The sequence below is a fragment of the Aegilops tauschii genome, chromosome 5 (genome assembly GCF_002575655.3).
Source record: "Aegilops tauschii subsp. strangulata cultivar AL8/78 chromosome 5, Aet v6.0, whole genome shotgun sequence".
NCBI lineage: Eukaryota > Viridiplantae > Streptophyta > Magnoliopsida > Poales > Poaceae > Aegilops > Aegilops tauschii.
In genome coordinates, this window is record NC_053039.3 from 209,992,119 (window position 1) to 210,064,207 (window position 72,089).

Here is a 72,089-nt window from a genome sequence, read left to right on the forward strand (position 1 = left end):
ATCATAAACCCACAATTCATCGGTCTCAACAAACACACCGCAAAAGAAGATTACATCGAATAGATCTCCACGAGAGAGGGGGAGAACATTGTATTGAGATCCAAAAAGAGAAAAGAAGGCATCTAGCTAATAACTATGGACCCGAAGGTCTGAGGTAAACTACTCACACATCATCGGAGAGGCTATGGTGTTGATGTAGAAGCCCTCCGTGATCGATGCCCCCTCCGACGGAGCTCCAGAACAGGCCCCAAGATGGGATCTCACGGGTACAGAAGGTTGCGGCAGTGGAATTAGGTTTTTGGCTCCGTATCTGGTAGTTTGGGGGTACGTAGGTATATATAGGAGGAAGGAGTACGTCGGTGGAGCAACAGGGGGCCCACGAGGGTGGAGGGCGCGCCCAGGGGGGTAGGCGCGCCCCCCTACCTCGTGCCCTCCTGGTTGATGTATTTACGTAGGGTCCAAGTCCTCTGCATCATGTTCGTTCCGAAAATCACGTTCCCGAAGGTTTCATTCCGTTTCGACTCCGTTTGATATTCTTTTTCTGCGAAACTCTGAAATAGGCAAAAAAACAGTAATTCTCGGCTGGGCCTCCGGTTAATAGGTTAGTCCCAAAAATAATATAAAAGTGTATAATAAAGCCCAATAATGTCCAAAACAGAATATAATATAGCATGGAACAATAAAAAATTATAGATACGTTGGAGACGTATCAGCGGGCGGTGGCGACCCGCGCCGCCCGCGACCAATGACACTAGGCGGCGTGCGGGCCACGAGGAGCGCGGAGTGGAGATCCTCTTGGCCGGACGGCACTGCTCGGGCAAGCCGAGCAGTCCAGTGCTCAACGTGAGCCCTCGGAGCGTCAGCCATGAGAACTGCGGGGAGGTGGCGGATCGACCGGCGGAAGAGAGCCTCCGACACACCCTTAGCTGGCGCGCCAAATGTCAGATTTCGGGCTCCATAGACCCTTGATAGATTCGAACTCTGGGGTGCGTGCAAAGAACTCAACCTCCCCAGTCTGCCTACTCGCCAATCTCACGGCCTAGCTCGATGAACTGGAAGGAAATGGGACACAGCAGTTTACCCGGGTTCGGGCCACCTTGCGGTGTAAAACCCTACTCGTGCTTTGTGGTGGATTGGCCTCGAGGGGCTGAGGATGAACTAGTACAGTGGGAGAACAACCTCTGGAGGAGGTGTGTTCTTGTGCTCGAGTGAGATGGTGGGTGTGAGGATGAAATGGATCCGATCAGGGGTCCCTCTCTACTGTGGTGGTGCTGCTCTACTTATAGTGGCCTTGGTCCTCTTCCCAAATGAAGGCGGGAAGGATCCCACAACGGCCAAATTCGAAGGGAGACAACTAGTACATCTTATCTTGACAAAAGTAGTCTTCGACTCCAAAGCCTCTGGCCGTAACGCCATGGTGGGCTCGATGATGACCTCTGTCCTGCCGTCCTGGCGGTCTTGGTCTTGTAGCATTGAACTGGAAACCTTTGGCTGATTCCTCGGGACTCTGCGCCAGCGCTTGCCCCTTTAGCACGCTGGCGCCCGCATGGCCTTTGTCGTTATGTCTCACATCATCCGAACCTGATGAGGTGTGGGCATGCATAGAGATCTCCGCTCGTTAGGAGCCAGCCTGAGGAGGCTGCTCCTTCCGGAGGTCTTGATGATGCCCGCCTCGCGAAGCATGGCTCTCGCGAGGGTCTTGAGTTGTTGGTGCGGAAGATAGGCCATACCAGGCCGTTGATGGAGCCACGCCATGGGCCGCAAGCAGGCATGTCTGGGTACCCCCGTTCCCAGAACGTCGACACAAGTAAACATCCCCTTTTCAACTTAATTTCGGAAGCAACACTAGATGGTTTATTATGAGGCTTCATTTGGTGCTCAAATTCTATTGCCACAATCTGATTTTCACTCTGATTTTGCTCCTGTTTTTCTTTACTAGCTCGATTAATATCATCTTCCAAAATGGAATCAGGAGATATAGGAAGCAAAGTAATATGTTTATCCTTATGAACAAGAGTATACTGATTGTTTCTACCATTGTGTACAACATTTTTTATCAAATTGCCATGGTCTACCAAGGAATAAGGAACATGCTTGCATGGGTACCACTTCACAATCAACATAATCAGCATATGTAGCTATACTAAAATGCACACGAATAGTGCGTGTTACCTTAACCTTGCCGCTGTTGTTGAACCATTGGATGTACTAAGGATGCAGATGTGGTCTTGTGGTGCGAGACAGCCTCTCCACCATCTCCATGCTAGCCAAGTTGTTGCACCTCCCTCCATCTATGATGACGCAAACAGAACGTTCCTTCACAACTCCCTTTGTATGGAACAAATTGTGCCTCTGATTTTGCACAGCTTGTGTGACCTTCACACTCAAAACACATTGAGCAACTAAACTTTCATAGCTGTCAGCGTCTTCACCAGACATGTATTGCGTCTCTTGTTTAGAATCATCTCCACCTTGCTCTTCACTCGCAATAAGAGCCAGATTCTCCTCATCATAATCACTAGCGGACTCATACCCACCATCCTAAGTAACAATCATCACATGCTGAGCTGGCCATTTTCTCGCATAGTGACCATGGTTAGTGCAACGACGACACATAACATCATGTGTTTGCCCTATTGTTGCGATGGATGAAGAAGAGCTCTATGCAGGACCGGAAGGTGTACTCTTGGTGGATGGTGGTGGTGCCTATTTGCCGTTATCACGGTTAGAGGTGACGGCTGAAGTAGGCGGTGGTGCAGCCAGACGTGTGGAAGTAGATGATGTATGCGGCGTCCATGATGAAGGTCGACCTGCAGAAAAATTAGTTTGCGCCAATGCATGTCGATCCTGCACTTCATGTTCAGCTTTCCAAGCAAGATGGAATAAACGAGTGATATTGTTAATTCCTTATACTCGAAGATGGACTGAACCTCTCTATTTAACTCACCCATGAAACGTGCAAGCACAACTTCATTATCCTCAATAATACCACATCTAATCATGCCGGTTTGTAACTTCTGATAATATTCTTCTACATAATTTTTTCCTTGTCTTAAATGCTACAATTTTTGAAGTAGTTCACATTGATAATATGGTGGAACCCAACGAGTACGCATAGCATTTTTCAAAGCAGCCCAAGTAGTTGGGATATTATCCTGATATAATCTACAATGTTCAGACCACCAAACACATGCAAAACTAGTGAATGCGCAAACATCAGCAGCAACACGGCTACCCTCAGGATATTGTAAGCATGTAAAACGATGTTCAGTTTCTAACTCCCAAGTAAGATAAACATTAGGAATGTATCTACCTTAATGGCGAAATATTCAATTTTAGTTCTGGAAGATGGTCATGATCTCGTACCTGAGGGGCTGGTGCAACCCTACAGTTGCGATTATTTGCATGTGGACGACATGGTGGTGGTGCTGGTGATTGCACGCAGTTATGATTTTGCTCAACCTCATCCTCGTAATCACCCACGTATTCGTCCTCCTCCTGACCAGCAGCATGAGTAGGAGCCACACAAGCATCAATAGTAGGTGCAGCGGCAACAGAAGTTTGGTCGGGCTCAAGAGGAATGTGCATGGCTCGTCCCACTTGATTTGGTTGTCGTTGTTGTTGTTGTTGTTGTTGTTGTTGTTGTTGTTGTTGTTGTTGTTGTTGTTGTTGTTGTTGTTGTTGTTGTTGTTGTTGTTGTTGTTGTCGTCGTCGTCGTTGTCTTCGTCGTCGTCGTCGTTGTTGTTGTTGTTGTTGTTGTTGTTGTTGTTGTTGTTGTTGTTGCTGCTGTTGTTGTTGTTTAAATCTGTTTAGCGCATCTTGCACCTGTCCACTCATCATTGCTGAAATATATCATGTAGCGCCTTGATCGTCATGTTCTCCTAGTCAGTCTCGTCGAGTGATCCTCTCTTGGTTAGCAGCAATAGAAACACACAAGAATATGATCCTACCGGCTACTTGGAAGTGGTGGTGTTGGTGTGTCACAAATCCGTCAAGCAAATCTCAAATTCTTACTAGTTCTTACCCAGAAGCAGTCGGTGATCAACAACCGTTGTAATCACAACTCTCAAAGCTTGGAGAGAGCGATTGCCAGGTGGTGTCAAACGCACGAAGTAGTAGTATGAGGAGCTGGGATGGCTTAGAATATGGTAGCAAAAATAGCAGCAATAACCAGTTCAGAGATGCAATATTGAGTAAACGCTCAATGACGGCACTGTGCTGGTCCTAGGCTAGACCGTGCTAGAGACGCAAGCCTAGAACACTAACAAAATCACGATGCTGCACGGAAACAAGGGAAAAGCAAACTCTGAATTATTATTTTCACGCTCCTTTTTTTGTGCTCTTTTTTTGCCAAAAAACACTATAATGGCGAGTGTCTCAAAACACTTCCCAAGACAAAAACAGGATATGCACGAAATTTTTTGGACTATTTTTTGGGAAAAGGGCAGCAACAACGAAGAAGTGCAACAAAAAATCACTATGATGGCACATGTCTCAAAAGATTCAGAAAACCCTAAAAATAGGACAGGGAAAATATTTTCACTTGCTGAAATTTTGGCATGTCCGAGGGTCTCCAGACTTTTTTCTGGAATCACCTCTCTTCTATGGACAGAGAATGATTGATGAAACCCGAAACCGACTCAGGCAAAGCAACATGAATATGACTACAAATGGATAGCAAACCGAATATGTGATGATGTATATGGACTCGGATTGGCAACAGATATGTGGTAATGGTGCGGCGACAGCGTGAAAACCTGTTACCAGAACTCGAAACTCTAAGGGAACTAGATGCTAAGATCAGCAACTTGACACGATGATGCAACCACAAAATCGACAAAGCAAAACACTGAAAATATTATGCAAAGGCTTAGACTGGTTCAGATATGATGAACTAACCCTAATTTTTTGTGGCTTTTTCGCGTGCTGTAGCTATGAAGAACAAATGCGATCTAAACTACGAAAAACTAGAAAATCTCACCGAGCAACCTAGAAATCTGTTACCACTTGATAGACGCAAAGGTGTCTCATCTTTCTATGAGATGGTGGCTATCATTTTTGGTGGAGTAGACTTTGACGATCCAACTACGATCGTCCGAGGACGTCGCGCCTTAGCAATCACTAAACCAACTCCGAGAGGTTATTGACCAAACCGGATCACGATCAACCTGACCACGAGGGTCTTTTTCCTGCACGCAAATGAAGAACAAGCATGAAACTGAAATTGCAATCTGGATATTACGAATATAAGAGGAACACTTTATTAATGAAGGTGGGTTCTGTGACATCTTTGTCTGGTTGTTGAACACAAATGAAGTACCGAAGTTGCAGATATAGCAAACTTTAATCTAACCAAAACCCAAAGTCTAAACGTCACCCTAAGGGTTGTATCTATGGAGGAATAGGGGTAATTTCATGATCCCATGGAGGAGGGGTCCAAAACCAACCCTAACTCTGTTTCCCCCACACATACGGACTATAAAAACAGCCTATACTGAAGTATTTCGAAATTACATGGGCCCGGCCCAATAATAAGGTGATGCAGCACCTATAATAGCCTCTGCACGAAATTTATGAAGTAGCATCTTGTATATTTCGCCCAAGCCTTCATGTACTCACTATGGTGGCTCAAAGCCCTGAAATCATCACTCGAAACTCTGTTCTTCTTCCCCTTGCGCATGCCATCATCTCCATGCTTGATCTTGCTCCAGTGTTCATCTGTCTTGTCCAAGCTAGGCCCTTCATTTGTAAGCAAAATAAATGTATCCAATTTAGGCAACAACATATTTTCATGAACAAATCGTTACAGAGAAACAAAAGTACCTGGTAATTTAATTGGCGTGCGCGAGCTCTAGTAATTGGTCCAGTATATGTAGTTGCAGGGATCGTGGGTGTAACTAGAGTGTTGATGTCCTCATCACTCACTCACTCCCACTAGGATGCACTCACTCATATGGTTGGTGGAGTAACTCAAATGGCTTTCAACCTCACATAGGATGTGTGGCATGCTCTCGGGTGTGGGTCTAGTGGTCGTCACACTCATCCTCTCATATGAATTGTACTCAATGTCACATATGGTGGAGTCACACATCTCACTCATGTGGTGGTGGCTCTCCTCACATGGGAATTGGGGCATCTTGTCATATATGGGTGTCAGAGAGATGTAGGTGCAAATGTCTCCATGCTCAACTTCATTCACCGTCGTGGTTGTGGGAGTAAATCCATGCTCAACCTCTTCATTCATAACGCCTCCAATGATGAATGCCATAGTATGTGCAAATAATCATGCTCCTCCGAGACCAAAGAGAGGGTCTTATGTGCGGTCTCGTAGCTTGACTCGGAGTAGGGGTCCCATTGGGATGCCATCTTCGTGTTGTCGAAAAGGTTCGAGATTATCGTCGTGGTCTAAGGGGGTGGCCCATGCTCGATCGTCTTATCACCATCTTCTTGTTTGAGGTCCACATTACGTTGCACCTCGTAGCTCGTCTCAATGATCGAAGGTAATCTCCCATGTTCGACCATCTTCCTTGAGGGTCTTCCGAAGATGGAAGTGTCTCCCTCGCTTGTAGGTGGTCGCCCTGGACTTGATGATGTCGACGTAGGCATACTTGTGGGAAGTAGGCGAAGATGTCGTACGTCCAAAGGCGAAGATGCCAAGATAATACTTGGCGAAGGTGCCTAAGTGGTGGTGGTAGCCGTAGCTTCCTCTTGGTGGTGCTCGTCTCGCGGTCTTATCTTGTGCTCGTGAAGGTTGGCCGTAGATTGTTGGGACTTGTAGGTGTGCGCATGTCGAGCATCTTCATCTTCATGGTGTCGTTGTCATGCAACTTATAGTCAATGGCGTTCGTCGTCGTCGCGCACATGTTGCTTCGAGGTGACTTGCCCTTCAAGACAATGTGGATCATGAACATGATGTGGTCGCCACGAAGATGAGGATGTGGAGGAATTGCGCTTGCATCGCATGGTCTCTCCGAAGATGATCGACTTGCTCGCTGCCGCCTTGAAGATAACGAAGAGGAAGAAGACTTGTAGTTGGCCAACGTATCTCGTACTTGATCCTTTAGCTCGTGTACTCTCTGTTTCCTTGCTTTGGCGTGTTCTATGTCAGTAGCGAGGTTCTTGATGCCTTTCATTGCTCGTAGTTATTCACGCAACCGTCGTCGTCAAAGACCGGAGATGATGCGCTTTGCCTGTCCATCACAAGACTCAAGCAAATGTGAGTGGAACAAAGGGAACAACTAGACCAAATGTACTTTTTCCAATGTTGAAGATGGATCAATGATCACCCAATATGGTATTATGGAAGTAGCACAATTGGTACCAGATCTTGTCAATTCTCACACCTACACAAGTAAGGCTTATGGAGTAGCTTGGTGAGGATAGTAGCACAAAAATTTGATGTAATTGTTAGCAAGAGTCAATAATGTTGAAAGAGATTCAAAAATTCGCGAGTGAAACAAGTAGACCAATAGCAATGACTGGCACACGGAAACACGCACACGAATATATAAATGGGGTCATGCAACCAAGGAATGAGCTCAAAATGTGGAATCCGCGGAAAATGCTCTTGTTGCACAACTCTAGAGAGACGCTAGCACGATTGCAAAATAGGTGAGATACGAAACTTGTGCAAACCTATGAGGGACAAAACGTAACGACTTACTATCCCAAGTATGTTATGTATGTATGGTTCCCAGTGTGTCGCACATGATGATCCAAGATGATCAATGATGTTATATGGTATGCAATGTGGCAATGCTATGGATATTGCTTACAAGCTCTTTGTTTTTCTCTTTGCTTAAAAGCTTTTTTTATATGGCCACTTATGTGAAATGCTCAAACCAAGATAGCAATTATAAATATGCGGGAACAATCTTGTGAAACAAGAGATGATATGATGATACCAAGATGAGGTATGTATGCAACGAAAGGTTCAGATCGACTGTCATGAAAGTGCACAAGTAATGTTGCCCAGCAATACTCAATGGCTAGTCTCAATAAGAAAGTGACGCAAAATGGACTAGGGGTTAACAATGCAATTGCAAGGGAGAATATAAAATGGTATCGTCGAGGTTACCGCACTTGCTTACGGTTGGTGTCAAAATGGTGAAGTGGTCGTTGTCGATGTGGAGTCTGTGGCGATGATGAGTGGCGGTGTTCTTGATGTTGAACTTTTCCTAATTAGCTGAAGCACCTTAGGAAATGAAAAAACCACGAACTCAAAATCTCAAATGTCAAATGGTGGTAGTGGAAAGCGGTGGTGGTTTCAGAGTTGGCAATGCAGAAGTCAAGGTGGTGTGTTATACTTGTCGGAGTTGAAGTCACCATCATTAAGTAGTCAAAACACCTTAGGAGACACAAACCACAACTCAAACAACCATAAATACAATGGGTATTAAAATGGTTTTGGTTGCGGAAGTCTGTGATGGTATTGCGAGTGATATGGTGGAGGCCCTAGGGAAAGCTGCCAAAGTTCCAAAATTTTGATGGAGTCAAATGATGTTGGAAGTATTTTTGTGGGATGGGGAATGTCAATAGCTACAAAAGAGCAAAAGAACGTCGAAAACGGACTCCGGATGAATTAGTTATGGCAGAAACAAATATTCACTCGTGTCAGTTTCACGGTAGCCCGGACATCCGGGAGTATGCCCAGATGATCCGGGTTCATCAACTCGGCTACTGTTGTTGGATCCATGGCTTAGTTGGACGTCGGCAGAGGGTCCAGCTGATCTGGGTTGATATCCGGACGATCCGGGACCTGGTCCGGATGATCCGGGAAGGTCAAACTGCTCGATATTTCCTCTTGGGGACGCGATTTTGGGCAGAAATTTCGATTCCGTGGGTCAAAATTGGTGGAGAAAATAAAATTTTGGAGGGATTTATTGGTGGAGGAAGGTGGGGGGGTGCTAGATCCACTTGTAACACAACAAATCCATGGATCAAAATCAACAAAATCTCATCAAACCAACAAATCACAAAAACAAATTAGGCTATTTTGTGGGGATTTTCGAAATTGGACAAAAACACACAAAATTAGGCTAGAAAACGGTGGGGGAGACTGCAAATTCGTGATCAACGTGGCTCATAATACCAAGATGATGTAGGGTAGAACCCTAGGGGCCGATCTTTCATGAATTGAAGGGGATTTCCTGAAGAACACGATGAACACGAGAAGAACACAAGAGAGGAAACACTCAAATAGACAAGATCCAATCACACATATGCTAAATCCACATACACATAGAGGAGTACAACGGTCCAAATCCAACACAAGAGGATACAAAAGGTAACTACTTAATCCCAATCCTTCGAGGAATTGAGGTCTTGAATCCATGGAGGATCTTCACTAAGAAGGGGTCTTGAATCCACTTGGGGGATCTTCTCACATGGAGGCCTTGATCTCCATGGGAGTAGGGGTGCAAGTGGATTAGCAAAGCTCTATCTCTAATATGAGCTAATCCTTTGCTAACCCTAAATTGGCATGAAGAAGTATATATAGTCTAGGGGGGCGAAGAGGTGCATGGGATTTGGCCCTAGTCATGCGCGCAGGCATGGTCCGGATGATCCGGATAGTGGTTTGGATGATCCGGGCGTCGGGGGTCCGGATGATCGGGCGACCGTCCGGATGATCCGGCTTCATCGATGTAGCCACCCGACCCGGTAGGATCGGTGCCTCTGTGCTTTCTGTGCCATCACTGGATCAGTATGCTCGCACACATAGTACTTTGATGAAATACCATAACATCACATATTAAAAAGATACGTAAATACAGATTTATACCTCATATAACACGGCGGAAAACAATCATAAGGGTGTGGAGTCCCATCAATGCCAACGGCAAGTTGAGTGTAGATCGTAACCCTACAACGTAACTCTTACTCGTCGTAGAAATTCCTGCAACGTAAGACGTTGCAGCCGTGTAGGTCATGTAACATCCTGTTTTCCTAAATTAGGATGTTAATAGATCATTCATATGCATATCATATTTTTCCATGCATTATTTGTTTTCTGAAATATTCTTTTCATTATGCAACTCGAGGCAATTTATTGGAGTGGAGATAATCTGACTTCTCCCCTGTTTTAAAAATGTTCATAATGTCCAGAATATTATTTCCTGTTCATCTGATATGTTTTGGTATTTTCCATAATCTCCAAAAAAAATTACTTGAGTGTTTTATTGCTGTTTGAGTGGCCTATTGCATAAAAATGAATTTCCAAAACTGCATTATAGGTGGAACTAGTGTTCCTGTAGTTTATACTAGTAGTATAATTTTACTGTGTGATTATATATTTTTATTTAGACTAGCAAAAGGGCCCATGCATTGAAACATGCAAAAATTGCACATGGTACAGTCGGTCTTTTAGATTTGGCAAACTACGATTTTCAGCTAAAACATTATTGACTTGGGCATCTTGAGTAGCATTGTGTATCAATGGGAGAGGAAACATCAACATTGTTCATTCCTTCTCTATGAGGTCTCTCTTGTATGCCACTTTATAAAGCCACACAGTCCTCTTTTATTGTCAGTTTGTCACGTTATAGCAACATACCTCAACCCACGAAATGTTCATTCTTTTATACCGGGTCACTCTCTTATTGCCACGTTATAGCCACACACATCTCAACCGTGTACACAACTTGCATTCCTTCTTTACTGGGTCTGTGATTATCAAATTATAGCCACACCTCACTCTGTGTTTTGTTTATTTCCGCAGAGGCTTATTGATTGTATATTTGGGAATATATATATAAATTGATGATATCTTTGTGAGAATTAGCGAGATGGTACTATTAGTTAATAAGAAAACATTTTTGATAGAACCGAAAGCTGGCCTACCACAATTTGCCTGCCTTGGCTCAACACCGGCCTACCTGACCACCCTTTTTAGCCGGCGCATGCCCGACGAACCCTAGCGTAGCTCGATCCCCTCCTCCTCCCCTCGTGCCTAAGTGTGAGCATAAAAATCGAGAACCGAAGACCAGAGCTGAAAAAACAAGAACCAAAGTGGAAAAAACCGAGGACTGAAACTTTGATTGTTCAATCGGTTAGCGAATGATAAAAACCGGAATTATGAGTTGAGTTCGGTCATTGGAATCTGCTGACCGAATTCCCAAATTAACTGACATACAGTAATTAATGGTAGGCCAATAACCTATGACCCATCCACGTTAAAAAAAACTACATGGAGCTTTTCCCCACCCTTTTTCTCACACAACATAGAACAAAAGAACGCAACTCTCGCATGATTTCTACCTTCCCAATAGAGGGAAATCCCTTCTTTTCTTTAAAAAACGGCCGGCCCAATTATTTTGTTTACGGGACCATTTCCAGCACACACCAACCAGCCCAAGGTCCAGCCGGGCCTCCACTTATCCCCACCAGTAGAGAACCCTGGACCGATTCTCACCCATTTTCTCGATCCCCTCGATCTCACCTTGCGCCGCTAGGAGGAGAGGAGCAGCGCACGCCCGATCCCCTGCACCGGCCGGCCGTTGCCGCCGGCGAGGTCCTCCATCGCCGCCACCTGCGTCTCTCGCGTGTTGTCCTCCTCCCTCTGTGCCCCATCACCCCACTCTCACCCTCTTTCTCTTCCCTATTGGCGCTGAAGGAAGCCATGTCCGCCTCCTTTCAGTTCGTGCGCTGCTGTCATTTGCCCTCGCCGACGCGTTGATCACTGTACTTAAGAATACAGTCAATACGGCCACTATATACGAGTTAAGATGATTATACGGTCACTGCAGATCGTATAGCTCCGTATGAATCCATTTTGATCGGTCAAATAATCCACATGGCTAGCTCATTTTCTCTCTCTCATGTGGGTCCTACCTGTCAGTGAGTGAAAGAAGAAATACATTTTGATCGGTCAAATAATCCACATGGCTAGCTCATTTTCTCTCTCTCATGTGGGTCCTACCTGTCAGTGAGTGGAAGAAGAAATAGAGCCAAAATAAAATCACGGGCGAGTGGGGATTCGAACCAAAATCCTGGGGCATATGGAATAGCGAACAAACCAGCTGCACCAGTGAAGCTATTTGATTACTACGAGGAAACAGTACATTTTAGAGTCTCTGCTGCAATCACGTGGCAGCCATTGAGTGCATTTTTTTTTTGCGGGCGAGCCATTGGGATTTACCGCAAAATCATAACCGTTTCAACTTTTTTTTTGAGAACCCATAATCGTTTCATGTAGTTTCAGTGGTTGGTCCTTTTTGGGATTTAAAGTAGTGTTGGCAGTACTCTGTATTCGTACTCATACATAAGGTTCACTGTCAAGATTGCATTAGCACTTAAATTTCTTTTGTTCAGTGTAGACGTACCTACTATTCTTTGAACATTCAGACTGCATACGTTGGAAACAAACCACAAGGCAAGGAAAAAAAATCCCAATGGCTGAATGTTTACAATCTGAATGTTACAATCATAATCATAATCCCGAAAGGCCCAACCACTGAAGCCACATGAAACAATTATGATTTAAATTCTAATACTCCCCCGCAAAAAAGAAAAACAATCAACGGTTGTCACGTGAATTCAGTAACGATATACAAGTACATATTCCTCTAAGAAATCACAATGTGATGCTAGTGCAGCTGGTAAGCCTGGTCGCAGATAAACGGGAGGTCTATGGTTTGAATCCCCACCATGTGCAAATTTTTTATTTTTCCCTCCACTTCTTTCTTCCACCCATTGACATGTAGGGCCCGCATGACATAGAAAGAAAACGAGCTAATGAGGCGCCAAGTGGTTTGGTTGACCGGTCAAAGTGGATGCATACGGAGCTATACGATCTGCCAGTGACCATATAATCACCTCAACACGTATATAGTGACCGTATTGACCGTATTCTTAAATACAGTGACCAATGTGAGTGTAATCGACAAGTTTAATGACCACCGGTGCATTTTACTCTATTATTATTATAGGATGGGTCTATTATGATAACACCCTTAAGACCCTTATTCTGCTAACACCCCACGTACCGCTGTAGCTACAAACTAACCACCAAACTGCGTCTGCCAAAAAAAACCACTCACCTTATCCTGTTCGAACTCGCCTCCCTCCCCGTGCTCCTGCACTCCCCCGACCACCACCTCCTACCCCGCCGCCGCACAACCTCCACCTCCCACCCTGCCTCCTCCTACCCCCGGCCAGTGCCGCCCCCCTCCTCCTCCTCCCGCCCGGCGCCGCCCCGCCTCCTCCTCCTCCCGTCCGAAGCCGCGCCACCTCCTACACCTCCCGTCCGGCGCCGCCCCGCATCCTCCTCCCGTCCGGAGCCACCCCGCCTCCTACTCCTCCCGTCTGGCGCCTCCCCGGCGCCACCTTACTCTCCCCTACCCTGCGGCCTCCTCCCCAGCGCCGCCATCTTCTCCCCCGTCCCCGACCACCGCGGCGCCCTTCCCCACCACCCCCTCTCACTCCCGTTTGGCACGCCTCCCTCCGCAACCCCACAGCGCCGCCCCACGACTCCCCACACAAGCTTGACTCCCTCATGGTGCATGTCGCCTCCCCTAGACAGCCGGATCTCGGCCGCCCCGAGGGACCCATGCCTTGCAGCTGCCGGATCTAGCCCCCGCGACGCCCGAGCACGGATCCTGCCACATCCATCCGGCGACTTCGGTGGCTACTCGTCCAAATCGACCGGGATGCCGCTCCCTCCCCGACTCCCGCATGTGTGCTGCAGCAAGGCAGCGGGCGAACTGCCTCCTCTCCGGCGTGGGAGCACATGGGAGCACGCCGGTGCCGAAGGTTTGCGTAGTGCGACCCCCCCCCGACCAGTCCGACGACTCCACCAGCGGCGCAACTCGACAGCACGTGCAATTCACCCCCGCGATGCGTAGGGGCGCGCGTGCAGTACTTCATGGAGGCACATGCAGTTCTCTGATGGATTCGGGGACTTGAGGTCATGTTGGCGTGGTTTGCATTTACATGTCCAGCCTGCGTTGTGGTGTGGCCGGCGGCGTGCAGTTCCGCTGTGCAAGCCATGTGTTTCGTCGGTGTGAGTGCAGTGCACAACATGTGGGGATGCAGTTGGAACAACATGTTTAGTTGATAAAACTTGTTCGGGGACTCTTTTTTCGGATTTTGCTTCTGCACAAACACTGCAGTTGGCTCGGCTCCTAAGCGGTTTGTTCTATTGTTTGATGGTGTGTAGGTTGTGTGGGGCAGCATGTTAAAAACTCAGGTGTGTTTTGGTGCGGTTCCCTAGTCTCCCATCCACAGTACTACCATGATATCTTGAATAATTTTGTTTGAAGAAGACAAAAAGTAGTTCACTCCAATTTGTGTATGAAGTGCAATTTGTTTTGTGTGTCTCAAAATCGACTACATCAACACTTGTAGTGCGTTTGGTCCTCGGGTGTGGTTTACTTTTAAGAGCGATGTCGTTCACTTGCGCCCGACATGAAAGTGTGATTTTTTTAAAAGGAACAACAAGATAGCAATGAGGTCCACTTTGACATATGTTGCGGTTCATTTGCCCTCGTCTTCGTGGTCCACTCGTTCATAAAAATTGTTGAAAAAAAGACAACAAAAACTCGTCTGAGAAAAAATTACGTCCGACAAAAGAAATTATGCAGCTCGCTTGCCCGTCCGATGCAATGCGGTTTTCATTCTGAAGCAGTGCGATCGGCTGTATGATGTTGTTCATCCCGTAAGTGCAAAAAAATTGTTATGGATGCGAAAAAAGTAATGCGGTTCACTTCTTGATAGTGTTGTGGTTCATTTACACCCGATGTGAAGTGCACTCTACTTTCTCGTCCTTGAAAAAATTATGTTTGAATAAAAGAAACCATGCAGTTCTCTTACCCGTCTGATGCAGTGCGGTTTTTGTCTGGTGCAGTGCGGTTTTCAGTCGGATGAAGTACCCACGTCGATTTGGGTGTCGCGAAAAACAGAGTGTCCGCGTTTCGGTAAATTCAAAATGCCTCATAAACCGTAAAGAATTAGAGAGAGTGTTCTACATGAAAAAGTTGCGCCTCATCGATATCTTTCCAACGGCATATCGTTTGAATCATTTCGACTAGCGGTTTGTAAAAATTTCGCGAAAAAGGCCGCTGCCACTCGTCGTCCGCCGCACGATTTTCAAAATCAACTTAAAACCGTAAGGAATCTCAAAAACATTTCCACATATGAAAGTTGCGCCTCCTTCATAGATTTTCAACGGTATATTACACGCCTCATTTCAACAAATGGTTAAAATACTGGAGTGAAAACAGTACCAAAAATTTGATTTTTTTTTGAAAAAATAGTATTCCGCAATTTAGTAAATTTGAAACTGCTCTTAAAATGTAACGAATTAGAGAAAAAAATAGATACGAAAAAGATGCGCCTCAACGATTTCTATCTAACGGTGTATCATTTGGTTCATTCCGATGAGCGGTTTAGAAAAAATGCGAAAAAACGCTCGCTGCCACTCTTTGTGGGCCGCACCATTTTCAAAACTGTTCTTAAACCGTGAGAATTGTCAAAAAGTGTTCAACATGGAGAAGTTGCGCCTAATCCATAGCTTTTGAATGGTATATTACACGCCTCGTTCCGACAAACAGTTAAAAAACTAGAGCAAAAAAGGTACCAAAAAAACACAGTGTGCAGTTTTTTGCGACGGGAAGTTCACTCGCGTGAGTACTGCAGCACACTTGGTTCAAACAATGACGTGCACTTGCGTTGACCCTGCAGTGCGGAAGTGTTATTAGAATAGTTATTCTGCTAATATTAGCAGAATAGACCGGCTGTATATATATATATATATATATATATATATATATATATTAGGGAAAGATTTTATTCTGGTGTTTTTATTTTAGTTATTTAACTGTTGTAGTTTTGTAAAAAAAAAGGAAGTCGGCCAGCCAGCCGCAGCCCACCAACCCCAGCGCCAACGCCCACGACCCAGCTCCCCTTTGTCGCGGCCCAGCTGGCCACCCGAAGCGGTACGCGAAGCGCCGCACTAGCTGCCTTGGGCCACTGACCACGGGCCCCGCGCCCTGTTCGTCCCTCCCCCGAACCGTAGACCGCTGTGCCGCACCGCGCGCGCAGCCGCGCCCGAGCCCGAGTTGACCTCGCGCCCCTGGTCCACCCCGTGCTCCCCAGGGACTCCGTACCCGAGCAGAACCCCTAGGGAAACCCTACCGCAGCTCCTTCCCCTCCTCTCGCCATCTGCACGCGCTGCTAGGGCAAAACCGATCTCGCAGGAGCTCGTCTGCCGCCGTTTGCCGGATGTTTTCTCCGCCGTAAGAGCTCATACAGCCGCTCCGCCTGCTTCCTTCGATCCCCCTCTCGAAGCCGCACTTCACTGACATCTTTGTGTGGCCGTAAATGCAGCGGAGCGAGAGCAATGAGCCCACCCGACACCGCCGGAGTAGCCGTGGTTCACCTCGTCGCCACCGCTGCTCGAGGGAGCCCCGTCGCCATTGAACACCACCACTACCTCCGCCACTCAACGCCGCCTCCGCCCGCCACTTCGCCCTCGCCGATACCCACCGGAAGAGCGTTGCCGCCACCGCCCGAAGCCGCCGCCGTCTTTCTCTGCTCTCTGGTGAGCACGCGCACACAGAGAAGGCTTCAGCCAATCAACCACTGCCACGTGGCACTTTGCTACAGAAGCTGCTACAGTAAACAGCCAGGAGTTTTCTGTTTTTTTTTGTCTTTTTCAGATTTTCACCAAAACTTCCATTAGCTATAACTCCTAATCTGTATGTCCAAATTAGGTGATTCTTTTTCCTATGAACTCACAAAAACCAGTAGCTTATCACAGTACCAAAATTTGACATGTTTGCACTTTTCCCATTCGAATTCGTTCGAATTTAAATCAATCCTTCGAGAGGCCAAAACTTTCAAACCGCTTGTCAAAATCGAGCGATTCTTTTTGCGTTGTGATTCTAGTACATTGTAGAAGTTTTGTACTTGCTGTTATGCTGCTGTTCTTGAGTTTTAAAATGATTTTCTTGTTGTTGGTTTTATTTTGGTTCTATTTGAGTTCCGATGATTGAATTGTTGATTGTTTAAAACATGTAGATTGTCCGGAGTGCGACGCGAGCTATTGTCAGGAGTGTGACTTTTTGAACCAGAACCAAGGCAAGTTAGATGTTGATCATCCTTTACCTATTGTTTTCTATGCATGTAGTTATATCACACTATGAATATATGCATGTATAGGAATACTATATCATTGTGCTATGGTGTTGAGTTATCTCCCCGTTAATGCAGATTGTGGTAGTTATAGTTTTTCTATGCTTGTAGACGGGGTTGGTTCGTGTGTACATTGAGTTTATGTGAGGATTATATATATAACCAAATGAGTAGTAATTAACGATATAATTCACCTCTGGATGGAAGTGGTATTGTTTTGTGTTGAGGGAAGGCATCATGAGGTCTTGCACCTATTCTAAGGCCATGCGCCCAGGAGAGTGCACCCCAAGTGGAATGCCGCCCAGGTTCAAAAAGATCAGACAGACTTAGTGACTAGTAGCTTCCATTTGCGGCCACTGGCTATATGGGCTCTGGCTTAGTTCATTAGTTGTTGGAACCCTTACCCAGACAGTGTCGACATATGTAGCATATGTTGGTGGGATGTGGCCGTCAGGTGGTTAAGGGAACCTCTTCTGAAAGACTTCGTCTCAATCTTTATATTGGGTCGAGTGGGTAAAGCGTACTAAACTCTGTAGAGTATTAAAAGCTAATCATGATTAGCCGTGTCCCCGGTTATGGACAAATTTGAGCAACTATGCCATTACAGTTGTTGGATGATCTTGACAGATGTGACACTCAATAAATTTGTGGGGAAACTTAATAAAGGGTGGGTTGGAGTTGATTTTGCCAACTCAACCTTGTGTATTTAATTATAGTAATAAAAGAACTTAATAAATATTTGACTATTAGGTAGTTATGAGGACAAAATCAGCTTTCTGCAAAATAAACCACAAGCCTTCCTTTTGTTATACTATGCATATACATGTAGGTTTGCTTTATTATTACTCTTATGTGACTTTTCAATACATTCAAAGTATTGACAAATACGGCTACAATGTCTCATGTTGCGGGATATTCAGACGAAGAGTAAGGTACCGTCAGGGTCGTGAGTCTGCACTCAGAATCGCCAATGGGCTATGATGGGACTCATCATTATTTTCTGCTACTTTTCCGTTGTTTGATTGAATAAAGCTAGCCATGTGCTATGCATATTGTTTTATTTTATACATTCTGGATCATACGTTGTAATAAATGATGCACTTGCTATTCTGGTATTCATCTATACTGTGTGTGCTAGCGAGTTCGATCCAGGGACTAGCACGGTAAGCACAGAGACTCAAATCCTTCGAGGTTTGGTCGTTACTGGTCAGTACATTGAATGTACTGGCAAGTCACATCATGAGTATAATGAACCTATTTGTACATGCAATTTGGCTGGTGGAGAGGCTCTAAGTTTAACTTTGCATAAAGCCAAATTTTCACTATCATAAAATAATTTATTCTACTTCTACAAAAAATAGTATAAGATTGAGATGGAAACCCTAACTCAATCCATTCCCAAAGTTTCATTTAAACCCAACTGATTTAATTAAGGGTGATGACATCTCCCGGCATTTCCACGACTAATAGCTCAAATTGTCCATACCCGGGGACATGGCTAATCGATTAGATTTAACACTTTGCAGAGTTTTGCACATTTTCCCCACAATACCCGACCACCTCCATGATCGGAAGATCGAGACATAGTCTTTCGAAAGTATTCTCTCTTAACCCACGGATAGCCCAGTACACCTACTCATTCTACATCTGCTAGCCCATCCTGGAAGAGATCACACTAACTACTCAACTAAGCCAGAGCCCATATTGGCTTGTGGATGCACACATAAGCCTCTAGACATGAAAACAGGTTTGATCCCTTTGAGGCTGAGCGGACGGACCACTAGTGGTGCACCACCATGGATTTCCCATGCATGCTCCCACTGTACATCGCCACCATTCAAACAAATTTACGCCCAGGTAGTTCATTTAAAATTCTTGGTCCTGATTACTACTTTATCACTCATTCTCACCATTAACACTTCCCAATCCACGTCCACGTTAGCGAGGCAAAAATAAACTTACACGATGGTGATAAAGGTTGTATAGTTCAGGCCTACCTCAAATCAACTACTAGGTAAGATCATAGCCATCCAACATAAAATTCCTACCATGCAATCCTACCATAAAGGACTAAGTGCATACATAAAACATAGGTGATTGAAAGAATTGTCAAATGTGAACTTGCCTTGGTACTGGTGGTTCATTTGAGAGAATATATCGCCAAAGTAAATAGGCTCGCATAAGCAATCACTTCAGAGAACCAAAATAACATGCACAACAAAAAGACTCAGAAAAACCAAATGAAAATCCAACACACTCAACTATCACAAAATTTTCTAAGTGCAAAACAACATGTGACATAGGGTTCAAAGATGTGGTGTGAACTAGAGTTCATAGATGGCATAGTAATAAAACTATCATGGACAGATCCTAATTGTGTGAAAATATTGTGAGATTGGTCCAAGTCATAGGATTTGGCTACGGTGACAAAGTGCAAAAAAGAATCAACTCAATCGGAGCTAGGGTTTAGGAGATATGGCCAAACAGGGTTTGAATTTGAATTTACCCAATTCAAATTTAAAATTATCAAAAGTTTGGAAGCATGGGTTCTCCGGATAGATCCAGTCGAGAAGAACAAACTGCCACTGGTTTCATCCAATTTGGAGTTACGGTTAAAAAGATGTGGCTAATCCAAGTTCAGGGACTATTTTGCTAATTCCAGGGACTAAACAGAAATACTTTTTCTTGCAACCGGGTCCCTGGACATGCGGCGGCTTGTGACTAGCTGGAAACTGTCTATTGCCGGACATATAGGGCGAATGGCCGGCAATTAACTAAACAGTACGCGGCTAATAAAAAATGAAAAAATGGTCTGTTTAAAATTAACCGCGTACCGGTTTCATCTAAATAAACAACTAATCTAATCCACAGACGAAAGAAGGGACGGGGTAGCTCACAGCGGGCGATGACGACGGTGTCGGTGTTGGGCAGGGTCTCGGCACCGGGGGGCGGCGGCCTGCGGTGGTCTTTAGCGGTGGGAAGGAACCGGGGAGGACGGACGCGTCGAGGGCGTTCGGGTGCTGGTGTTGTGGGGCATAGGTCAGCGTCCAGACGGGTAGAGGAAGGGCAGTGGCGCTCCTCTTGCTCCGGCGAGGTCGGGCTGTCAGCGCTCATAAGGACAGGGCCAGTCAACCAGAAGCGCGAGATGACGGGGATTCAACTCTTGGGCCAGCAGCCGTGCGGCCCACTCGCGATAGACGACTTCCCCGATGCGTTGCAGGCCTAAAATGCGGGTGTATGTGCGTTGCGTGAGGATTGGGAAAGGAGTTGGTGGCTTCGGCCATGGCTAGTGTGTGGCATGCATGAGCTCGTGTAAGCCTTCATGGCAAATTGACTGTAGATCTGAGATCAGTACAAGTTAGAACCTCACATGTGGCATCAGAGTCGTTCCATCCTAGAGATTCCCCACCACCCACTGCCGGTGTTAAAACCAGCGGATCTCGGGTAGGGGGTCGCGAACTATGCGTCTAAGGTCGATGGTAACAGGAGACGGGGGACACAATGTTTACCCAGGTTCGGGCCCTCTCTATGGAGGTAATACCCTACTTCCTGCTAGATTGATCTTGATGAATATGAGTATTACAAGAGTTGATCTACCACGAGATCGTAATGGTAAAACCCTAGAAGTCTAACCTGTATGACTATGGTTATGAGTCTCCGCCTCTACAGACCTAGCCCTCCGGTTTATATAGACACCGGAGGGATCTAGGGTTACATTAGGTCGGTTTACAGAGAAAGGAATCTTCATATTCGATCGCCGAGCTTGCCTTCCACGCCAAGGAGACTCCCATCCGGACACGGGTGGAGTCTTCAGTCTTTGTATCTTCACAGCCCATCAGTCCGGCCCATAGCTAATAGACCGGACGCCCGAGGACCCCTTAGTCCAGGACTCCCTCAGTAGCCCCCGAACAGGACTTCAATGACGAGGTGTCCGGCGTGCAGATTGTCTTCGGCATTGCAAGGCGGGTTCTTCCTCCGATGACGTCAAGGTGATGTATCCGGCCTTCCATTTAATGTCGTACTCCTTGGCTTTTGTGTATCAACAACTTCAGCTTCCACGTGTCAAGCGAATGCGAGAGGTCAGGGTATTTTTGCACATAACACCCCGGCCGTGCAAGAAGGAGTGCCTATTTAAAGAGGTTGGATCTCAGATCCATTCGGCACCACGGGAAAAAAATCCTCGGAGATTGCTAGGAAAAAACCACTCCAACATGGCTAGCGCTCCTAGCTCCTCCTCTCGTCTCTACGGCCCAGAAAAAGGCACGTGGGAGAGGTGTTCTATATCCCACGGTCAGCTGGAGAAGCTGCAAACACAGGGATTTCTTCCTCCTGCAGATCTGGTCCCTGTCCGAGCAGGGTTGACCTCCTTCAATGGTGAGGCCCAGGCGGAGAATTTCCCCAATCCATCTGAGGAGGAACGAGTATGTTTCATCCCCTATCTGCTGAGAGGCGTCGGGTTTCCGATTCACCCGTTCCTCAGAGGGCTTCTGGAGTACTATGGCCTCCAACTGCACAACTTCACACCGGCTTCCATTCTGCACATTGCGGGTTACGTTGCTCTTTGCAAGCTATTCCTGGGTTGTGAGGCCCACTTTGAATCGTGGAGAAGACTATTCTGCCTTGTCCCGCGTAATCATGAGGGATCAATATTTGAAGTGGGCGGAGCCGAAATATGGCGCATCGCCGAGACCGGATACCTATCCGGCACACCAAAGAAGGCATCCGAAGAGTGGCCTTCCGAATGGCTCAATATTGAGGACATCGCACATCCAGACCCAGTTCGGAGAGGTCTTCCCGAGTTCACAGGCGTTCCTTTGAAGAAATGCCACAGCTGGCGCCCTCGGAGCCTCGAGGAGGAAGATAGTGCGGAAGTTCGTCAACTCTTGAGGAAGATAAGGACGCTCGCTTAGTCCGGGTTATTGATAGTCGAGGTAATGGCGACCTCCATAGTACGGGGGTTCAGCCACTCCAATATAGAGGGCTTCCCATGTGGCACTACAATGGGGAGGACAACACCTCCCGCTGCGGCAGGAAGGGTCCGGACACCCCCGCCGCTTTGACTAATATATTGGCCGAACTATTCAAAGGGGAGGAAGAGGAGTTCCTGTATATCAAGCGTAGAGATGGATATTCCATGTATAGTCCTCCTAGATGGGTAAGCCCCAGCTCCTCTGCTCTACTCATTCCACTCCCTGAACTACTTTCAATGAATATTAACTCGTCCCTTTATAATAGCACTGGCGAAAATTTTCCGAAGGGCTCCACAACCCCGCCCCACAGCCCGAGGGCCACAATCGGGACTTTGACCCCGGATTTGAAGAGGATCCGGACATATTCGTGGTGCTCGAGGATGGGGTGTTTTACCAGGCGAGCTACGACGGCACAGAAGTCGCCATCATCGCCGACTATCCCGGTCTTCTCCCCGCTTCACACGTAAGTAATCAGGATACACCTTATCCGAGAGATTTCTCTCATTCTACCTCACCCACCACACCGTCCTATGCTCAAAAGGGGAGGCGTTTGGCGCACCATGCTGCCCAAGGGGTATCTCCAAAGAGAGCGGTCCCTCTGCTGGGCAGGCCTTCAAAGAGGAAGGCAAACAAAGATACGGCCGAGCCTTCATCGAGGAGGTATGGATTCGCAAATATGTTCTTTAACAGTTACATCCAACTGTGACTTTTATGTTTGTCCTGTATCAGGAAAAGAGTTCGCCGGACTATGTCCGGGGATCCGACCAGTCGTACTCCCAACAGCCGAGATTCAGTCCCAGCCGAGGAAACGGGGGCCGATATGGGAGTGACGCCGGACTGTCCTTCGGCTGAGGGCTCGGAAGATATGTCCGTCACCAACTCGGAAGTGGAGAGTGCCATGAATCATCGGCGCCGGAGGGCCATTTACGAGATCCCCGCTTCTCAAAAGAGGTGTTCAATGCCTTCAGCTCGGCTGATGCATACATCCGGGCTGCACGAGATGGGCTTAACAGAGCCACAGAGCAGCATTTAAAAGATGTGCAGGTAAGTTTACTTTGTCCGAATATTATAACCGTATGCCAGTAGCCCCTGAGACTTGAAGTAGTTGGTACAAATGATTTAAGGATCGTTGTATAACCAGGTTCTTACGGAGAAGAACGACCTGCTAGCCCAAGAGCTGGAAAAGTTTCGGACACAGCTAACTGTTGTTACCGCCGAACTGGAAAAGTCCAAGAAGGCGTCCTCTGGTAATATTTCCCTCCATCGAGAAACAATAATTATATACCAGCTTTGCTAATACTGTTGCTTATCTCATAACAAGATCGTCGGACCAACTGGAGGAGAAACTGAAAGTCGCTCAAACGGGCGAGAAAGAGGCGAAAAGACTACACGCCGCAGGCGAGCGCATTCTGACCCGAGTCAGAGAGGACAAAAACAGACTCCAGGATTCCAACACCCAGTTGGGCGAGGAACTGAAAGATGTGTGGGCCCAGCTGGCCGACTCTGTGAAGGAGAATAAAAGGTTGCGAGGCGGCATATTCAGTATGTGGCCGAACTTACCTTATAATAGTTCGGAGATGAAATTAACGGATACAGTTATGTTTGCAGGTATGTTGACGGGCCGTCCCGAAGAGGAGATGTCCGGATTTTCAGACGATCTGCTACAAGGGCTGTCGCAAATGCACGAACAAGCTCGACAAGCAATGCGGAGTGTTGCCAAGGCCTTATGGAGGAGCTTGTAGAGCTATTCAAGGGAGCGCAGCGACGTATCCGTTTATGGAAAATATCGGCCTGCCGGGAGGGTGCGCGAGAGGCCTGGGCCATGGTGAAAACATGGTATACCAAGCTTGATCCGAATCGCATGGCCCGGGTCGGACCTTTAGGGTCAGATGGGAAGGAAGTGCCCGTTAATTTGGTATATGACCAAGTAGCAGTAGCTGCCAAATATTCCAAACAGGATTGTAAGTTAGACAGCCTGTTGGACGACATAGATGAGGAAATTTATGAGTCTAAGTGACTATGCACCTTCCTTGATATATGTAACTCTAGCTAAATTGTAAAACGATTGTCATGGCAGACCTTTTCGCTTCAACCTCTGGACCCGAAGGGGCGGAGTGTTTCTGACCCCGAGCGGCCGGATAGACCGGGGTATGCATGGAAACCAGGCGTAGGGGTCATAGTTGCTTGAACAGACAAGTTGTATCCGGCTAGTTATGTTATATTACATTAAGATTGTAAGAAACATCTTCCAGAGAGAATAGTTCCGTTAAGGGTTCCTTTCCCTGGGTGTGCATGCGTTAATGTGCATGTCCGAACTGTGATTAAAAAATCGCAGTATATGTAACTTCTGGGGGTTCACAATGGAGTGAATGCGAAAAACATCTTTAATCCACCGACCGAATATTCCCTTAAGAACGCTAGCTTTCGGCTTCACCCAGTCTGAGGTACACATCCGGATAACCCGGCAGTAACAATCACAGAGGTGCTCCCTTTATGCCCTAGCCGAACTAATGGGAACATCGGGCATAAGCACAGGAGCCAGGCAACCTAGCTTGGCCAAAACTTAAGTCATATCGATGCATATAATGGGGAAGGAAAGGTACATATGGAAAGAACGCATATGTGATGAGCTTGATGCTCGGAAAATAATAATAGCAAGCTTCTGTCCAAGAAGCCCCCAGGTATAACGGACGTACATATTTGAAGATGTATGCGTTAGGGGTGCACGGTCTAACCGCACGAAAGCTTTAAGGCGAAAGAGAAAAATGAAAAAAGAAAGAAAAATGATGGAAATGACAGGGAGAAGGAGACGAACAAAGAGTTCGGCGCTAGGCATAGAATCTTCGGAGTCTGGCCGCGTTCCAAGGGTTCGACTCTAGGCGATTGTCTGACGCATCACGCAGGCGGTACGCTCCTCCGGTGAGAAATTCGTCAATGATGAAGGGACCCTCCCACTTGGGCTTGAGTTTGTCCTTTTTCTTCTCCCGCAGGCGTAGAACGAGTTCGCCAACGTTGTAAGTCTTGGCCCGCACTTCTCTCCTTTGATACCTGCGAGCTTGCTATTGATAAAATGCGGAACGGGCTTTTGCGACGTCACGCTCCTCCTCCAGGGCATCTAAGCTGTCCTTCCGATCAAGCTCGGCCTCTCTCTCTCTTCGTACATGCGCACTCGAGGTGAGTCATGAATAATGTCGCAGGGTAACACTGCCTCTGCACCGTACACCATGAAGAAAGGTGTGTATCCGGTAGCGCGATTGGGCGTGCTCCGCAGCCCCCAGAATACGGAGTCGAGCTCCTCAACCCAGTGCTTGTCTGATTCTTTCAAAGACCGCACTAGTCCAGGCTTGATGCCGCTCATAATAAGACCATTGGCTCGTTTGACTTGACCGTTTGTTTGCGGATGATAGACAGAGGCGTAGTCGAGCTTGATGCCCGGATTAGCGCACCAGGCTTTCACTTTGTCGGCTGTGAAATTGGAGCCGTTATCAGTGATGATGCTGTGTGGAACACCATAACGGTGCACCACGCCGGATATGAATTCTATCACCGACCCGGACTCGGCCGTTTTAACTGGTTTGGCCTCGATCCACTTAGTGAATTTATCCACCATGACCAGCAAATATTTTTTCTTATGGCTTCCACCTATAAGGGGTCCAACCATATCCAGTCCCCAGACCGCAAAAGGCCAAGTGATGGGGATTGTTTGTAGGGCAGTGGGGGCATATGGCTTTGGTTGGCGAAGAGTTGGCATCCAACGCAACGTTGAACAAGGTCCTGTGCATCTGCTCGGGCCGTCGGCCAATAAAACCCTGTACGGAAGGCCTTGCTAACAAGGGCCCGAGCTGCAGCGTAGTGCCCGCCGAGACTGGCATGAATCTCAGCCAGGAGCTGCAGCCCCTCCTCCTCGGAGATACATCTTTGAAGAACTCCGGTAGCGCTTTTCTTGTAGAGCTCCCCGTCGTGAACCTTGTAGGCCTTCGAATGCCGGACAATGCGGCGGGCCTCATTCTGATCCTCAGGAAGTTCCTTCCTATTAAGGTAGGCCAAGAAGGGTTCGGTCCATGAGGCAATGACTGCCATAATGAGATGGGCCGACGGTGTTATTTCGGTGGCAGAGCCCCCGATGATATCAGTGTGTTTGGAATCTGGGGCTGTGTTCGGATCCGGACTAGTGTTACCGCTCTCCCCTTGCCACACCACGGATGGCTTAAAGAGCCTTTCCAGAAAGATGTTAGGTGGGACGGGGTCGCGCTTGGCGCTGATGCGGGCAAGGACATCTGCCGCTTGATTACTTTTTCGGGCCACGTGATGAAACTCGAGCCCCTCGAACCGAGCCGACATTTTTAGAACGACATTATGATAAGCTGCCATCTTCGGATCTTTGGCATCGTAGTCTCCATTTATTTGAGATATTGCAAGGTTTGAGTCCCCGCGCACTTCCAGGCGTTGTATGCCCATGGAGACATCCGAAGGCCATGCAATAAGGCCTCGTATTCAGCTGCGTTATTAGAGTCTGTGTATAATATTTGGAGTACGTACTGGACGACGTCTCCAGTGGGGGACGTTAAAACGACGCCCGCTCCTAGTCCTGCCAGCATTTTGGAACCATCAAAGTACATAACCCAGTTGGAATTTGTGCCGTACTCTTTAGGGAGTTCGACCTCTGTCCATTCGGCGACGAAGTCAGCCAGTACTTGGGATTTAATGGCTCGACGCGGTTTGTATGTTATGTCGAATGGAAGGAGCTCAATGGCCCATTTGGGCTGGCCCGTAGCATCGCGGTTGTTTATTATGTCATTGAGTGGTACTTCGGAAGCCACCGTGATCGAACACTCCTGGAAGTAGTGTCGTAGCTTCCGGGATGCCATGAAGACTGCGTATGCTATTTTTTGATAATGAGGGTACCAGGATTTGCATGGTGTGAGGACAGTGGATACGTAATATACTGGCTTCTAAAGCGGGAATTTGTGTCCGTCCTGTTCTCGTTCAACGACGAGCACGGCGCTCACCACCTAGTGTGTTGCCGATATGTATAATAACATGGGTTCGCCGACATTCGGCGCGGCCAGCATTGGGTTGCTCACCTGAAGGGTCTTTATTTCTTCCAGTCCGGCCGTTGCCGCATCCGTCCACTCGAAGTGACCGGTGCGCCATAGAAGACGGTAGAGTGGCAATGCCTTCTCTACCAATCTGGAGATAAAGTGGCTTAGAGCTGCCACGCAACCGGCGAGTTTTTGGACTTGTTTAAGGTCCGTGGGCGTAGCCAATTGTGACAGTGCTCGGATTTTGGCTGGGTTTGCTTCAGTTCCTCTGTTGGAAATGATGAAGCCCAGCAGTTTGCTAGCAGGGACGCCGAAAACACACTTTTCCGGATTGAGCTTGATGTCATATGCATGGAGGTTGTCGAATGTGAGACGTAAATCGTCTATGAGTGTTTCGACGTGTCTAGTTTTGATGACGACGTCGTCCACATATGCTTCAACTGTCTTGCCGATCTGTTTCTCTAGGCATGTTTGGATCATGCGCTGGTAGGTGGCGCCGGCGTTTTTGAGCCCGAAGGGCATGGTGTTGAAGCAGAAAGGCCCATATGGGGTAATGTATGCCGTTGCGGCTTGATCTGACTCCTTCATCTTGATTTGATGGTATCCGGAGTATGCGTCGAGGAAGCACAGTAAGTCGTGTCCTACGGTTGCATCAATAATTTGATCGATGCGAGGGAGAGGGAAGGGATCCTTAGGGCAGGCCTTATTGAGGTCTTTGAAATCGACGCACAGGCGCCAGGATTTGTCCTTCTTTGGTACCATCACAAGGTTTGCTAGCCAGTCCGGGTGTTTTATTTCTCTAATGAGTCCGGCTTCGATTAACTTGGCTAGCTCCTCCCCGCGTTTGGGTTCGGAAAAGCGCCGCAGTGTTTGTTTGACCGGTTTATATCCCTTCAATATATTGAGGCTGTGTTCAGCCAACCTGCGTGTGATTCCTGGCATTTCAGAAGGGTGCCAGGCGAATATATCCCAGTTCTCGCGCAGGAACTCTCATAGCGCGGCGTCAACCGTTGGGTCTAGTTGTGCTCCAATAGATGTTGTCTTCTTGGGGTCCATTGGATGGACCTGGAATTTGACTATTTCTTCCGCGGGTTTGACGGAGGTGGATTTGGGCCGTTTGTTTAGAATCACATCGTCCCTGTCCACCGTGGAGCGCAGTGCGGTTAATTCTTCGGCCGCGAGCGCTTCAGATAATGCCTCAAGGGCCAGGGATGCGGTTTTATTTTCGGCACGGAGTGCTATGTCCGGATCACTGGCGAGAGTGATTATGCCGTTGGGCCCAGGCATCTTCAGCTTCATGTACCCGTAATGAGGTACATTTTGGAAGCGTGTAAATGCATCTCGCCCCAAGAGGACGTGATATCCGCTGTTGAAAGGGGCCACTTGGAAGGTTATTTCTTCGAACCGATAATTATCCGGCGTGTCGAATACCACGTCAAGTGTTATTTTTCCCGCACACCGCGCCTCCCGACTGGGAATGATTCCTCGGAAGGTCGTGCTGCTTTGCTCAATGTGGCTCCTATCTATTTCCATTTTGTGGAGTGTATCTTCATAGATGAGGTTTAGTCCGCTGCCACTGTCCATGAAAACCTTGGTGAGCCGAAAGCCGTCCACGATTGGACTGAGGACCAAGGCGGCTGGTGCTCGGACTGTTCTGTATTTTGGTTCGTGACTAGCATTAAAAGTTATAGCCGTGTCGTTCCAAGGGTTTATTGCTGTGATTTGACAGACTTCGGCGAGTTCGCGGAGTGCCCTTTTGCGCCTATTGTTTGAAGCGAATGTCTCGAAGACCGTCAGTACTTTGGGGTCGTTGTCTTCTGGGGGGTGTTGTTATGGGGTTTTCTTGGTGACGATATCCTCGCCGCTCTTGGCCACTTGCCGGAGTCTCCAACATGCTCTAAGGCTATGGGTTGGTATGTTATCCGGTGTTGCGTGTATTTTGCATGGCCCATCGAGCCATCCTTCCAGAACGGTTTCGCGCCCCGTAATGGACTTATATTTCTTTACTATTGGACCGAGCATGCCACGAGGGTGCGCCCTTTTCGCCTGAACGAGGGGTTGGGTGGGGACCGATGGTTCCCAACGGGCTGCCTGAGTTTTCCAGGCGCTTTCCATTGCGCTGTACTTCTATTCGATAGTTGCCAGGTCAGCAAAGTGTAATATGCGATGGCGGTTGATGGCGTTGAGGATTCCTTCGTCCGTGCAATTGTTACGGAACGCTGAGATCGCTTCCTCGTCGCGGCAATCTTTAATCTTGTCTTTGACAAGAAGGAATCTAGCCCAGAAGTGGTGGACCGTTTCCTAAGACTACTGTTGTATGCTCATGAGAGCGCTTATATTTGGGTGGGTGGGTGGTTTTAAATCCGAACCCTGACCCGATTTGGGATCCGGAGTTTGAAGATCTTCCGAACTTAACAGATCGGGCTCCGGGATATCCACTGATTTCTTAGGCCCGTCGTCCGATTCTATGTTCGGAGGGCAGGATGCATCTCCTCGCAGGTGGGTGTCCGGCCCTTCGAAATCAGAGATCCGGACATAGTCCGTCCTTAGTATGGAGGAAGAGTTGTTGTCTTGCTCCTCGACTACCGCTATCTGGTGGGTGATCGGTGGAGATTTGATTTCTCTCTGATCGGGTTTAAGCCCAATTCGATCATAGTCTGTAGCGACCCCCAGGGCGGCGATGCTATCTAGGAGCTCGTTTAAAGACGAAAGCTCCGCTGGATCCATCAGCTTGGAGTGTTCAGAGTCGATACGAAAGGGATTTTTGATGACCCGAGAGGTCATTGTCGGCTTAACGGCTGAACAGGCGGTCATGGTAAAGCCGCCCAGCCGGAGGGTTTGGCCTGGGGCCAGTGCTCCTCCGGAGGTGATATTGTCCTTGAGAACAAGGCGAGCCATCGATCCTATCTTTGACGTCATAGTGGAACTCTCAGTGAAAGCACCAATGTCGGTGTCAAAACCGGCAGATGTCGGGTAGGGGGTCCCGAACTGTGCGTCTAAGGTCGATGGTAACAGGAGACGGGGGACACAATGTTTACCCAAGTTCGGGCCCTCTCTATGGAGGTAATACCCTACTTCCTGCTTGATTGATCTTGATGAATATGAGTATTACAAGAGTTGATCTACCATGAGATCGTAATGGCTAAAACCCTAGAAGTCTAACCTGTATGACTATGGTTATGAGTCTCCGCCTCTACAGACCTAGCCCTCCGGTTTATATAGACACCGGAGGGATCTAGGGTTACATCATGTCAGTTTACAGAGAAAGGAATCTTCATATTCGATCGCCGAGATTGCCTTCCAGGCCTAGGAGAGTCCCATCCAGACACGGGTGAAGTCTTCGGTCTTTGTATCTTCACAGCCCATCAGTCCGACCCATAGCTACTAGGCCGGAAGCCCGAGGACCCCTTAGTCCAACACTCCCTCACCCACACCGCACCAGGTTTAGCGATTTGCGGTGGCGGCAAGCCATGGAAGGGATGTCAGGAGAAGGGCGCAACATCCACGAGCTCATCAAATCCGCCATCTCCGACGACCTCGATTAGCGCCTCAAGGTACACAACGAAGACCTCCTCAAGTCAATGACTAAATTGCTCCAGGATTCGACCAAGACCTTGGACGGCCTCATCACGGCACGCGTCGACGGTGTCCGCTTCGAGCTCCTCCTAGACATCGACCAGATCCACTCGGATTTGGAGGGAGGGGACAAAGGCGACTTCGACGACCGGATTGGAAGGCCTTCCTCATCAAGCAGAGACATCGGAGAAGGCCGGGATGCATTCCCTTCTGATCCCCATGGAGCTGACATGTTCAGTAAGTCCAAGGCTCACAGCATCTATGTTCCACCTCCGGCCAGGAGTGGGTGTGAATTGCCTTCTCCTCGAGAGTTCCAGTCTCCCCATGACCCCATCGCGCTGGATCAGGGTGACCGGTACAGTTCAGGGCCGAGAGTTGAGCTGCCGCGTTTCGATGGCTCAAATCCCAGGTTGTGGCAAGCGAGATGTGAGGACTATTTCAAGCTATGGGGCACACACCACAGCAGATGGATATCGTATGCCACCGCTCAGTTCGAAGGGGCAGCTGCTCACTGGTTGGAGTCTGTGCAGAGGAGAACAGCTGGGTTATAGTGGACTGAATTTTGCAATCTCCTGCAATCGAGATTTGGCCGTAACCAACACAAGAATTTGCTGAGGAAGATGTTCTGAATTGGTCAGACTGGATCCATCGAGGAATGTGTAGATCAATTCTCTGAATTGTACGGCCAACTCACTGCTTATGAAACCAGCCCTGACCCACTGCATTATACCACCAGGTTCATCGATGGGTTGAAACCAGGTGTCCGCATGGCCATTGCAATGCAAAAACCCAGAGATCTGGACATTTCATACGAATTAGCTCTGCTATACGAGGAGTTGGAATAAGTATCATACCACCCAAGCAAGTGGTCCAAATGGCTTTCTCTATGTGAGTTCTGGTACAATGCAAACGGGCATTCAGCTCTCAACTAATCACCCTTTGAAGTTCTTTATGGGCATAGCCCTAGGTATTTTGGGATATCAGCTTCAGATACAGTTGCTCCTGTTGATCTGTAGCAATGGTTGGAAGCCAGGGAGGTTGTGCAACAGTCAGTTCGTCAACCCATGTTGCATGTGCAGCAACGAATGAAATACTAGGCTGACAAACATCGCACGGAACCGGCATTTAAAGTGGGTGACAGGGTGTTCCTCAAGCTCCAGCCGTATGTGCAATCGTCAGTGGCGCACAGGGCAAATCACAAACTTGCATTCAAGTACTTTGGGCCTTTCCTCATTTTGGAGAAAATTGGAGAGGTGGCTTACCGGGTGCAGTTGCCAGTAGCTAGCCGTATCCACTCGGTTTTTCATGTCTCGCAACTGAAGCGCTTTGTGCAACCACATTATGAGGTAATTGATTCGCTTCCTTCTGCTGATGCTCACCTCTAAATCCCTGTTAAGATACTGTAGGAGTAGATTCGCCGATCGGACAATCATTCTATGGCTCAAGCCTTGATCCAGTGGAGTGATGGAGATGCATCTATAGCAACCTGGGAGGACAAGGACTCACTTCGTCAGTTGTTCCCGTGAGCCCCGGCTTGGGGTCAAGCCGGTTCTGAAGGAGAGGGGAATGTCAGCGCTCATAAGGACACGGCCAGTCAACCAGAAGCGCGAGATGACGAGGATTCAACTCATGGGCCGGCAGCCGCGCGGCCCACTCCCGATCGACGACTTCCCTAGTGGCTTGCAGGCCCAAACTGGGTCCGTTGAGGGTGTACGCTGATATACGCGGGTGTGTGTGCGTTGCGTGAGGATTGGGAAACGAGTTGGTGGCTTCGGCCATGGCTAGTGTGTGGTGTGTGTGAGCTCGTGTATGCCTTCATGGCGAATTGACTATAGATCTGAGATCAATACAAGTTAGAACCTCACACGGGCGTGCTCCGGGCGGTCGTTCCTGCGGGACCTATGGGCCAAAACCATGTCAGAAAGATGAGCCTGTGCACGGGGATGCAACTGACGAAGAAAAGAGGGCTCTGGTCGGCTCACTAACGACGGAATGGACCATCGAAGTTCTCGGCTCCGGCGAGATTGAAATGGGCCAGGCGGTGGCTGCGAGCTGCGCATGGTTGAGGAAGACGGATTGATCAACAGATGGGGGTCGGGGCATTTATAGGCGTGGTGAGGGTCCACAGCTGCCGCGGATAAGGCATATCCACGCGAGGGCTGCGGCCGGTGGTTGTGGGCGGCATGCGCGGCTCGTCCCGAGCGGCGCGGGAGGTTAGGGACAACGAGATGTGGCGATCCCACATGTCGAGGAGTGTGGGAGACGTGAGCGAGTGAGAGAGAGGGGCGGGTGGCCGACGCCTAGGGGTTTCAGGCGCGCGGCTGGCCTGGGCCGAAGTGCGTGGCTGGCCTGGGACGAATGGCCATGGGACGGCTGGTGTGTGTGTGCGCGCGCATGTGTGTGTTTTCTTTTTTAATAGAAAACCTTTTGATGCCAAAAGCAAATCCGAATTTTTTTCTAAAAATACCACACAGAATTCTAATATCACTATTCATAACATAGATCACAGTGAAAATTAATTTAAGCACATAAAATTTTGAGAGTATTTTCCTAATGCAATAACTGTACTTTTTTCCAATAAAATAAATACCAAATAAACTCCAAAAAATATTCTAATGAATTTTCCCACTCCTTTATGTTTGAGGAAGTCATTTTATTCTCTCTTTTTGTAGGAGAAAATAGTTTGCATAAAACTAAATAGATCAATATTCAGTGAATTCAAGAAATAGCGATGGAAATGATTTCAAATATTTTTTTCAATAACTTTATGTTGGTTTCATAATCCATTTCCATATTTTCTTTCCGATATTTGAAGGAGTCGTATTTCCTTCTCTCTTTATTTTATTTGAATAAATGGAAATGATTTTGAAACTCAAAATGGAAAACTTTTCAAAAGTGAACCAAATGAAATTCAAAAGTGCTCCTCATCACTTCCCTCTCTATTTCATATATTTTGAAGAAGTCCTATTATCTTCTCTCATGAAAATCCTTGAGTGTCATAAAGTTTCTGAGTTGAACTATTTTTCAAATGGAATTCAAATCTATTTCAAAACCGGTTTTCATTTCTTTAAATTGAAGAAGTCATATTATCTTCACTCTAGGGTTTGTGATGAAATGCACTTGAATTCATGGAGATCAAAATGCAAGATGAAAGTTTTGGGAAAGTCCTTTTATTCCCTCTCATTCAACTTTCAAAGAGTTTCAATTTCCACTCAATTTCACACAATCAATCACACAACAATCAAAAAAACAATCATAATTGTTTATTTAATATAACCTTCCAAAATTTAGACTTTTGGGATGTTACAAACTACCACTCTTAAAATGAATATCGTCCTCGAGATTAGGAGAGGCTAGAAAGAAGGTTAGGTTTGGGGTCTTCTTGAAAATCCATTCATCAACACAAGGTATGGGGTGCTACCACCATTAGAAGCATGGTCACGGTTCCAACAAAACTCATGTACTTCATCCTTTGGGTTGACAGTGTCAGTTTTCTCATATTCTCCGGGATAACTCCGTCACTGGTGCTCTTCTGGTAAGGGCATAACCTTTTCCTCGGAATCTTGAGTCCCTTCATCAAAATAAGATCCTTCTGGGACTGGGTCTTCTTAGCTGACAGGTCTGTCGCCAATGCTAAACAACTATCGAAAACCTTATGGTGGTCAACAATTACTGGTTCCTCCTGCAGGAAATGGGTCTGGGTTGAATCTCACTGTATAACCTACGATTGGCAATGGGTGCCTGTATAAGGTTGCCATCGTCCTGCCATTCTAAGGTTTTTGTCTTGTCGTGTCGATACTCTTCTAAGGTTTTAGGGCTCTCTTATTTTCCATCAACATACCATAGTTCATGATAGAAGTCTCCCGTATGGGGGTCCATCCCATACTTGAATCATTACCACATAGGCAGATAGTGAATCACGTATTCTAACACTTGGGCATCCTCACAAGCATTGCAAAAATTATCTTGTCAACGAAATAAGGTCGGATAAAACCCATTGATCCTGCAAGCTGAACAAAACATCTATCGTTTCTTCACAACTCTCGGGTTTACGTAACCTCCTGAACGTCTCCTGATGAAATCACATCTTCTTCCAGAATTCTTCCTTCGACAAGGTTGTGCTTGCTCCTTCTCAAATCCTGGGTCCTGTGGGTTATCGGCCCACTTCAACACTTGTATATCTTTAACTCATCCTTGGAGTTACTATTGTTCAATATTCCAACATTACATATCCTTTAAATCCAATAGTACTTCATTCTTTCAAACTCTTGGGGTAACTATCATAACGAAACCAAAACTCCAACTTATTTTGTACAAACTCCACCCTATGGAACATCATTTTCCTTTCCATTAGGCTAGGGTTCACACATGGTATTACCATGAAAATAAAATGTACTGGTTTATCCGTAATTCATATTCTCTTCGTATCAAATCCTTTATTACATGCTTAACCACTACTCAAAACTCATATTCCAGAAGTACTTTATTACAAATATTGCCATCCACATAGTTTGGTATGGTCAAGCATTACTTCCATCTTTATTCATATTCCATTCTTGAAGATGCTTCAGTCCCACTGGAATTGTGTGATGTGATCCTTGAAATCATCGATGTTTTGCTTTATCATGGTGGCCATGAGCTTAATCTCCATCATCTCTGCATTCACCTCCCTCGGGTATTCCTGAGTATGACAAAGTCTTGCTTCAAGTATTTCTCCAATCTGACATATGGCTTCCATAGCAGCTTCACAAACAGAGTCAAAGAATGTTGCCCGTGGTACTCGAGAAATGAAAAGGTATTGCCCCATAGTTTTTGGGCAAACCCCTTTCAGAAGATGGAGGTGTACCTCCACGTACCAAAGTTCAGCTCCATTCTCCATGAAAGGATAACCCTTGTAGACTGCATCTCCTTCAAGATGAATATGCTTCATCATGTCCTTCAGGATCTTTGGGTAATCCTAATCACTAGTCAGGGCCATGATCGTTTCCAGGCCCTTGAGAAAAGATTCGTAAATGTTTGTCATCTGCAGGTATAAGATAGAAGGGGTACTCAGGATAATGTATGTATTTCCTTGGGTGAAATGTGGTTTTTTTCCAGGAAAGGTTTGGGGTCAGCTTGTCCATGGGTTCAAGGTTTATGTCTAGGTGAGACGGTGAGAGAGGTACTCACAATCAACAAACAACTCATACACTTCATATGAGATTCCAAACTGCTACTTCTTGAGCTTGCGTTGGTTTTTCCCTTGAAGAGGAAAGGGTGATGAAGGAAAGTAGAGACAAGTATTTCCCTCAGTTTGAGAACCTAGGTATCAATCTAGTAGGAGACAACGCACAAATCACCCAATACCTGCACAAACAATCAAACAACTTGCACCCAACACGATAAAGGGGTTGTCAATCCCTTCACGGTTACTTGCAAAAGTGAGATCTGATAGAGATAGATAAACAATAAAGTAAATATTTTTGATATTTTTAGTTTATAGATCGGAAAGTAAAAGATTGCAAAATAGTAGATCAGAAACTTATATGATGGAAAATAGAAACTTGTATGATGGAAAATAGACCCGGGGGCTATAGGTTTCGCTAGAGGCTTCTCTCAAGATAAAAAATAATACGGTGGGTGAACAAATTACAGCCGAGCAATTGATAGAAAAGCGCAAAGTTATGATGATATCTAAGGCAATGATCATGAATATAGGCATCATGTCCGTGTCAAGTAGACCGAAATGATTCTGCATCTACTACTATTACTCCACACATCAACCGCTATCCGGCATGCATCTAGAGTATTAAGTTCATAAAGAACGGAGTAACGCATTAAGCAAGATGACATGATGTAGAGGAATTAACTCAAGAAATATGATGAAAACCCCATCTTTTTATCCTCGATGGCAACAATACAATACGTGCTTTGCTGCACCTACTGTCACTGGGAAAGGACACCGCAAGATTGAACCCAAAGCTAAGCACTTCTCCCATTGCAAGAAAACAAATCTAGTTGGCCAAACCAAACCGATAGTTCGAAGAGAATTACAAAGATATCAAATCATGCATAAAAGAATTCAGAGAAGATTCAAATAATATTCATAGATAAGCTGATCATAAATCCACAATTCATCGGATCTCAGCAAACACATAGCAAAAGGTATTACATCGAATAGATCTCCAAGAACATCGAGGCGAACATGGTATTGAGAATCAAAGAGAGATAAGAAGCCATCTAGCTACTAGCTATGGACCCGTAGGTCTATGGTAAACTACTCAAGCTTCATCAGAAGGGCAATAGAGTTAATGTAGAAGCCCTCTATGATCGAATCCCCCTCCGGCAGGGTGCTGGAAAAGGACCCTAGATGGGATCTCACGGGTACAGAAGGTTGCAGTGGTGGAAAAGTGTTTTCGTGGATGCCTTTGGTGGTTTGGGGATAAACGGTAATATATAGGTGAAAGAATTAAGTCAGGAGGTGCATGAGGGGTCCACAAGGGTGGGGGCGCTCCCTCCATACTGGTTGCCGCCTCATGGCTCCTCCGACTTCATCTCCATGTCTCCCGGTTTTCTTCTGCTCCAAGAAAAATCATCGCGAAGGTTTTATTTCGTTTGGACTCTGTTTGGTATTCCTTTTCTGCGAAACTCAAAACAAGGAAAAAAACAAGAACTTGCACTCGACTCTAGGTTAAATAGGTTAGTCCCAAAAATAATACTCCCTCCATCTCAAAGTTGAGTCACTTATTTTGGGACAGAGGGAGTATAAAATAGCATATTAATGCATATAAAACATCCAGAACGGATAATATAATAGCATGGAACAATAAAAAATTACAGATACGTTGGAGACGTATCAAGCATCCCCAAGGTTAATTCCTGCTCGTCCTTGAGTAGGTAAATGATAAAAACAGAATTTTTTATGTGGAATGCTACCTAACATATTTATCCATGAAATTTTATTTATTGTGGCATGAATGTTCAGATCCATAAGATTCAAAACAAAAGTTTAATATTGACATAAAAACAATAATAATTCAAGCATACTAACAAGGCAATTATGTCTTCTCAAAATAACATGGCCAAAGAAAGCTTATCCCTACAAAATCATATAGTCTGGCTATGCTCCATCTTCATCACACAAAAATTTCAAATCATGCACAACCCCGATGAATAGCCAAGCAATTGTTTCATACTTTTGATGTTCTCAAACTTTTTCAACTTTCACGCAATACATGAGCGTGAGCCATGGACATAGCACTATAGGTGGAATAGAAGGTGGTTGCGGAGAAGACAAAAAGAAGGAGGTAGTCTCACATCAACTAGGCATATCAACGGGCTATGGAGATGCCCATTAATAGATATCAATTTGAGTGAGTAGGGATTGCCATGCAACGGATGCATTAGAGCTATAAGTTTATGAAAGCTCAAAAAGAAACTAAGTGGGTGTGCATCCAACTCGCTTGCTCAGGCAGACCTAGGGCAATTTGAGGAAGCCCATCATTGGAATATACAAGCCAAGTTCTATAATGAAAAATTCCCACTAGTATATGAAAGTGACAACATAGGAGACTTTCTATCATGAAGATCATGGTGCTACTTTGAAGCACAAGTGTGGTAAAAGGATATTAGCATTGCCCCTTCTCTCTTTTCTCTCATTTTTGCCTCTCTTTTTTCGTACGGAGTCTCATCCCGACTTGTGGGGGAATCATAGTCTCCATCATCCTTTCCTCACATGGGACAATGCTCTAATAATGAAGATCATCACACTTTTATTTTCTCACAACTCAAGAATTACAACTCAAGAATTACAACTCGATACTTAGAATAAAAGATGACTCTATGTGAATGCCTCCGACGGTGTACCGGGATGTGGAATGAATCAAGAGTGACATGTTTGAAAGAATTATGAACGGTGCCTTTGCTGCAAATACGATGTCAACTACATGATCATGCAAAGCAATATGACAATGATGAAGCGTGTCATAATAAACGAAACGGTAGAAAGTTGCATGGCAATATATCTCGAAATGGCTATGGAAATGCCATAATAGGTAGGTATGGTGGCTCTTTTGAGGAAGGTATATGGTGGGCTTATGGTACCGGCGAAAGTTGCGCGACACTAGAGAGGCTAGCAATGGTGGAAGGGTGAGAGTGCGTACAGTCCATGGACTCAACATTAGTCATAAAGAACTCACACACTTATTGCAAAAATCTATTAGTTATCAAAATGAAGTACAACGCGCATGCTCCTAGGGGGATAGATATGTAGCAAAAGACCATTGCTCATCCCCGACCGCCACTCATAAGGAAGACAATCAATAAATAAATCATGCTCCGACTTCATCACATAACGGTTCACCATACGTGCATGCTACGGGAATCACTGGTACGTGTCAGTCCTAGCAAACGGTTTTTAACCCCTTTCCGCGACGGCATTTGGAACCGTCGCCAAGTGAGTGTGGGCGATAGGGGGGTCCTTCCCGCACGACCTAGAAACCATTGGGGATATGCCCTCCTGGCACACACGCTCGGCAAAATGAGGTCGTGTGCGACCGGTGAGCAATCAAATACAGAAATACGTACAGTAGTGCTCAAAAAAATACAATTATACAGGCGAAATCATTTCCGGTCGTAAGTACATCCCACACAGTCAGTCACCACTAAGGCTGTGTTTGGCAGCAAGGTTTTTTTAAAGTTTTCTGAGAATATTGAGGTTTTCGGAAAAAACCATGGTTTTGAAAACTTTGATGCGTTTGGCTTCAGAAAAACTGAAGTCCTATAAACCACAGTATCTCAGAAACCACGGTATTTTTGCTGTATCGGAAAAAGAGGTCCCGAGCTCTTTTTTCTAAACCGAACGGAGCACCCTTGACATCGCCGTCTATATCCAGATGAGATCGCCTCCTACTTTTCCTCTGACTGTTATTATCTCGCAAACCAATTCTATCTCCTGCTTATTAGCTGATTCTGTTTGATTCACGTACGTTCTCTTGGGTGCTTCTTCTTCCAGCCGGCGTCACCTGCAAGTCCCCCATCTCTTCTCTCGGCCATGAGTCAATCAAGCTCACCACCAGGGAAAAAAGGTATGCGCTCGTCTATGGCCTATCCTTAGATATTTGTCCAGTCTGATGAATGCAACGCAAGGGGCGGCATATTGAATATACTCCATTCTGATCTTCCAAGCAGTAGATGTCAACGTTGGATGGGACGAGGGTAGTGATTAGTTTCCAGTGATCTTCCAAGCTTCTAGGTCATATTACTGCACGTCTTGATTAGTTCATGGAGTAGATCGATTTGTCTATCTGGAGACACTCGTACGTACAAGGCTATGCTAGATAGCCGATGTAGTAGCAACGACGCACTACACGCACATAGAATTTTGGCCGGACTGGAGGTACATGCACGTATAGTAAAAATATGATGGCAACACTCCCAAGATTGTATTGCTTTAATCTAGTTGATTAATGAACAATGATGTATGTCCTGGTTAAATTAATCGTGCCATTGAAGGCCGGCTGATCGATCTATTTCTCGCACTTGTCTAGTTAGCTCAGCATCTAATTGTAGTCTTGTTGAGTAGGTACATCATCTTTTACTTGGCGACGCATCATATTTTCTTGCTATAATTTTAGGCCAATCTTCAACTAACAATTACAAAACAATTGCAGAGCCAAAAAAGGACAGATCAACATGGACTAATGGTCGCTTAAGTTTTCTAGTGTCAATGATGAAAGAGTACTCAGATGTGGGGAAGTACCGTGGCCAAAATGGGTGGACAAAGGAAGGATGGCAGGCTATGAAAGACCGATTAAATGCGAGACCTCCTGGAGCTAATTTTACTGTTCAACAGCTGAAAGATAGGGAGCAAAGGCTGAAGAAGGAACTGAATGTCGTCAAGTCTATTGTAGACAAGAGTGGATTTGGTTGGGATCCCAAGAACAAAGTTCTAACGGCTCTAGATGAAAAATGGGAGGAGCTATCAAGTGAACAACGCAAGTGGAGGCACAAACCATTTCCGTACTATGATGTTCTATATGAAATTCATGAAGGTTTGTTTCTGACAATGATTAAATTTAAGAAGTTACTCCTATCATGTCACTTATTAGTCACCTAATTTGTATGCAGGTAAAATGGCAGAAGGCAAGCATTGCAAAAGGACAACTGATGGTACTGAAGAGAGGTACAAGAATATGTCCCATCTTCCTGAAAATGGAAGCTATACTGATGATGTTATGAGGGCTGCTAGTATGGATTCTCCTGAGGCAACACTATCTGCTCCAGGGTCAGCAATCCCAGAATATGACTGGGGCGGAAATATATATGGTGATGATGTTGATTTATCATATGGTGGATATTCAGAACCTTTAGGGGGTAATGAAAATCATGTTTCAGCAGTAGAAGACTTAACAAGTGTGGATTCACCTCGAAGGAAGAGGCTTCGGAATTCAAAAGGATCTGATGATGGAAGTGACAAAACTAAGGGTAAAAGAGGCAAGGACATTGTGTTGGCCAACTTGGTTTCTGCGAGGGAAGAAGAAATGCAGACTTATAACGAAATGAAGAGAAAGCAAATTGACAGCTACAAGGAAATCAAGATGGCCCAAATGGAAAGGAATGACCCCAAAAATGATCCTTATGGCATGCCAAACTATATTCAGAAACTTAGAACATTGGGACTCACACCAAGTGACCAGCACAAGATGATTAACCAACTGAAAGAAGATATGCTAAACCGTCAAACATTCATGGAAGTAGACGATGATGTTCTTTCTGTGATTATCAAAGAAGTGGTGGCCCCGCATGTCTGAAGGTTACCAAAGCAAGAGACATTTTATTTAATCATGTTACCATTTCATTTATATGTTCGTTCAGTTTCATGAATCGTTGTCAATTAAGTAGTATCATGTTTCTTTCCATATTGTGAATAAAGGAAGCACAATAACTCTATTTATTCTTTTTATTCATTCCTCGTATACAATGTTAATATTCTATTTATTTTATTGTACCGATGAGACATCCAACCTACCCAAAAAATATTGCTAAAATAAATGAATTTATTTTATTCAGTACACTTCTAAACAAAAACATATATAGAAAGGAGAACAAATGAAAGTTATGCAGTATTTCTTCTAGTCCGCCTGAGATAGTCTTGATAGTCATTCCACATGGCATCGGCTATTTCATCCCTTTTTGTGCTACCTAGTACTCGCCGCTCATTGAGAGAATGTATATCATTTGTATACTTCATATCTCCACTTGGAACATCAATTATTTTTATTGGATCAATGTCTGATTCAACTTGGTCCAACCATTGTTCGCCACCCTCATTACTGCAAATAAAATTATGAAGAGCACAACATGCTATCGCAATTTCTGCTTGCGAGTCGATGGGGTATTGCGATGCACACTTTAGTACAGGGAAACGCTTCTTCAGAACTCCAATTATACGCTCAACATGATTACATAGTTGTGCATGCCTCTGGTTGAATAGCTCTCGAGGATTTTGCGGCCGCTGATTGCATTTAGCCTGCTCCACCAAATGGTACCTTACATTGCGATAAGGTGCAATGAAATTAGGCGTATTCGCATAACCAGCATCCACCAAATAAAACTTTCCTTCGGGGACATAGAAATTATTTTCAAGAGCATCTTGTAGAACGCGAGCATCAGAAGCGGAACCTTCCCATCCGCTGCTGACATGGACAAAACGATTACCAAAATCACATGCAACCATAACATTTTGTGACAATGTTCCCTTTCTGTTACGATATGGATCTTGGTCTTTTGGAGATATGCTAATTGGAATATGTGTTCCATCTATTGCTCCAATACAATCCTACAAAAAATTAGATACAATGAAAACTTTGTATTTATATTTGGCTATAGCACTGAAGGGTTAAAATGTGAATAATACCTTGAAATATGGCATAAATTTCGTATTGCTTGCAACTTTGAAAGGAACATTAATTGGAGGCAACTGTATTACACTTCCTGACAATATCATCAGGGCGTTCAACACAATATTGAAATAGCGACTTATGGTCTCACCACTATGCTGAAATTGCCCTTGGAGTGTACGATTGGTTGCATTCTTTGAAACGGCATATAAAAATATGCCTACTTGTTCTTCCACTGAGACAAAATTCGTATCTCTTAGATGGCATCTCTCTCGAAGACACTGGACCAAGTTACGAAAAATATACCGCTCCATCCGAAAATCTCGTTTGCATCTTAATTCATGACCTTCTAGAACTTCTCGCACGTACCGATCTCCCGTAAGGATGGATGTATGAATATGTGTGTGGTTGGCCGAGCTTCTATCGTTAGCATACAAAGCTTCGATGATAGCCAATTCGTCATCTTCTCTACGTTTGCGCATCAAAAAATTACCCAACATTTTGATTGACAATATAACACACCTACAAAAATGTGCATATGACATCTTAGGTATACACTTTCCTAGATCCCCCCACCCCCCAAAAAATGATTCATAATAGAACATACCTGCTAACTTGCTGTAGATCACATCCGTAAACCAGGAGAAACTTGTTGTGTGAAGGCTAGAAGATCTTGCGATCGTGTGTTCATTTGAAGAGGGGTATATATAGGTGGATTAGTTCAAGTCTTCAATGAGAGCGGCCCAAGCAAAGGCCAAACGTGATTCTAGGATAGACATATTCTAGCAGGTTAGGTGACATGCATGTAGATGCAGCAGGGGTAGACACATTCTACAAATCCGAGCATCTAGTTCGGGTGGACGTGTGCATGGCGGCTGCATGCAGCCGGCCGCCGTTAGCAGCCGCTAAATAGTCAGTCATGCATGCTAAATACTTGGTAAAAACTTAGGTAAAACAGCACCAGCCAAACACATATAAACTGAGAAAAACGTTGGTTTTAGAAAACTGCAGTATTACTTGCCTGCCGATGGGAATACTGTGGTTTTCAATTACAAAAGTTTTCTAAAAACTTCGCTGCCAAACTAAGCCTAAACGTTTCCGTTCGTATATACATCCCACACAGTCACTACAAGGAAAACGTTTGCGCAAGGTGGCGTAACGCAAACAGTTTTGAAGAGAATGTCATGTGTGATTGTGCATTGATCCAACACGGTTTATTCCTAGAAGCTGTGTGCATTGCCTGAGATCATCGCCCACGGTGTTTTCTCATTAGCCATTTGCAATAGGAAAACCCAATTAGTAGGCTAATTGCCCTATTATTAATAATCCATTTACTAATCTAATTGACATTCATATTAAGCACATAATATATTCCATTTCCATATTAAGGAAGCAAGATTTCATAATTGAAATACATCGGAGTATAACATGATATAGCTTCAGCACTCAGCCACCCCATTACACAACTAAACCAGCAGCAAGTTTCACATGCAACATCTAGAACCTTTCGAAATTAGCATCATAGACGATACATAGAGAGATGCATCTCATTTGGAAAACTGCTGAAGCGGAAGGCGAATATTGAGCCATCATTCATGTTAAAGGTCTTTGCAACTTTAGGCCAGTGCCTGTGGATGATTGACCGTCCATCCTTCGACCTCTTCAGGAACACTTCAATATTGAACCGTGGGTGTTGTATGAAAACTTTCCTAGCCTCCTGACCACAGAGGTGGTTTGAGCATCAATGAACCCTGAAAACAAGGATGTGCATAAATATCTTCTCTATATTGGAAACAGGGCAAAGGAATAAAAAAGGCAAGGTATAATAGTTAGTACCATCTTGTAAACCACAGTTGTCGGCGTCCTGGGAACGGGGGTCCCCAGACTTGCCTGCCTGCGGCCACGGCGTGGCTCCACCAGGTGCCCTGTACGGCCCATCTTCACCAGCGAACACTCAAGACCCTCGCGAGGGGCCAAGCCTCGCGAGGCAGACGACACAAGACCTCCTCGGGAGCAGCCTCACCGGGCTGGCTCGCGAGGAGCGGAGAGATCAAGGCAAGGGAAACCTCGCGAGGTTCCCATGACGCAAGCCATGACGACTGGTGCCAGGCGGGCGCCAGCGCGCGCAGTGTCCTCGTTCCCTCTTTGGTGCTGAAGAGGCAAGCGCAGGCGAGGAGTCCCGAGGCATCAGGCAAAGGTTTCCATATCGGTGCAATGAGACCAAGACCAGCAGGACGGCAAGACGGAGGTCATCGTGGAGCCCAAGATGGCGTCACCACCAGAGCCTTTGGCAGGTGAAGACCACCTTTAGTCAGGATAACCTGTATCAATTGTCTCCCTTCGAATTTGGCTGTTGTTGGCTCCCTTCCCGCTCAATATTTGGGGAGAGGACCAGGGCCTCTATAAATAGGACTAGCCACCACAGTAGGAGGCAACTCATCTTGGACTAGGTCCATTCCATCCACACACTCACCAAGCACAAGAACACCTCTCCTCAGGAGGCTGTTCTTCCCTTGTAACTATTCATCCTCAGCACAAGAAACAATCCACCACACCACACTAGAGTAGGGTATTACACCACAACGGTGGCCCGAACCAATATAAATCTCGTGTCTCTTATGTTGCGGGTTCGTCGAGCTAGGCTTTGAGATCGTGGTGAGGCCGAGGGCGTGATTTGGTAGGGGGAGATCTTCGTGCGCACCCCAGTGTTCGAACCTCAAGGGTTTTGCCGGAACCCGAAATCCGACATTTGGCGCGCCATGTAGGGGTGCGCCGGAGCTTTCCTTCTATCGAACTGCGATTCGCCACCACTGCGCTTCGCCCCCATGGTAGGCGCCGCGCTCCCGACTGCGACGACTGATGCCAGTGGCGGGGCCAGGGGCTCCGAGCCTTGGCCCCCGCCTTACGGCAGGTGCAGTGGCCGCCCGAGTTCAAGCCGGAGATGCCACCGCGCTATGATGGCGCGACGGACCCGGTGGCTTTCTTGCTGGTGTACGAGGAGGCCGTCCTTAAGGCTGGGGGCGACGACAAGGTCATGGCCAACTGGCTTCCCATGGCCCTCACTGGCGTGCCGCGCGCCTGGCTGCTGAACCTCCCCGGATCCACGGTGGCATCTTGGGAGGAGTTGCGCGGCCTCTTCGCCGCGCGCTTCGCGGCGCCGGCGCCCCTCGCTGTCGCGGCCCTCCTAGGTGGCTCGCAAGCGCCGCCCTCGGACCGCCACACCAAGCCGTTCTTTCGCCAGATCAGCGCCGCTTCCACGTGGCAGGGGGCTCCCCTGGGTTGGGTGGCACCCAAGGCCGACCTAACCTTCAAATCGGGAGACCAACCCGTCACCATCGTTGGCTCGGGCGTGCTCCCAATGCTTTGCACGCCCACCATCTGCAACGTAGCCGTCACCAAGACCCTCATCGACGGTGGCGCCAACCTCAACGTGCTCTCGGTGGAGGCCTTCAGCCTCCTTCACGTACCACTCGAGCGGCTCCGCCCCAGCAAGCCCTTCTCCAGCGTCGGCGGTGGCTCCTCCAGCCGCCTGGGGCAGATCCGTCATCCCATGACCTTCGGCACCCGCGACAACTACCGCACTGAGCTGATCGACTTCGACATCGCCCGCATCGGCCTCCTGTACAACACCATCCTTGGGTACCCGGCTTTGGCCCAGTTTATGGCGGCGACCCATCCGGCCTACAACCTTATGAAGATGCCCGGGACCAAGGACGTCCTCACCATAGTCGGAGACACCAAGGAAGCTCTGGGGCACTCAAGCTTGCCCTCAAGACCGCGGCGGCGGCACGACCGGCCGACGAGGCCCCCTCTGGAGTTAAGGGGGCCGCGCAGGCGAAGAAGAAGTAGTTGTTTACTCAAGATCGGGCGAAAACCAAACAGTTGCCGGTCGAGGAAGATGGGTCTTCTCGGGCCACCTTCACCATAAGTGCCAACCTCGACTTAGATCAAGAGGAAGCATTTGTGAAATTCTTGCGCACGAACAAGGAAGTATTCGCTTGGGAGCCCGATCAGCTGGTAGGAGTCCCAAGGGGGGTGATTGAGCATCACTTGAGGGTGTGCCCCAATGTACGCCCTGTGAAGCAGAGGGCGCGAAGGCAGTCCACGGAGAAGCAGTCCTTCATCGTCCAAGAAACCCGCCAGCTGGAGGCGGCAGGTGTCATTCGCAAGGTCCGGTACCCTGAATGGTTGGCGAACCCCGTCGTCGTGCCCAAGAAAGGCAGGAAGGAGCGCATGTGTGTCGACTTCACCAACCTCAACAAGGCCTGCCCCCAAGATCCGTTCCCGCTTCCACGCATCGACCAGATCGTCGACTCCACCGCCGAGTGCGACTTGCTATGCTTCCTGGACGCGTTTTCAGGCTACCACCAGATCAAAATGGCGGTGGAGGATGTGGAGAAGATGGCCTTCCTAACCCCGTGCGGGATATACTGCTACACATGCATGCCGTTCGGGCTGCGCAACGCGGGCGCGACCTTCCAATGGCTGATGCACATCGCTCTGGGTCAGCAGCTCGGGAGGAACGCTGAAGCTTACATCGACGACATTGCGGTGAAGTCTCGAGAGGCCAGAACTTTAATTCAGGACCTGGAAGAGACCTTCGCGAGCCTGCGCCAGGTGGACTTGCGGCTCAACCCAGAAAAGTGCGTATTTGGTGTCCCCTCCGGCAAACTGCTGGGCTTCCTCGTGTCCCACAGGGGGATCGAGGCCAACCCAGAGAAGGTCAAGGCGATTGAAGACATGAGCCCACCACAAACCCTCAAGGAGATGCAGAAGCTAGCCGGCTGCGTGACTTCATTGGGGCGCTTCATCTCCAAACTGGGAGATAGCGCCCTGCCGTTCTTCAAGCTAATGAAGAAGAAGGGTCCATTTGAGTGGACCCCAGAAGCTGACCAAGCATTTCAAGATCTCAAGAGATATCTAACCAGCCCTGCAGTGTTTGTGGCACCTCGCCCTCTCGAGCCCCTGGTGCTTTACCTCCCCGCCACCCCTCACTCAGCCAATGCAGCTCTGATGGCAGTTCGGGAAGAGCGCAGGGCCAAGAACACGTCGCGCCAAACCACGCCCCCAGCTAGGGCGGCACAAGACCCGAACGAGGCCGCGGGGGCTGCAGCAATGCCAACGGATGATCCGCCTCAGCAGGATGGCGGCCTCAGGCCTGCCGAGGCCCCAGCGGGCGACCAGGCTCCGGAGGTCCAGTCACCTTGGGAGGCGCCCCAACCTCCGGCAGACGCGGCTCCCGTTGACGTGCCCGCCCTTGTCGAGCATCCAGTATATTTCGTCAGCACGGTACTGCGAGATGCAAGGGCACGGCACCCCATGCCTCAGAAGCTCTAGCTCGCGCTTTTAGTGGCCTCGCGTAAGTTGCGGCACTACTTCCAAGGTCACCCAATCAAGGTCGTCTCGGCCTATCGGCTGGAGAGGGTGCTCAGGAGCCCTAACGCTGCCAGACGAGTCGCCGAGTGGAATATCGAGTTGCTGGCGTTCCAGCTGGAGTTCAGCACAACCAGGGTCATCAAGGGAGCTGCGCTTGCCGACTTCGTGGCGGAATGGACGGACGCCCCGGACCTTGAAGTAGGAGAGGATCGGTCCCTCTCGCCGGGGAGTGAAGCGCCGGACGGCTGGGTGATGTACTTCGATGGTGCATTTGCGTGCCAGGGCGCAGGAGCTGGAGCGGTGCTTATCTCGCCCACTCAGGACAAGCTCTACTACGCCGTGCAGCTCTGCTTCCAGCAGGGCGAGAAGGTCTCCAACAACATAGCCGAGTATGAAGGCCTCATAGCTGGCCTCAAGGCTGCGGTGGGCCTGGGGGTGAAACGCATCACCATCAAGGGTGACTCACAGCTTCTCGTCAACTTCTCCAACAAGGTATACGAGTCGAGGGACGAGCACATGGAGGCATACCTCGCGAAGGTACGCAAAATGGAAAAGCATTTCTTGGGCCTGGAATTGCAGCACGTGCCCCGCGGCACCAACAAGGAAGCCGACGACATCGCCAACAGAGCATCCAAGCAGCTACCCCAAGAGCCTGGCGTCTTCGAGGAGCGGCTCTTCAAGCCATCGGCAACGGCACCACTTTCAAGGACGGCGTTACCTCGGGAGGAGCTTCCCCAACCACCTGCCTCGGGAGCCCCGGCCAGCGACCCGACATCGGGAGCATGCCTACTCTTGGCGCTCGAGCCTCAGGAGGGGTGCTGGACCAAGGAGTTCAAGGAGTACCTGACACAAGGGACGCTGTCGGAGAAGGAGGAAGATGCGGAGCGCGTTGCGCGGCAGGCCACGGCGTACTGCATCCAGGACGGTGAGTTATACAGGAAGCGGGTGAATGAGGTTTCCCTACGTTGTATCTCCAGGGAGCAGGGGAAGAGCTGCTAGCTAACATACACAGCGGAGACTGCGGGCACCACTCGTCATCACGGACCCTCATCGGCAAGGCGTTCCGCAGCGGATTCTACTGGCCTACGGCGCTCAGCAACGCGACCGAGCTGGTGAAGTCCTGTGAAGCCTGTCAATTCCACGCCAAGCAGATCCATCAGCCAGCTCAGGGCCTCCAGACCATCCCACTCTCATGGCCGTTCGTAGTCTGGGGACTAGATATCTTGGGCCCGTTTCCCCGAGCGCCTAGGGGCTACCGCTACCTCTACGTCGCCATCGACAAGTTCACCAAGTGGGCGGAGGTCGAAGCCGTCCGCACCATCCCGGCCGGATCCGCGGTCAAGTTTATTAAGGGTCTCGTGAGCCGGTTCGGGGTCCCCAACCGCATCATCACAGATAACGGCTCACAGTTCACTAGCAATCTCTTCAAGACATATTCTGCTAACCTTGGAACGCAGATCTGCTATGCTTTGGTGGCACACCCCCGGAGCAACGGCTAGGACGAACGTGCCAACCCAGAGGTCTTGAGAGGCCTCAAGACCAGGACCTTCAAGAAGAAGCTCGAGGCCTGCAGCAGGGGCTGGCACGCCGAGCTCCAGTCCGTGCTATGGTCCATCCGCACCACCGCCACCAAGCCAACGGGAGAGACCCCATTCTTCCTCGTCTACGGAGCAGAAGCGGTTCTCCCTCACGAGGTCAAGCATCGCTCTGCGCGGGTCCTGGCGTTTGATGAGACACAGCAGGACGCCATGCGGGGGATGGACCTTGTGTTGGGAGAGGAACGCCGCCGTGAAGCCACGCTACGGGTGGCAAGATACCAGTAGGCGCTGCGGTGGTATCACTGTCGCAGCATCCGCTCCAGGACGCTCGAGGTGGGTGACCTCGTCCTAAGGCGGGTGCTCTCCAGGGAAGGGCTGCACAAGCTCCCACCCATGTGGTAGGGTCCGTTTAGGGTCGCCCGCGTCTCCAGGCATGGCGCCGCGCGCCTGGAGACGCAGGACGGGGTACCTATCCAGAACTCCTGGAACATCCAGCACCTCCGGAAGTTCTACCCATGAAGAAAGGCCCAGTGCCTGTGAAGAAGGCCCAGTGCTTGTGAAGGTCTCCGCTCGTGACACTCTCACGTAATAATGAGTGGGGCTGTACACGCCCCGGAGTCTCAGGAGTGCCACCCTCGGGCCTCAGGGGCTCCCTCCCACGTCCTAGTAGCAGCACTTAGCTCCGCGCTGGTGAGAAGACAAGAAGACTTGACTAGGTGCCAGACGCGGCTTTTCATTTGCTTTCCGTAGTTGGCTTGCCCCTCTTTAACGAAATTTGCTTTTTGGTGTTCCTTGCCGGTTTGGTTCCACCGCCTTTTGCCTCCGTTTTTGCCTTTGGTTCCTTGTTTAGACCTGTACTCTCTCTCGCATACCTCACGAGGGGGCTGGACAGGTGCCCTCGTCAGGGTTTTTCCTGTTTTTGCGAGGCACCCTTGTTCGAGCTCATAAGCTGGCGCACTTCTCTCAAATCCGTGCCCCTCGGGTACCGCGATGCGAAGCGCGGGATCATAGCCGGCGGCACCTGTGACCAGGGCTAGGAAGAACAAAAGTTTTCTAACGAACTTTTGCAATTCCTAGACGCCCCCAGGCTAAGGAGGCCTCGCCAGGTACCGAGAAATTCGCTCCTCGTGAGGCAGAAGCTACTTCAAGCGCGTCAAGCTAAGTTATTTCTACGTGCCTATGTAAAACAATGATACTGCGACACAACACAGGAACGATAAACATAGCATAACAACTTGGAAATCATAGTTTGTTGCATGCCCCTATGGGGCCCCATACTCGTCTCTCTCTTAATGCAGGAAGAAAATGAAGAACAAAACAAAAGTGGCGCATGCCCCCGTAGCAGCTCGCCAGGACGGACCCATGGTGCTCTCCTCAGCTCAGCCGGACCCTTCCTCACGCTTCACTAGGGCACGGCGGCGAGACGACCCGCTGCCACCTTCGAAGCGAGTGCGGCGGTGTGGCGGCTAGTCGTAGCCGCCGCCGCTGGAGCTGTCGCTGGAGGGAGAATCGCCGTAGCTGGGCGCGAGATCATCCTCACCCTCGTCTCGACTGTCGCCAAGGCCGAGCACCTCGTCGTCGTTGTTGTCCTCGGGGCAGCACCCGACGTGGCAACCGTCTTCTCCGAACACCCTCACGTAGAGGGTCGTGTTGCCGTCATATTTGAAGTGGAGGGTACACCGCCGGCCCAGTCCGCACGCGCGGGCAGACGTCTGCCAGCCGTGGGCCAGGGCTGCGTTGCCTGCGACAGAGACCTCGATCGTGACCCACGAACCTTTGCTGCAGCAACCATCCACCTGCAGCCAGAGCCCGCCTGGACCAATGGCCGGCAGCTCGCCGGCGAAGAAGCGCGGGAGCTGAAGCCAGGTACCGGCCGGGTTCTCCGACCACACGACAAACTCCGGCAGCACCTCCGCCGAGTGGAAGCACGGCCGGGGAGGCCGTGCGACCATGGCGCGCCTCCCCTCATCAACGGGGCTGCCACGATCTGGGCGAGTCCCACCACGAGAAGAGGCACCGCCGCGGCCGCGAGGGGCCGCGGCGGGGGTCACGGCATGCTTACGGGGACGGCCGCGCCCACGCTTGGGCGGCGGAGAGCCCGGCCCCTCTTGGCAGGCCTTCCCCTTCTCCGCAACCGAGAACCTCTTCGTAGGCGCCATGGGGGTCGCTACTTGCAATGGAGCGAGGAAGGAGAAGCGAGTGGAGCAGGAAGAGATGAGAGACGGGGGCTCTGCCCCCCTCCTCATTTATAGCAAGAGAAGGCCAACCGGCGATCCCCACGATCACAGGTAATGATGATGTTTCTCTGCATGCAGCAGGGACTCGTCAAGTCGGGCAGTTGTAGAGGCAGCATGGGGAAGCGGAGACGCCCACATCCAATCAATCGCCACAAGTCGACCAAGGCCGCAGGCTGTTGGGGCTCGCGGAGCTCCGCACTTGCCCTTTGGCTTCGCCTCGAAGCCAAGTCCGAGCGCGCCTTGGGCCCGGGGGCTACTGTCGGCATCCTCGGAACGGGGGTCCCCAGACTTGCCTGCCTGCGGCCCATGACATGGCTCCACCAACGGTCCTGTACGGCCCATCTTCACCAGCGAACACTCAAGACCCTCGCGAGGGGCCAAGCCTCGCGTGGAGGACGACACAAGACCTCCTCGGGAGCAGCCTCACCGGGCTGGCTCGCGAGGGGCGGAGATATCAAGGCAAGGGAAACCTCGTGAGGTTCCTGTGGTGCAAGCCATGACGACTGGCGCTAGGCGGGCACCAGGCGGGCCCCAGCGCGCAGTGTCCTCGTTTCCTCTTTGGTGCTAAAGGGGCAAGCGCAGGCGAGGAGTCCCGAGGCATCAGGCAAAGGTTTCCATATCGGTGCAATGAGACCAAGACCAACAGGACGGCAAGACAGAGGTCACCGTGGAGCCCAAGACGGCGTCACCACCAGAGCCTTTGGCAGGCGAAGACCACCTTTAGTCAGGATAACCTGTATCCGTTGTCTCCCTTCGAATTTGGCCGTTGTTGGCTCCCTTCCCGCTCAATATTTGGGGAGAGGACCAGGGCCTCTATAAATAGGACTAGCCAGCACAGTAGGAGGCAACTCATCTTGGACTAGGTCCATTCCATCCACACACTCACCAAGCACAAGAACACCTCTCCTCAGGAGGCTGTTCTTCCCTTGTAAATGTTCATCCTCAGCCCAAGTGGCAATCCACCACACCACACTGGAGTAGGGTATTACACCACAACGGTGGCCCGAACCAGTATAAATCTCGTGTCTCTTGTGTTGCGGGTTCGTTGAGCTAGGCTTTGAGATCGTGGTGAGGCTGAGGGCGTGATTTGGTAGGGGGAGATCTTCGCACGCACCCCAATGTTCGAACCTCAAGGGTTTTGCCAGAACCTGGAATCCGACATCAGTGCTTCCCATTATTTCCCCGCAACACATATAAGGTAGTTAGTCATCAGGTTAAGTAAGGGTTCGCATGCTATCAGTAAAATATGTTGATGAAAAATACGCACATTGCAGATTCATCAGATTAATTCAAGCCACATGGAAAACCCATTTATCCAAACCAAGCATGATTAAGAACTAGGAAATATAGCACTTGTATATGTTTCTCATGTATTAAGTGCAGCCAAATTCGATTTATGCCTCACATGGTATACAATAACAGAATGCAGCCACAACAATTGAACATCGCATTGCAGAATTGAACCAAGCAGTTAACTAAACACCACAACAAATGAACCAAATGTTAACTGAGCACCACATTGCACAATATAACATACTCCCAATAGAAGATCAGACAGTTAACCAAACCAAGCATGCTTAACAACTTGGAAATATAGCATTGTAGTTGTTTCTCATGTATTTAGTACAGCCAAATTTGATTTATTCCTCACATGGTATACAATAACAGAATGCAGCCACAACAATTGAATATCGCATTGCAGAATTGAACCAAGCAGTTAACTAAACACCACAACAAATGAACCAAATGTTAACTAAGCACCACATTGCACAATATAACATACTCCTAATAGAAGATCAGACAGTTAACCAAACCAAGCATGCTTAACAACTTGGAAATATAGCAATTGTATTTGTTTCTCATGTATTTAGTACAACCAAATTCGATTTATTCCTCACATGGTATACAATAACAGAATGCAACCACAACAATTGAACATCGCATTGCAGAATTGAACCAAGCAGGTAACTAAACACCACAACAAGTGAACCAAGCCACAACAAATGAACCAAGCAGTTAACTAAACACCAATTGAACAATATAACATACTCCTAATAGAAGATCAGACAGTTAACCAAACCAAGCATGCTTAACAACTTGGAAATATTGCACCCTCAAGAATTGAACATCACATTTGCATAATTGAACCAAGCAGTTAATTGAACACCACATTGCACGACATATAGAACATATACACTATACCAGAAGATTGCATGGTAAAAGTAGATAGCACAATTCACTAGAATTTGCTAAGGAAAGGCACTAGCTAGCAAACTGAACATGGGTCCTTATAGTGAGATAATAAGACAAGCTACTCCTCATTGTCGGAGATATCAATGACGATTGGCTCCTTGGACATGGAAGAGGTCGAGGCCTCCACATCGTGGGTTCCCTCGTTGTAGTGGTGAGTTGCCTGAGCCGCTCCGGGCACCAACCTGCTGGCTCTCGAGATGAGGTAAGCACGTGCACGCTAAGAAAACACCTCGTAGTCTTCGTCGAAGGCACCGACGGTGGCCTCGAGAAAACGCCACGAACTGTCGTTGTCGGCGTCCTGGGAACGGGGGTCCCCAGACTTGCTTGCCTGCGGCCCATAGCGTGGCTCCACCAGCGGCCCTGTACGGCCCATCTTCACCAGCAAACACTCAAGACCCTCGCGAGGCGGACGACACAAGACCTCCACGGGGGCTGCCTCACTAGGCTGGCTCGCGAGGCGCGGAGAGAACAAGGCGAGGGACACCTCGCGAAGTTTCCGTGATGCAAGCCATGACGACTGGAGCCAGGCGGGCGCCAGCGCGCGTAGTGTCCTCGTTTCCTCTTTGGTGCTAAAGGGGCAAGCGCAGGCGAGGAGTCCCGAGGTGTCAGGCAAAGGTTTCCATATCGGTGCAACGAGACCAAGACCAGCAAGACGACATGACGGAGGTCACCGTGGAGCCCAAGACGGCATCACCACCAGAGCCTTTGGCAGGCGAAGACCACCTTTAGTCAGGATAACTTGAAGTAGTTGTCTCCCTTCGAATTTGGCCGTTGTTGGATCCCTTCCCGCTCAATATTTGGGGAGAGTACCAGGGCCTCTATAAATAGGACTAGCCACCATCATAGAGAGGCAACTGATTCAGATCATTCTCAACCACACACAAGTTCACCAAGCACAAGAGCGCCTCTCCTCAGGAGGCTGTTCTTCCCTTGTAACTTTTCATCCTCAGCCCAAGCGGCAATCCACCACACCACACTGGAGTAGGGTATTACACCACATCGGTGGCCCGAACCAGTATAAACTCATGTGTCTCTCTTTCTGCGGGTTCGCCGAGCTAGGCTTTTAGATCGCGGTGAGGACGAGGGTGTGATTAGGTAGGGAGAGATCTTCGTGCGCACCCAAGTGTTCAAACCTCAAGGGTTTTGTGGGAACCCGAAATCTGACATTTGGCGCGCCAGGTAGGGGTGCGCCGGAGCTTTCTTTCCGCCGATCCGCGTCCCATCGCTTCGTCGCATCCATGGCGGATACTCGTCGAGCCCGTGCTGAGCGTCGGGACGCCCTCGCCGCCCGCGTCGCTCAGACCGCTCCTGTCGGCGGGCCTCCCTGTCGTTCCCCGTCGCCCGCCGCCACCGGCCCGGCAGGAAACGAGCAGCAAGCGTCCTCGCTGCACCCCTCGGTGAGGAGAGATGGCCGCACGGCCACTCCGTCGCTAACCCCAGCCAGCTCGTCGTCTCACACTCGCCGCGCTCCCACAGACGCGCAGGCCGCGCTGCTCATGGCACGCGAGCTCCTGCGCTACCGCCCAGTCAACGACCTCTACGAGGACTCGCTCGACCACATCGCCGAGCTCGTCAGCACCGCAGGGGCTCCCCTGCGCCACCCCTCTTGCTTCCTCGCCCGCAGCTGGCTCACGGAGCGCCACCACCACCTCTCCACCAAGACGACGTCCTGGCACCAAGGCGCGCAGCCCCCCGGCACGACCCACCACGTCGGGCGCACGCGCGAGAAGAAGGAAGCTGCCAAGAAGTCCCCCGGCCGCAGGAGAATGCGCCCGCGCTCCCGGCACCACTGCGACACGACCACGTGCCGCCTGCGGCGGCGGTGCGCGGGCATCAAGGGCAGGCTCCACATCAGCAAAGAACCCCGGTGGCCACCGCGGGCTGCCGCGCCTTCACTCCCGAGCTGCTTAGCGTCGCCTGGCCGGGCAAGTTCAAGCTGCACCTGCCTCCTCGCTACGACGGCACCCCCGACCCCGCGGAGTTCCTGCAGCTCTACGAGCTAAGCATCGAGGCGGCCAATGGCGGCGAGAAATTCATGGCAAACTGGTTCCCCATGGCTCTCAAGGATGGCACTCGATCATGGCTCCTGAACTTGCCTCCTGGCTCGATCTCCTCTTGGAACGAGATGCGCGACCGCTTCGTCGCCAACTTCCAGGGCACTCGCGACCGCCCGCCGGCCGCGGGTGACCTGCGGCGCATCAAGCAGCAGCCAGGAGAGACCCTCCAGAAGTACATCCAGCGCCTCAACAACGTTCGTCTCAAGATCCCCAAGGTGACGGATGAGGCCATCATCTCCGCGTTTTCCGATGGCGTCCGCGACATCAAGATGAAGGAGGAGCTCGCCATCCATGAGGAGCTCTGCACGACTTTGGAGCTGTTCAACCTGGCGACCAAGTGCGCAAGAGCTGAGGAGGGGCGCCTTTCCCTCCTTGAGCTCCTAGCTACCGACCCGGAGGAGAAGAAAGCCAAGGCCAAGGACGTGAATCGCAATGGAGTAGCCGTGCGCGCAGCGGAACCAGACACGAAGCGCGGCAGAGACCATCCCGAGTCATCCAAGAGCAGCCGTCCGTTCTGCGCCTTCCACAACATACACAGCCACAACACCAATGACTGTCAAGAGCTCAGGGCCATTCGAGATGGACGCCTCAGTCGACGCCCCGAGCACAACGACTGGGGCTACGATCGAGCAGGAGGACGAGGCGGAGGACTCTAGGATGACCGCGGCCCTCGCCAGGAGTGGCGCGACCGGCCTCGTGCGGACCGCTGGCAGGACCAGCCTCGTGAGGGTGCATGGAGGGACCAGCCTCGCGAGGATCGCCCTCAAAGGAATGCTGGCCTTCCTCCGCTGCCACCACCGCCAAGAAGGAACGACGACCACCATCAGGACGAGGGGCTGGAGGCTTCCAGGAACCGCGTGCTACCGCCTGCATCTTGGGCGGAGCTCAAGCCCCAGCCTCTCAGCACATCTTCAAGCAGTTTGCTCGCGAGGTGAACGCAGCCCTTCCCAGGCTCGAGGCCACGCGCCCGCTCAGATGGTCCAAGTGCGCCATCACCTTCAGCTCGGCGGACCAGCTCAAGTGCGCAGCCACCGCCGGCGCCCTCCCGATGCTCTGCTCACCCGTCATCAGCAACGTGCAAGTCACCAAGACCCTCATTGACGGCGGCGCAGGGCTTAACGTCCTGTCCGTCGAGAAGTTCGACAGCCTCCAAGTGACATATGATCAGCTTCAGCCTACCAAGCCCTTCTCGGGAGTGACCGACTGCTCCGCCACGCCGATAGGGCAGGTCCGCCTCCCCGACACCTTCAAACAACACGACAACTACCGCACCGAGCTCATCGACTTCGACGTCGCTCACATCCGTCTGCCGTACAATGCCATCCTCGGGTATCCGGCCCTGGCCAAGTTCATGGCGGTGACACACCACGGCTACAACGTCCTTAAGATGCCAGGAAGTAGTGGGTTCATCACCGTCCCCTACGAAGAAAGAGATGCGGTGTGCTCCCTCGAGTGCGCCTTCCAAGCTGCATCAATCGAAGACCCCGACGACAATGGTGCGCAGTACCCTCCTGAGGCCGTCCCCAAGAAGAAGAAGCAGCTACTCCGCACAGGGCCTCAGGGGAGCGGTGCCTCTGGCAGCGCAACATCAGGATCGGCGCCCGCACCAGGGGCGCCTCCCTCCCTCGCATAGGAAGGCGCGCCCGACAGCCTCCTCGGACAAGGCTCGGGGGCTCTCTTCTGGAGGGCCTCAGACCTAGCCCACATCACGAGGGAGGCGCTCGGGCACCACGTGGAGGCGTGCTTCGCGGCATGTTTCCCTTAGGAGGATACCGGGCGAGGAGTGCACGGCGCTCAGGAGTTCATCACCAATGTCACTCAGGAGCTGCAGGATGCAAGAGCCATGCGCGGCGACCGCTGCCCACCTGGCGCGGCTCCCCATCCAGGTGAGGATGGCGGGCTGCGCGTCTGCGTCAACATTCCAGGGCTCAACGGGGCTGCATCTCAGGAGCTCTTCTAGCCTTTGCGCATGGGACATTGCGAGGGCCCACCTCACAGCTATGTTCGCGTGCCATTCGGCTTGCCGAGCATGGTAGCCGCCTTCCAGCGCAACCTGCGGAGCGTCCTGGCGGCCCAGGAGGTCAGGCACCACGGGGTCCTGACGGAGATGGAGACGGTCCTCAAGGAACCGTCCGGACCCCCAGAGCCTCCCGAGGCTCAGGGCCCCAGTATCTTGTGAGGAACAACCCTTTCGCCACCCATCTTCAGCTGCCCCAACAAACCTTCAACAACGGAATCAGGTGACATTTTCCAAGTTTATTTAGCTGGGAGCGCCCCCTGTGCTGCATCATTCCCAGGCCGCGTGGGTCTGTCCCTGTGGCATGTACCCCTTTTACGTCTTTAGCTTACTGCACTGGGGGCGCCCCTCAGGCTGCATCATCCCCAAGCAGCTCGGGTCTGACTCAGTGGCATGTACCGTTCTTGCATTTACCTGAGCTAGTCTGCTTTTCATGCATAATCTATCTATGGTTATCACATGCTTGATTGTCACCCACCATGGGAGCTGCGCGCCGATCTTCTTTCTTCAGGATCCTTCGTATAAAAAGGCTAGGCACGATGTCTGTGCTCGGGACCGTCCCTGCAGCGTCGATAAATCCAACGGCTGAGCTCTGTCTGGTGGGCCGGCCCCGTTCACGTCACCTCCTGGGGTCGTTGGTGCTTGGCCTTCTCGTACGATATGTTAGGGAACGTAGTAATTTCAAAAATATTCCTGCACACACGCAAGATCATGGTGATGCATAGCAACGAGAGGGGATAGTGTTGTCCACGTACCCTCGTAGATCGAAAGCGGAAGCGTTATCACAACGCGGTTGATGTAGTCGTACGTCTTCACGATCCGACCGATCAAGTACCGAACGCACGGCACCTCCGAGTTCAGCACACGTTCAGCTCGATGACGTCCCTTGAACTCCGATCCAGCCGAGTGTTGAGGGAGAGTTTCATCAGCACGACGGCGTGGTGACGATGATGATGTTCTACCGACGCAGGGCTTCGCCTAAGCTCCGCAACGATATTATCGAGGTGTAATATGGTGGAGGGGGGCACCGCACACGGCTAAAATATCGTATATCAATTGTGTGTAGAGGTGCCCCCTGCCCCCGTATATAAAGGAGCAAGGGGGAGGCCGGCTGCCTTGGGCACGCCAAGGAGAGGGGGGGGTCCTCCTCCTAGTAGGAGTAGGACTCCCCTTTCCTAGTCCAACTAGGAAGAGAGGGGGGGAAGGAAAGAGAGGGAGAGGGAGAGGGAAAGAGGGGCCGCGCCCCCTCCCCTAGTCCAATTAGGGCTCCTCATGGGAGGGGGCGCGCCACCTCCTGGCTGCTGCCCTCTCTCTCCCTCAAGGCCCACTAAGGCCCAATACTTCCCCGAGGGGTTCCGGTAACCCCTCCGACACTCCGGTTTTATCCGAAACTTCTCCGGAACACTTCCGGTGTCCGAATATAGTCGTCCAATATATCAATCTTTATGTCTCGACCATTTCGAGACTCCTCGTCATGTCCGTGATCACATCCGGGACTCCAAACAACCTTCGGTACATCAAAACATATAAACTCATAATATAACTGTCATCGTAACGTTAAGCGTGTGGACCCTACGGGTTTGAGAACTATGTAGACATGACCGAGACACCTCTCCGGTCAATAACCAATAGAGGAACCTGGATGCTCATATTGGTTCCTACATATTCTACGAAGATCTTTATCGGTCAGACCGCATAACAACATACGTTGTTCCCTTTGTCATCGGTATGTTACTTGCCCGAGATTCGATCGTCGGTATCTCGATACCTAGTTCAATCTCGTTACCGGCAAGTCTCTTTACTCGTTCCGTAATACATCATCCCGCAACTAACTCATTAGTCACAATGCTTGCAAGGCTTATAGTGATGTGCATTACGGAGTGGGCCCAGAGATACCTCTCCGACAATCGGAGTGACAAATCCTAATCTCGAAATACGCCAACCCAACAAGTACCTTTGGAGACACCTGTAGAGCACCTTTATAATCACCCATTTACGTTGTGATGTTTCGTAGCACACAAAGTGTTCCTCCGGTAAACGGGAGTTGCATAATCTCATAGTCATAGGAACATGTATAAGTCATGAAGAAAGCAATAGCAACATACTAAACGATCGGGTGCTAAGCTAACGGAAAGGGTCAAGTCAATCACGTCATTCTCCTAATGAGGTGATCCCGTTAATCAAATGACAACTCATGTCTATGGATAGGAAACATAACCATCTTTGATTAACGAGCTAGTCAAGTAGAGGCATACTAGTGACACACTGTTTGTCTATGTATTCACACATGTATTATGTTTCCGGTTAATACAATTCCAGCATGAATAATAAACATTTATCATGATATAAGGAAATAAATAATACTTTATTATTGCCTCTAGGGCATATTTCCTTCACGATAACCTCAGGAAATTCATTCGGCGCAGGTTGCCTAACCATCTCGCAGGACCACCACAGCCATCAAGAACCAAGACCAGGCGCAACCCGCCTTGAGGTAGGGCCTCGTGAGTCCCGCGCTGGCTCACGAGTGCCCAGGCACACCTCGTCTATCCCTGCCGTGCAAACCACGTGTCAGGGTGGGGCTGTACACGCCCTCGGGGCTCTCCGCAGTAGGGAGTCCCCTCCCACGTACCAGTGCAAGCACCATGCTCCGTGCTGGCCGTCGACACTGCCGAGGAGCGGCTATGCCCGTGCAAGTGTGGAAGCGCTATGCTCCGCACTGGTGATAAACAACTGAGGGCGACCTCATGGCCGTATCAACGTCAGGGAGCCCTTGAGCTCAGTGTCTGGCCTCATTGCAACACCTCCCCTCGGGAGAGTCGTGCGAGGAGGCTGGGCACGGGGGCTGCGCTCGGATCACGCCCAAGTGTACGCCACCCTGCCAGGTCCCCCGGACCTGGTCGTCGCGCGCCCCTCCCGAGCCGAGCCTCGGCGAGGGCAAAGGTATGAAGGTCGTTTGAGCGTCAAGGGGGACTCCTGAGCATCGCGACTCAGGAGCCTAACTAGCCACGTAGCCCCTCACTCCTTGGTCTCGTCCCGGTGATCCGGACGACCCAACAGCGGTTGAGGTATGCGCGGGGCCGGGCCCTGCCGACGTAGAACACTAGACCTATTCCCGCATTTCCTTCCCATAAGCTATTTGCGCGTCAAGGGGGACTCCTGAGCATCGCGACTCAGGAGCCTAACTGGCACGTAGCCCCTCACTCCTTGGTCTCGTCCTGGTGATCCGGACGACCCAATGGCAGCTGAGGTATGCGCGGGGTCGGGCCCTGCCGACGTAGAACGTAAAGCAAAAGGGAAGGAAATCGCAAAATCTCAAGCAAATATTACAAGACATATGGTTCTTCCAATACCAAACGCAAGTTTAAACGCCTCAACAAGGCACGGTACATGTCGCAGGATTTAAGAAAGAAAGGAGCCGCCAGCAAGCCATCTCGTCACCCCCGGACGTCGCCGCCGTCGCCTGCAAGGGATGCTTTTTCTTCAATGGCGTCACCTTCACCTGTACCACCAGCCGGAGTTGCAGGATGAGTAGCACCGCCGGCCGAGGGTGCGGGACCGAAGCCGCGGAACTTCTTCCGCAGGCCCTCCACCTGACCCTTCACGGCCGCGGCAGTGGCTGTGCAATGCTCGTCGTCCACAGGCTCCAGCAGCTCGTCAAGGTGGGTGGCAGGGTCGCGGAGATGGAGGTGGCTGAAGATGCACGTCAGCGCGGCTGAGGAAAGGACGCGGGCTTCTTCCTCTGCCATGGGGCCGATACCGCTCGCGACGTCCTCAAGCACATCAACCAGATAAGGAAGCAGCTGGGCGGGGCCCTGTGTCGGTGTTCTGGGAACAGGGGTCCCTAGACTTGCTTACCTGCGGCCCACGGCGCGGCTCTGCGAGCGGGCCTGTACGGCCCATCTTCACCAAGAAGCATTCAAGACCCTCGCGAGGGGCCAAGCCTCGCGAGGCGGACGACGCAAGACCTCCTCGGGAGCGGCCTCACCAGGCTAGCTCACGAGGGCGGAGAGTTCAAGGCAAGGTAAACCTCGCGAGGTTCCAATGACGTGAGCCATGACGATTGAGACCAGGCGGGCGCCAGCGCGCGCAGTGTCCTTGTTTCCTCTTTGGGGCTAAGGAGGCAAGCGCAGGCGCGGAGTACCGAGGAGTCAAGCAAAGGTTTCCATATCGGTGCAACGAGACCAAGACCAACAGGACGGCAAGACGGAGGTCACCATGGAGCCCAAGGCGGCGTCACCCCCAGAGCCTTTTTGACGGCGAAGACTGCTTTTGTCAGGATAAGTTGTACTAGCTGTCCCCTTTCAAATCGGCCGTTGTTGGCTCCCTTCCCGCTCAATATTTGGGGAGAGGACTAGGGCCTCTATAAATAGGACTAGCCACCATAGTAGGAGGCATCTCATCTTGAGTGATCCTCACCCGCACAGGCTCACCAAGCACAAGAACACCTCGCCTCAGGAGGCTGTTCTTCCCCTTGTACTGTTCATCCTCAGCCCAAGAGGCAATCCAGCACCACCACACTAGAGTAGGGTATTACATCACAATGGTGGCCGGAACCAGTATAAATCTTGTGTCCTTTGTGTTGCGAATTCTTTGAGTTAGTCCTTGAGATCTTAGTGAGGTTAGGGCGTGGATCGGTAGGGGGAGATCTTCGTGCGCACCCCAGTGTTCGAACCTTGAGGGTTTTGCCGGATCCCTAGATCCGACATTTGGCGCGCCAGGTAGTGGTGCGCCGGATCCCTTCTTCCACCAGTCGATCCGTTCGTTAATCCTTTGGCACACTGCGGCTCCGATGTCCGGCGACTCAAGAGCCAATACCGACCGCTGGGCGGCCTGGCCAGCCCGGGTGGCGCCGTCTGCCCAAGAAGACCTAAACCCCGCGCCCCAGACGGCACGCGCACCGCCAAACACCGCGGGGCGTGGGCGGCGGGGTCACTCACCCTCTGCTCTTACTCCACGACAAGTGCGAGCGGCCACGAGGGCCTCAAGCCACGCCGCCGCCACGGTGCCGCACACCCGACGGGAGTAGGCAAACATGAGGGTCGCGCTCACGGTGGCTCGAGAGCTGTTGCGATGCCGGTTAATGGAGAGCGGCCGGGATGCTTTGCTAGAGCACGTCACCCAGTTCTTGGACGCCGCGGCTTCAGGAGCACCACCCTTCTGCTCTCTGCTCACGCCACAAGATGCGTCCGGGTCGGATGCCGGACCACGCCGCACCCGCGTGCCCACAGGCGCACCACCAGGCTTCATCGACACCGGCGCAACCAACGGAGTTGTACGCCCGCTTGCGCCCGCGCCACCTCTAGTGGGCGCGGGCACGAGCGCTGCCACCTACGGTCCGGGCGGGATGCAACCCTACCATCCTCAAGGCGGAACGCTAGGTCGGGCGACATGGAGCGTGGGGCACTACGGCAAGGTCTTCGAGGCGGCGGCCTCAAAGGCCTGCGTGCCCCGCATGGTGGACCAGGAGTACATGCTGGAAGACGACCCTGGCTCGTTCCTCGTGCCGAGCTGGAAAGAGGAGGCGCTGGAAGCCGTCACCTTTCAGGAGCCCTCCGGTAGCCTCACCAACCGCGCCGGCGACAACAACTACAGGGTACCACTAATTCCTCAGGAGCAGCCTTATGCTAACCATGGTGCACAGGAGGATCAGGTCGCAGCAGCAGATGGCGGTCCCAGCTCGTCGGCCTCCCTGCCACCAGGGGGCATGCTGGGGACTGCAGGAAGTTAGCCGGGATGAAGGCCCTTCCCAGCGCCGCGCGGAGCAAGGCGTCCCCCAGAGGTAGGCCCTCTGCCGGGGAGGTGCTCCAGAGCCTACCCCTGGCAGAGGACCCGTGGTCGCCGAGGGTGCCGCTGGCGTCCCATTTGCCCCTTTGGTGTCGTCCTGGTTTTCGGTCGCCCCCAACGGTGGCTGAGGGAGGTGCAAGGCGGGGCCCTCGTCTGGCGATATGAAGTAAGGCTCACGCCTGTGAAGGTCTCCGCCCGTGACACTCACACGTAATAATGAGTGGGGTTGTACATGCCTCGGAGTCTCCGGAGTGCCGCCCTCGGGCCTCGGGGGCTCCCTCCCATGTCCTGGCAGCACTTAGCTCTGCGCCAGTGAGAAGACTCGAAGACAAGAAGACTAGACTAGGCGCCGGACGCGGCCATTTGCTTTGGATCCCTTTTCTGTAGCCTTGACTTCTGGATTTGGATTTAAGTTGAAGTTGAATTTTCATTGATGCGTGCGGGGGGTGCCTTTTCTCGTTCGACGGATTTCTTGCTATCTGGTTCTTGCCTTAATTCAAAGCTCACGCTCGTTGCCTCCCCCTCGCGGGCCCCTCACGAGCGGGGCTGGGCGCAGCACACGCGCCGCGCGCATCGATACCACGATCGGCACCTGATTCTCCCGAGGACCTCTCGGGCGAATCAGCAGACTCTTCAGGAGTTCCTCGGGAGCTCACGACCTCACGATCTAGTTCGGGGCTTACCCCGGCTAAGGTAAGCCGCGACAGCAAACTTGCCACCAGACTCATGGATTCACAAAGGTGCACACTCAGCTTGACATAAAAGAATAAAGGCTGCGGTTTGTTTACACGAGGGGCTCCCCCTCTCAAGATGCTCTTACAACCTCTAGGGCCACGCCCAAGCCTCTGCGTGCAGGACAAACTGCTGGGAAACGTGGTAATCAGTCGGACATGTCGCTCGCCGCATCGCCTTCAGACGCGCCACTGGCATCGCTTCCACCGTCGCCAGCATCACCATCACCTCCTCCGGCGCCGTCAACACCATCATCGACCACGTCGCCTTCGTCCGCCGCGACCACCATAGCGTCGTCGTCAGAAGAGAAGGCCATGACCAGCGCGTCCACGTTATCCTCCACCCACCGCGCCAGGTGGCCCCGGATAGCCTCCGGGACTAGAGCAATGGCGGCGTCAAAGTCGAAGTCCTGGTAGGTGTTCTGAAGATGGCTGAAGACACGGGAGAATGCGCGCCCCAGCAGGCTGCGGCTCCTCTCTTCGACAAGCAGGCGAGCTCTCTTGGAGCGGTTCTCCAGGCGCGTCACCACGTCGGCGAAGAAGCGGAGGTGGCTGGCATAGTCGTTCACGTGGGGGTGAGGGGCATTCTCATCACAGATGTGGCCCAGGGCAGTATTGGCCCTGTTCCGAAGGTCCTGGAGCATGGGAGCATGCACGCGCTCCAGTGTCCACCGCTGAAGCACTTCCTCCCTATTCTGCCACGCAACGGACTCGGCGTCAGCAACCCGCTGCTGAAGAGAGAGCAGCTCGGCGCGGGCGGATGCCAGTTTCGCCAGCGGCGTGACCAAGGCGGCTGTCGTGGCCTCCTCGCGCCTCTCCACCTTAGCTAGCCTGGGCCTAAGGGCAGCGGCCCTACCTGCAGCCTTAGCCTGCGCAAGCTTCAACTTCAGGTCATGCCTACCCTCAAGACCCGCGCGAACTTCGACCACCCGGCGATCGACCTCCTCCTGGGCCTTGGCCTCGCGTGCGCCAATGTCATCTTCCGCTTGGGCAACTTGATGCTCCCTCGTCTCCAATCGCTCGAGCTCGAGGCTACGCTCCACGGCTTCAAGTGCCAACGCCTCCTCGCGCCTCCAGATCTCTTCTTCTTCGGCGGGCGTCCCCCTCGGCGACGCAAGGGCGGCTCTGCGCGCCTCCACTTGCCGCTCCAAGGAGGCGCTCCAGGCTTGGAGCTCCCACGCGCACTTCTCCGCGGCCTCGCGGCGGCGGTCAGCTTCTCGGGCCTCGTCCAGAGCTTGGGAGCAGGTTTCACGCGAGGTTGCGAGTGAAGCTTCAGACTTCGCGTTATCAAGCTCGCGCTGGTGACGCCCGAGGTTGATAGCCACCTTCAACTTATGACGCTCCTCCGCCAACCGAAGACCCTCGGCCTCGAGGCGTGCGTCGACATCCGCGGGTTCTTCACCAAGCCGGTTCATCGCGCCCATCGCCTCCTGGAAGAGCTCATGACGAACAACGCTCCATCCGTGCTCGAACGCAAGCGCACGGCCCATCTCGTCCTCCACCGCGGGGGCTGCAGGCGGGGCCCGAAGCGGCATGCCCCCTCCTAGAAGATGGCTGGGGCTGGCACACGCCCGGAGGCTAGCCAGGCCTCGCAAGGGGCCCAGACGAGTCGAGGCCCGCTGCTTGAAGAGGCGGCCGGGACTGAACCATCCAGCCGCCGTCCACAACCAGAGGAGGAGCCCCCGGCATGCTCGCTGAGCTCCAGGCAAGGCCGTGAAGGAGGGACGACGAGGGCGTAAGCTCAAGGTGCCATGGAGGCGAGCGCGCCCCTCCAACTGACCCCGCACCGAAGGCGGCGTGCAGGCTCGGGGCACTCAAGGTCAGCGGGGGATACGAGGAGAGAGGAGACTACTTCTCGGGAGACTCAGCGGCTGTGGTGGAAGGGATCCTGAAGGACCAACGTTAGGGAGGAAAGCAACACTCAAGAAGCCACGAAGATACAGTATTACTCGTCAATGGCGATGTACTTCCTCCGCTTCAACGGCCTGAAGATACCACCACTGTCGCTCGGGGACCCCTTCCTCTTCCGGAGCTCCTCGAAGTCCACGCAGAGCCGGCCAAAGCATTGGACATGGTAGCCAGCACGGGGTGCAGCAGGAGAAGCGCCTGAAGGGCTCAGGGGAGCCAAGCCGAGGAGAGTCATCAGGCGCCATCTCGTAGTGGCCTGCCGAGGTCTCAGGAGCTTCGGCCTCAGGAGTCGCGCGCTGCGTCGCCCCCGCCGCTGCCGCCCCAGGACAAGAATCACGGACTCCTAAGGACGACGCCTCGGGAGCCCCAGGCGGCATCAGCACCTCGGTACTAGGGCCACCGGCCTCGGACGATGGTCGGCTCCCTGCATCCACACTCAGGGTGAGCTCGGCAACAGCAGCGAAGAGGGGAACCACGTTGATGGGGTTCTCGCGGGGCCCCACCAGGTCGTCTGGGCGCAGCCCCCACTCGTCAAAGGAAGGCATGTGCTCCACGAATTGCTCCTTGTTCGAGCAGCGGTACAACAGACAACTCTTCCCAGGCATGTCGTCCGGCAACGGAACGCCCGCCAGGGCCTCAAGCACCGTCTACCGCGTCTCAAGAGGGAGCACGGATTCCTGAAGCATCATATGGTCCTTGCTGTTGAGCAAGGCCCACATCGGCCGAGAATGGTGTTGAAGCGGAGCGACTCGGCGTTGGACGAACTCCTTCACCATGATAGGCGCAGTCACGCCACGGTCTTTCAGCCTCTTTAGCCTGAGCTAGACGGAGACAAGGCAAGGGCTCGCGAGCTTCTCGTGGCCCCAACCAGAGTTGGGGACGGCAGGCGCCGACGGAGAATGGAGTAGAGGGCTGAGCACTCCGACATCAACAAATACCCACCGTGTCCGAAACTCGCTCGTGGATGGAGGAAGCTCGAAGTCGATCCCTGCGCCTGCCGTCGCAGCCACGGCCTAGAAGCTCAGGCATCCCAAGCTCTACCGGGGGTAAATTAGATGCAACAAGAAGAAGTGGCGGAGAAGGGCCAAGGAAGGGGCAATGCCCACCATGGCCTCACACAAAAAGGCGAAGACGGCAAGAAGGGTCACGGATTGGGGATCAAGATGCAGCATGTGGATCTGATAGTGTTCAAGCACTGCATTGAAGAAGGCGGAGAAAGGAGGGACCAGGCCGGCCCAAAGGGCGTCGATGAAGATGGGACCTCGGTGGCTGTCCGGTCAATGCGAGCACGAGACGCAGGCCAAGCCACCGTCTTTCCCCACTCATTCAAATTGGAGGCGAGCATGGGACGCACCTTGCCCATAGCCTCGTCGTTGAGCACCAGCGATCGGCCAACTGCGGGCTCGATGGCCAGAGGCGCACTGGCCAAAGATAGAGGTTTCTTCCCCTTATCCGCTTGTTTTGGCGCCATGGCGATGGAGTGAGCAGAGCTCAGGTCAGATTGGAAAGAGGAGCAGAGTCCTGGGGAAGCAGAGGAATTGGGGGAGTATGGCACTGGCGATGGAAGAATAACTGTGTAGGTTGCGGTGGCCGCATAGCCAGGCGGATTCCAAGGCTGCGTGGGGAAGCAGAGACGCGACTTTCAATCAACCACCACGCGTCGGCCGAGGCCGCAGGATATTGGGGCCCGCGGTGCTCCGCACTTGCCCTTTGGCTTCGCCTCGAAGCCAAGCCCAAGCGCGCCTTGGGCCTGGAGGCTACTGTCGGCATTCTGGGAACAGGGGTCCCCAGACTTGCCTGCCTGCGGCCCACGGCGCGGCTCTGCAAGCGGGCCCGTACAGCCCATCTTCACCAACAAGCATTCAAGACCCTCGCGAGGGGCCAAGCCTCACGAGGCGGACTACGCAAGACCTCCTCGGGAGCGGCCTCACCAGGCTAGCTCGCGAGGGGCGGAGAGTTCAAGGCAAGCTAAACCTTGCGAGGTTCCAATGACGTGAGCCATGACGATCGAGACCAGGCGGGTGCCAGGCAGGCGCCAGCACGCGCAGTGTCCTTGTTTCCTGTTTGGTGCTAAGGAGGCAAGCGCAGGCGCGGAGTACCGAGGCGTCAAGCAAAGGTTTCCATATAGGTGCAACGATACCAAGACCAACAGGATGGCAAGACGGAGGTCACCATGGAGCCCAAGGCGGCGTCACCCCCAGAGCCTTTTTGCAGGCGAAGACTGCTTTTGTCAGGATAAGTTGTACTAGCTGTCCCCTTTCAAATTGGCCGTTGTTGGCTCCCTTCCCGCTCAATATTTGGGGAGAGGACCAGGGCCTCTATAAATAGGACTAGCCACCATAGTAGGAGGCATCTCATCTTGAGTGATCCTCACCCACAGAGGCTCACCAAGCACAAGAACACATCGCCTCAAGAGGTTGTTCCTCCCCTTGTACTGTTCATCCTTAGCCCAAGAGGCAATCCACCACCACCACACTGGAGTAGGGTATTACACCACAACGGTGGCCCGAACCAGTATAAATCTTGTGTCCTTTGTGTTGCGAGTTCGTCGAGTTAGTCCTTGAGATCTTAGCGAGGTTAGGGCGTGGATCGGTAGGGGGAGATCTTAGTGCGCACCCCAGTGTTCGAACCTTGAGGGTTTTGCCAGAACCCTAGATCCAACACACTCGTTGTTGGCGGCCAGCGGCTCCTCCAATCCCTTCTCATAGAGTGACCGTAGCGTCGTCTGAGACCTCACCTCGAGGAGCTTGAAGGCCTCACGATCCTCCAACCGACCGCGCTCCGTGGCCTGCACCTTCGCCAACTGCTCCAGCTCGGCGTCGTGATCCCCGACGGTGTCCTCTCAGGCCTTCATCTTCTCCTCCTCTGCCTTGCGGCCTCGGGCTTCTTTCGCGCGCTCCCTCCGCGCAGTCTCCAGCTCGTCCTCCAGCGACCGGCAGCGGTCCTTGGTGGCCTCGGCATCCTTCAGCCACCTCGCGGGCGGCCACAGCTTGGGCGACGGCCTCCCTATCCTTCTCGGAGTCCGCAGCAGCCTGGCTCAGCGTCGCCCGGACGGACGCATCGGAATGAAGCCAGCCATAGACCAGCTCCAGGCGCCCGGCCGCCAAGCGACGGTCGGTGCCTTGAAGATCTTCTCGCAGCATGGTCATTGCAGAAAGAGCGCGCTCCAGAATGTCAGGGGAGGCCGAAGGACCCAGAGGAAGCAGTGCGGCAGAAGGGGGAGGAAGCGTCGTCGTCGCCATGGCCTGGGAGGACGGAGGCTCCTGAGCTTTCGCGATCTCGGTGACTGAGCCAGGCATTGGCACATCCGGAGCCAGCGGGGCCACGGGGGCTGACTCCTTCCGAGGATGATCCCCCAGGCCTCGCGAGGATGATCGGGCCGGAGAAGCACGAGCGCCGTCGCTGCCCTTGTCCGTGGAGAGGGGAGTGGCCATCATAGGCGATCTGGTCCCGAGCAGCGTTGCCTCGTCCTCCTTCCTCCTCTTTGCCGCGGGTGTCGGCCTAATTGGACAACGGAGAAGCGTCAAGGGCAAGCAGCAGAAGTAAGAACAGAACAGGACAAGGGCACTTACTGGTCTACTGTGGCGTAGTCCCTCGGCTTCATAAGGTTGAAGCCCAAGAGCCTCGCAGCCTGAGGCGCAGGCGCGCGGGCTCCAAGAGCGGAAGAAGGGGCAGCGGATGGACCAGAAGCAGCTCCAGGCGAAGTCAGAGCAGGAGCGTCATCTCGGGAGATCAACGCCGACCTGCCCCTCGTCGGAACCACGGACAGCTCCCTCCTCTCCGGGAGGACATCGGCCTCGTCGTCATCAAGCAAGGTTCGGAGGATGTCGGCCTTGCGCAAGGGGTAGGTCTCCCCCATTCCCTCGGGGGTCGCCTCCGAGTCACGCTCCTCGCCCTCCTCCTCTTCCTCCTCCTTGCGGGAGTCGCCAGAAGACATGTCCACTGGCGCCGTCGCCTCCGGGACCACAAGGGGCGCCGGCGGCACCAGGCCACGCTCGTCAAAGGAGGGCATGGCGGCCACAACCTGCGCCCCGTCCTTGCGGAGGAACAGGGGAACGATGGCACTCGGCGGAAACTCTTGGTCGTCCCCGACCAAGAGGCGGAGAGCCACAGCCAGCTCCTCGTTAGACAAGGCCCCCGGACTCAGGCAAAGCTTGTCTTCTTCGCCCCCAAGCGTCCACAAGGGGCGCAAGCACGCCTGGAGCGGAGCCACCCGCAGCGTCAGGAATTCTCTCAGGAGCATGGCCCCCGTCAGCTTCACCGCCTTTGCGTTTCCCGGCCTCAGGTCGGCAGTCATCTTCTCCAGCACCGATGTCGTCCGGTCGTCAGTAAGCTTTGCGCGGGACCACCCCTCGTCAGACTGGGGTATCTCCGTCGGCAGCTTCAACCATGGGTGGACACACTTGTCATCCATCATGACCCACTTGCTCCTGAACCATTGGCCTTCTTCCCGGCCTTCGAGATCGTGTTGGCCTTGCCGGCCGCGACGAAGTTGGCGCACCCTGAGGTGTGGCCGTCATTGATTCGGAGGAAGAAGAAGTGGCGCAGCAGTGCCACGGATGGCAACACCCCGACATACGCCTCACAGTAGAAGGCGAAGATCGACAAGAGAAGAACGGAGTTGGGATGGAGATGGAGAGCTTGCAACCTGTAGTGACGAAGGACGACATAGAAGAAGTCGGAGAAGGGGGGAACCAGGCCCGCAACGACGCTGCTCATAAAGAAGGGGTAGAAGGTGCTATTCGAAGCCTCCGGCTCGGCGGAGCCAATCCGGAGCTCGGTCTTCACCTTCTCGTTGCTCTCCCCCGCCGTCAGCAGGCGCGTGGCGGCGAGGTTCTTCTCCGAGACATTAGGCGCATGCAGAGCCGGCTCGTACCAGGAGGGCGATGAAGAAGCCTTGACCTTCCGGGGCACCATTGGTCAGAAGCTCGGAAGGGGATCGAAGCCGATCTGGAAGATTTTGGAAGCGAGGAGCGAGAAAGGGGATCTGGAGCAAGACGAACGAAAGCAATGAAAGCAAGCGTTGCCCGCGCCAGCCTTTTGCCAGACGGGCAGTTGCCGAGGCAGCGTGGGGAAGCGGAGACGCCCACGTCCAATCAATCGCCACGCGTCAAGCAGGGCCACAGGCTGTTGGGGCCCGCGGCGCTCCACACCTGCCCTTTGGGTTCACCTCGAAGCCAAGTCCGAGCGCGCCTTGGGCCCGGGGGCTACTGTCGGCGTCCTGGGAACGGGGGTCCCCAGACTTGCCTACCTGCGGCCCACAGCGTGGCTCCACCAGTGGCCCTGTATGGCCCATCTTCACCAGCAAACACTCAAGACCCTCGCGAGGGGCCAATCCTCGCGAGGCGGACGACACAAGACCTGCTTGTGGGCTGCCTCACCAGGCTGGCTCGCGAGGGGCGGAGAGATCAAGGCGAGGGACACCTCACGAGGTTTCCGTGACGCAAGCCATGACGACTGGAGCCAGGCGGGCGCCAGCGCGCGCAGTGTCCTCGTTTCATCTTTGGTGCTAAAGGGGCAAGCGTAGGCGAGGAGTCCCGAGGCATTAGGCAAAAGTTTCCATATCGGTGCAACGAGACCAAGACCAG